Consider the following 72,089-nt stretch of genomic DNA (forward strand, 5'->3'; position numbering starts at 1 on the left):
TACTACCAAACCAAGGTTGAATCACGCTCAACAGTAGAATGCATGGAAACTTGTTCTTATAGCCAAAAACAACATGGTTAGACAGTTAATGTTGGGGTGTAATGGGGTGTAAGAAAGACACGCACAAGGGGAAGTAGTACAGGGGGAAAGACAACATGAAGAGGGTGAGTAAAACAATCTGCAAAAAGATGATTCTAAGTAATGTTAAAAAGATTTTGAGGTTTCCTCATCAAAGTTGCATTAGCCAAGCAAACACCTATGAATTAAATATGACAACTTGGTGATTTTCATTGAAACAACACAACCGACTCAGTTTCACCAGCTTACATGAAAGTGTTGAGTAATATCAATAAGAGAAAACACATAAAAATCAACAGAGGGATTTCATTTTTTTGAGTGCAGGAACAGAGAAAATCTGGCTTGGAACAGCAACACTAACAAGCATGCAAGAACTAGCAAAGAACTCAAGGAATTATAGTCACTGTGTATAAATGCATGAAAATAATGACAGTGTTCGGCGGGGGGTGGGGGGGGGCTATCCCACTTCTGACACCAGTGTGGTATCAAAGGAGAATAAGATGTGGGAACCATTTTTTTTTTAAGCGAATGCTCTTTCATTAAACACAGCAGCAGGGAACAAACACAGCAGCATGAACAACGTTACAGCAATGACTAGGTGGGCTTGTTGGGAACCTCATAAAACCACAGGGATCATGGTTCCATACCCACCATATTGTTGATCTGATGTTATTTACAAGCAGAGCAAGCGCAAATAAAGGGTGGGCCATGTCTCATTTACCAAGAACCAAGCAGAGCAGGCACTTAGACATACACAAGACTCAAGACCAGTCCAGGTGAACTGACACAACCACTAAATCATAATCTTGACCTTGACCTTTAAAAGTCTATGGCTATTAATTATATTGATCAATTAGCTATACTACACTGATTGCCATCTACCATCATAGGTAGATTTAGTTCTGCTGTGTTACAATAAGAAGTAGCAAAGAAATCCATTGTTATTACAACTACTAATATGAGTAATGCGCTGAAGTACTTTGAAAAAAGTAGCACAAAAAATAAGAAAATACCAAATACCATTTTATTTTGTTATGTCTTTTTAAACATGCCTGTTACACAATGATAACCAAACAGTGTGGTCAGAATTTACATCAAGCATGAACCTGTGATCTGCACATTTAGGGCCATCTAGTGGAAGCTTGAGGTGAGTCATAAGCATCATCAGCAAGAAGGAGTAGACCAATAGTAGTATTAGAGGACTAAAATAGGCCCAACTCCCTTTGGATCCCTGTGTTGTACATATTGTTCTTACAGCATACTCAGAGCCTGAGTGGCTATGATTATAGAAAGATGTATGTTCCAAACCATTACCTTTGCTCTCACTTTATTTAGATGGGCCACTGCAGGCCTCTATAGATTATTTACAGATGTTCACATTGTTAACAAACTATCTGTTGAATTGTAAACAGTGGTGGGGTTAGGGCTTGGATTTGGACCAGGGTTAGGGCTGGACCAGGGTGAGGGTTGGGTATAGGTTTTGGGTTGAGGTTAAAATTAGGTTTAGGAATAGTGCAGGTTTAGAATTAAAGTAAATTATGGTCAATTTAGCAGATATTTAGTTGAAAGCAGCTTAAGAGTAAATTAAGTATCTACAAAGCATCTAAAGTGGACTATACAAACGAAGTGTTACTTTACCTTCTCCTTACCCTGACCATTGTGACTGCTACTATACCTTCAAAACATGTCAGGGTTACTGGATCCTTTCACTCTTTCCCAAAGCAAAAAATGTATAATGCACATAAATAAATAAAAATGAAATGATTAACACTCTTAAAAAAGATGGATCTGCAAGAGTTCTTTAGTAAAGAAAATGGTTCTATACAGAACCATGAACACTCAAAGAACCATTTGCATGATTAAAGGGTTCTTTGCATGGTGAAATGTTTTTTCAGATTGGTGAAGAATGTGTTGTATATGGTTCTATATGGAGCATTTTTGAAAGGGGTTCTACATAGCACCAAAAAGCGTTCTTCTATTGCTACAAGCTTGACATCCTAACAATAAAAGGACCCTTTTTTGGTGCTACATAGAACCCTTTTCAAAACGTTATATGTATAGAACCATATACAACATCTTTAAAAAGGTTCTTTATAGAAGCATCTACAGTTATCTCGGGATTGACATAATGGCCTCTCTGCAAGGTATTCTTGATACAAATTATGGTAAAACTCTGACGGAAATTCAAAATGATACAGCTAGGTGGGCAAATATAACATCTTCATTACAGTCTAGAATTGGGACTTCAAGATGTATTGTTTTCCGGATTGTCCATAAAATTCTGTTCGCTAAACTTTGGTCCCATCATGACCAACACTATCACAAATTTCAAAGCCGTGGAAAAATATCTTGGTTATAGTGACCAAGGTCATTTACAAAACCCACTTTGGCATAATAGGAATATAAAATCCGGTACCAAACCTTTTACATCGGAGCAATGGAGAAGACAGAATATTAAAACTCTTGATGATATATTTGATTCAGAGGGGATGTTAAGTTTTGAAAATTTAGTAACAAACTTTAATATACCAAGATCTTCCTTCTTTTTATATTTACAGTTACGTTCAGCCCTTAAAGCAAACGGAACAGGGGAACAGGGCTCAAGCCACATCCAATTTATAGCTGGGTCGTTTATGCGCCACCACATGGTCTTGTATCAACTATATATTCTCACCTTACTGAAACGTTGTATAAGAAGCTCCCAATTCAGTCTATCTGGGAAAAGGAACTATCTGTTGATTCAATTGATTGGAACATAGTATGGCGAAATATATGTCATACATCAAAGAACTCCAATCATCAACTGATCCATTTTAAATATTGTCATAGGTTATATTGGACACCACGAAAACGCTTTCTTACAAAAACTACAGTACATCCCTACTGCAACTATTGTCCACAACAACCAATGGGAACTTTTTTGCACATGGTGTGGTAATGTGGGGATGTTAATGACTTCTGGATAAAGGTTACTACCATATTGTCTGCTCTGGTTGGACAAGAAATTCCCATGGATCCAGCTGTATTATTGCTAAATGATGACTCCAATTTAAACTTAACAGGCAAACAAAGGAAGATGTGGCTCGCTGGTTTAACATCGGCTAAAAAATTATTGCACAGACGTGGCTTCACCCACATAATCTAAGTGTACGACATTGGCTATTTCAACTGCATGACATAGTTAGAATTGGCCACAGCTAGGATTAAAACATCTACTCTTGAGACATGGAAACAGATTTGTTGTGATGTGACAAAAAGATTGGAACAAAGGCTATGAGGTACATCTTGTAAGCTAACATTCTTTTTTCTCTCTTTTTCATTTTATTTTTGAGATGTCATCCTTTGCACTAAATCTTACTTAGTAAATATTATAAAGTATATACAGGAAATAGGGATGGATGGACCAGTGGGACGGGGAGGGATGGGGTGGTAAGGGGGTTGTGATTTCCTGCAGTTCTGTAATGTCGTGATAAAATTCTGCTTGATTAACAGGAAACAAATAATAAAAAAAAAATGATCACAAAAAAATAGAAGCATCTACAGCACATTCTCTGTCAATCTGAAGAACGCTTTCACAATGTAAAGATCACTTTAGTCATGCAAAGGCTCATGTTCATGGCTCTATATAGAACCATTTTCTTTACTAAAGAACCTTTGAAGAACCATCTTTTTTAAGAGTGTAGGCTCGGCTGGTGGTTTCCGGCCCCATACTCAGGGCTGGACTGGGAGCCTAAGGACTGCTTTGGAAACCACACTACACTATCAGTAACATCAGTGATATAATTACAAATTTAATACATGAATATTATGAGGAACCACCAGGGTTCTCCAGGGTATGACCTCTTTTTTTGGGACCTAAACAAATGATTGTCTGAAATGTCAGGGATTTTGCTTTGCTTTCATGTTGACATTTGCTTTCTACCGTCTGCCTCCCGTGCACTCCTTTTTAAAAACCAAATAATTTACTAAAACTTAACGAAAATAATTATAGAAAAAATAATTTGGCACTAAAAAGGCATTGTGCAGCTGTCTCCCCCTTACTGTTAGACCCCACAGAGATGGTATGTAAAATAAGCCATTCAGATTTGCAGTGGTTCAGAACAGGGGTATCAAATGTTCTGTGCCTTAAAGGAGAATTGGTGAACATTCAGTTCCTGTGTGTGAATAAAAAATCTACATCTGGATTCTTCCACTGCTGTGGCTGATGAAAAATGTTGGAACACTGAACTCTTGGCGGAACCATCCACTGACCGCTGCGGTATTCTACTGTTGCCGCTGGTGGTGGCAGAATTTTCCATTGCTCCTCCATGAAAAAGCATGGAATAGCCTGTTTGCCTGTCTACCATCATAGTGTAAATGCTGCATTAGCATTGCTCCTCATTACACACACTGGATTAAGCTCATCAGCTAATTAGCAAGGCCTTCATGAGCTGAACTCACGACTTTTATTAGAGAGAAAATACTAATCTCTGCGGAGCTGTGTCCTCAAAGTAACCCAGTTTAACACCCTGGTCTAGAATCTAATCCTAAACCACTTGTTGCATATTGTGTCACTTGCTCACCTTGATTTAAGTCATATGTAAGTACATTTGTATAACTGAATGTGTTGAGAAGATCTAGATATGAACTAGGCCTACTAACACAAAAGCAAAGGAAATTAAAATCTTGACTTTTTGAATGACTGCAATTGAACTGTAACCAGTTGGAAATTATGTTGCTGATTCATACATCCTTGCTTTTGCTCTGTGGATTTTTGTTCTGACCACGACTAGGACAGCATGCTGTGGCGTCAGCATAGAGTAAGACACAGGGGAGCCATGATTCTTCTGCTGTTTTATGAAACACCAGGGCAGAAAGGCACATACAAAGCACTAACGGGAAAGGTCACCACTAGCCATAGACTTCCACGCCATGGTGACCCACCCCAACACGAAACATCCCAGCTCCCCGACACAGAGTAACACAAATAACACATATGCATACCTTTAAACGAGTAGACAAGAACATAAACAACATTAAATGTCCCTTTTACAGGATTGCACACCTCCATGACCCTCTACATAAACGTGAGCCAGTAGCGCAACGCCCAATACGTTGTATCGAACCCCTTAAAAGGCCAAGGCTCGCTGGTGGGCCCAAAATTTTATCACACACTTCTATAACCTAAGAATAGTTCTGCCAGTTTGCATTGTAGTCCCTGTAGTTACTGAATAATAAGCCTTAGTGTGTAATAAGCCTGAAATCTTAAGGGGTTAATTGATCTTTTGAGTGTCTTTTGAGTGCTTGTGTTTAAAATCCCTCAAGGAAAAAAACACAAGTGTCTCCACCTCCATTTGTGTTCAACCTGTGGTGCTACTATAGACAAGTAATAGTAAGCTGAAGAGAAACTGGTCCAGTAATGGATATATGCAGGCTGCATGAGGACTGCATGACCACAAATGCGCTAACTGGGACATGGCTTTTTACATCTATTGGACCATTCTGTCTATTAGACCAGCGGGAATAATGCTGGGTTTGCTGCCACCTGCTGGAGGTGAGTGGCATTGAGGTTAATCATGATTTTTTTAATACATTTTGAATACAATCCAGAGGAAAGTTCATCAATCCAGTGGCTGTTAAAATACAGCCATTACATTAGACGCCATCATGGAAACACCAGATGAAAATAAGGGCTGGCATTTGGATTTTATTCCCCCCTTCTAGTGCATATAAATGTTTTTTCTTTTCATTCTTTTTATCTATTACAAGGTGCATGGCAAGAACTGCATTGTTATTCCAATTCTTCTTCTTTTTCTTCTTCAATTAAAACAGGGGAGGCCTGTTAAAAACCTTTTTGTTTAACATTAACCCTTAATGTGAGCACACATTCCACTGCTACACTATTAACCTTCAATGTGTTTTTCTTTATTTTAATTGTAGCATAAACGTTTAATGCTGTAAACTACACAAATATAAAGGCTTTGCTTTAAACCATTTCAGACAGGGTTACTGGCCACTTTCTTAAGCAGTCTGTTTCCAGCACTTGGCCCTGCTAACATGGCTCATACAGCCCCTTTGATGCACCCTGAACAATGCCTGCTTTCTCATGGAAAAAGAAACACCATTTTCACCATGTCCCCTCCTTCTCTGTAGCAGTTTCACACAGTAGTGCCCTTCCAGAAGCTGAAACGAAGGAACATGTTTACTCTCACGCATCTACAGTTATGTGAAGAAGTAAAGACACAGTTTAGGCATTGGAATCTGGTATTCATTTAAGCATTGTTGATAGATAAAGGTGATATAGTGATAAGTGACACTTAAAATCATAAAAAAACACTTAAAAAAACATTTTTGTCACCCTTTATATAAAGGAAATGAAAGGAAATGCAATTTCGTCATGTGTAAAATGTAAATTGGGGTCAAATTCTTATCAAGTGCACCCAATCAGGAGCTAATGATTATGTTAGATAATATAATAGAGGAATCTGTCTTATTTAAACCTCAGATTTCTGGTCTGGTTTGCTCTTTGATATTGGACAGTGTGGTGTCTTCAGGCCTGAAGCAGAAGAGCTGTCCAAGGCGTTCAGAAAGAAGGTTGTAGAGGCCTATGAGTCTGGGAAGGGGTCAAAGATAGAGTTCTGGCCGCGGTTCAGAAGTCATGTTTAACAAAAACAAAGACAGAATTTGACCATACCAACTGTAAATGCAAGAAACCCCTCAAACATTGCACAGTTGAAAGAATTATGCCTTTTTGAGCTGCTAAATCACCTTTTTTTAAGATATTGTGTGCAGTTCCTCCATGAAACACTAGGGGGAAATACACCCTCAATTTTAGGGTCATAGATGGTCAATAAAAGTTTAATTCTTCTTATGAACTCTTTGTTTCAGTCCATCTTAAAAAAGAACTATAATTTTTATAGGAATCTTATATAAATTCCAACAACTACTGAAATTACTAGTTCACGTTACTACAGGACATTATAGATGGCTACTACAGAAGGTGAAAGTACTACAGATTAGGGATGTGCTGACCATGATTTTTTTGTCCGATTGCAATTTTGATCCAAAGCTCACACTGTGTGGGACAAATTAACAAATGAAGCACACTACCACATTTACAGGACTCTTTATTAGACAGATTTGCAATATCAACAACATAATTTGCTCATTTATGGGCAAGATTTCTTGTTTTGAATGTTGAAATTTTTAGCCAGTTGTTTTTTTTATTTAGAACAAGAATCAAGTTAGGTATTACATCAAAAGTCTAAGGCAACCAGCTATTTAGCAAATGAGTCATTATTATGCTGTGACATCTTGGTACAGGTGTAGCAGCAACATTCTGTAGGAGTGTGAGTGCACTTACCTGCTCCGGTTATTCATAAAAGTCTTAAAATTGCAACACAAGTCTGACAAAATAAATAAATAAATAAATAGATTAATTGCCTATTTTGTGTTTTGAGCAATAATCTGTTGATTCTGGTTGTGCATTCCTACTATAGATCTATAGATTTTTATAGGAGTGTTACACAGCACTCAGAAATTCCATCCTGCTTTGCACAACTCCACATATTCTCAGTACCGTGTACTGCCTGTGTCCTGTTTTGTATTTATTGTAAGTCCTTTGTATTCATTGCACTGTATTGTCTGCACTGTGTATATTGTATTGTCTTGCACTTGTGTCCCTGTGTTGCACCATGGTCCTGGAGGAGTGTTGTTTTGTTTCACTGTGTACTTGTATACAGCTGAAATGACAATAAAGCCTCTTGAACTTGATTCATTTACAACAATGTGCTGGTATATTCTAGTGAAAGGAAAGTTGCTGTTAAAAAGACTAACACTGGTGAATTTGGTTTATACTCCTAAAAGTAGCAAAGACATAGATCCCTCCAAAGACCCCTTTTCGCCTCCTTTATTTTTAGTGTAGGTGCCGTCCCTTAGTACTGTATAGTATCCATAAACTCAACCTGGAAACATTGATTTCAGAAACATGTGTTGTATTACACCTTTATTGCATTACACTTATTGTATTACATGTTGACCTACATCTATTTTATAACATCTGTATTGCAAAGAAAACTGCTGGTTCTGGATGAGTGCTGGCCTTACACACATTTCAGAAGTCTTTTTTTATTAGCAAGAAGGGCATTCTGACAGGTCTAGTTCCCTCCTCTGATTTCTAAATGCAAATACAAATTTCCATTAATGTGGAATTTCAAACTCTAAAACATTCTTTGTTTTAAAGTTCAGAACTTGGAGTCCAGAAGGTCCTACATCACAGCTGGTTCTCAAAAGCTGTGTACTCTCGCTCGGTGCCCTGAATGCCTTCTATGAGGTGTGCGAGGCCTGTGCGGATAGAGTATTTGAAGGTGAAAGCTTTCATGAGGTTGTGGCGATAGTGGCACCGTGAGAAGCTGTAGACCACTGGGTTCAGGAAGCAGTGGAGCAGGGACAAGCCCTGGGTGAGGTGCAGCGCAACATAGAGTCCATTCTCTGCCTCACAGCTAAGTGGTAGCAGCCCCAGCATGGCCAGGGCATCTGCCAGGAGGACTCCTTGATATGGTGCCCAGCAGGCCAGGAAGACCACAATATAAGTAAGGATGTTCTTCTTATTGACACTACAGTCTGGGTCCCTATTTGAAGAGGCCAGAGCACTTGCTAGCAGCACGGATGAGGTGGCAAAGACAGAGAAGGGCACAGCAAAACCCAACACTACAAAGCTTAATTGCAGGCCCACCATCCACTCCATTTGGTTGTTTTCTGGGTAAACAGGACGGCACAAGGTCACATCGCTGTGCACAGACTTAACCGATTGGAGGAAGTAGGTATCAGGCACTGAAGCAATCAGAGCAACTAGCCATACTCCAGCACAGACCAGACGCCGCATAGTCTTTTCCCATCGAAAGAAGGCGTCGTCTGTCCAAACCACGGTCAGGTAACGTTCCACACTCATGCAGGCCAAGAAGAAGATGCTAGCGAACAGGCTAACACTGAAGGTCAGGTGAGTCAGCTTGCAGGCAGCTTGACCAAAGGGCCAATGACCCTCCTGTGCAAGTGAGCTTGCCCATATAGGAAGTGTGGTCACCACACATAGATCAGCCACAGCCAGGTTGAGAATGTACAAGTGCATCTCATGACGGTGTCGACGCTCTGAGCGTAGGTTGATCCAGATTACCAAGCCATTGGCAGCCACACCCACCACAAAGATGAGGACGTAGAGGGTGCACATGGTCTGGAGGAGGGCTGAACGTCTGAAGTAGGTGGGGCACATTTGGGTCTCTACCTGTGACATGTTGTGATGGTCTGTCATATTGAGGCCATTCCATGCAGTGAATAAGTCAGAGAGTTCACCGGCAGTGAAGCTCATTTTTTACTAGTAGAGGATCTGGAAAAAAAGAAAATCTATCAAATATAACTAAGGAGAAATAAAAAGTGAATACTATTATATCACTGAGTGGGGATAGAGAAGAGATAATGTCATCAAGAATAACAAAAATGAGCATTATTTATGTAGCACCTTTACAACGACAAAGGCAAATAACATTAATTCATTTCAGAGAATGAGCCTGTGATGCTTACATTTGGTCATGTGACATACAGTCGTATGTAAAAGTTTGGGTGCATCCTGATCAAATAGCATAGGGCTTCATTCACCAACCATTCTTAAGAAGAAATTTCTTCTTAAAACCCACTTTTGTAGTTTTCACAAGGTTTCTGACATTCACCAACGGGATTTGTTCTTAGGTAAGAACAGAATCCACACACACTTAAGAGCACAAAGGTGCGAACAGTTCTGCAGTTTAGAAGTCTGCTCAACTTAAAATGATATAGTAACTGATTTCATGGCTTGTCTTGAGTTGACTCAACTTGAGGACACTTGAGGTTCACACAACTCAAACTTCTTAGTTGAGTCAAAAATTCTCCCACTACTGTTTCTAGCTCTGCATCTGTTAGACGAACAAAACTGGTCTTGGGTTTATTGACTCAGTTTCTCTACTAGCTGGAACTCCTCTTATCACACAGTCACATCTGGCATATTTCCCTCTTGGGCTTCCAGACATGCACAGCTATGGCACTGCTGGGGGTCAAACTCATAATCTCCTGATGTTGATTTTCTCCAGTGTGTTAAACATTAGTAGACACAGTATCTAGGTGGCTTCACGTGTTCCAGAGTGGCGCAGTGGACTAAGCTGTCGCCCCCACAGAAGGTTGTGAGTCGCATCAGTTCATAACCAAGAAGAAAAATGTCTAACAGGATTGTATGATGGAAAGAGTCCGTAGTGGGGAAGCTGCGTATAAAAAACAAGCTCATTTTATTTACCTCACTGAGATGCTTAACTTAAAAATTAAGAGAATGTTTGACTCAACTAGGACGTTTGAGCTGTGTGTACTTTTGTGTCCTCAAGTTGAGTCAACTCAAGAAAAGCCAGGTAATCAGTTACTGTATCATTTTGAGTTGAGCTGACCTCTCATTTTTAACAGTGAACACATCATGAATCTGACGTAGACTTTTTCTTAGGATGTTTCTCAAGAACAAATGAAAGAAAAAGTTAGGAAGATACTGGAAGTAGTAGTTCTAAACTACTCTATACAGTAAAAAAATGACAAAAAGGAAGATATTGGTGAATGGGACCCATAGTTTTGTTGATTTTCTAAGTGAAAATAAGTACACATCCTCTATTTTTCTGCATATTGGGGAAAAATAATATAAAACGTGGCCTGTGCAAAAGTTATGACACATTTTATTTTTTATATTAGGTCAGAAAAGGCCATATTTAAGTTGAGGATGTGCAAACTTATTTTCAGAAAATTAACAAAACAGGTCATTTGACCTGGGGTGTTCAAACTGTTGGATTAGAAGTCTTTTTAGTCGATGCCAGTGATGATGGATTGCTATGTGACATTGTCAGAACAGTGTACGTTAACACTAAAAATTGCTAAAAATTGTCAAATGATTTTAATGTTAAAGTCATTTAATTGTAAATAGCTCTGAGTGATATTTGGAATGGATTTTACATTGTGTGGTTGCCAGGGTTGTGGACTGACTTCTGATTATAGTTGTGAATTTGAAAGCAGATCCAGCATATATATGCAGCCTCATTCTAACTGTCAACTGATGTCCAACGGTAACATCTTCAGAAACACATTTAAAGGCTATTATTGAATGAATGCAGCAAATGAGGACATCGATATGTGCCCTACACAACACACACACACACACACACACACACACACACACACACCACACACACACACACACAACACACACACTCACACACACACACACACACACACACACACACACACACACACACACACACACACACACACACACTCACACACACACACACACCCACACAACACACACACTCACACAACACACACACACACACCCACACAACACACACACTCACACACACTCACACACAAACACACACACACACACACAACACACACTCACACACAAACACACACACACACACACACACACACACACACACACAACACACTAAGACACAAGAAAGTAAAAGGGTAAAATATACACTAGCATTCAAAAGCTTAGAATCACTTCTCATTTTAAAAACTGCTGTTATTTCATTCAGAAGTTAAACCGTGTAAACTGGAATACTATAAACCAGACACTAGACGGCATTTCACAGTGTTTTATTTATTTCAGATTTTTGGAACATCTAAAAGTTATTAAATCATAAATAATGCACTGTAATTATTCATTTGCAGTAAATAAGTTGTCCAGGGACGTGGGAAGGTGTTAAGTTGTGGGTGCTGAAATTTTAAGCCATGTAGGAGCGTAGACGCGTCGTGATATTATTTGCCTTTTTTAAACAATTTACATCAAACAGAGCGCGCCTTGCAGTGCTATAATGAGGCGAGATGACAACAACACGTATAACTGACACCACAGACCACTGACTCACAACCTCCCTCTGCGCTTTCCTTCTGGACGAACGTTATGCAAATAAGCTGAGTGGTGACCAATCAGATTGTTAATATGTGGCGCAGTAACCGATTATGTCCCACCCACAGTCACACTGTGAGATTTAACACTGCAATGCGCTCTGAATGGGAGATATAACGGTCGATAAAAACTTAATTATTACGAGAGATGATTATTTTTAAGTGTAAAAAACAATATTGGGCTGCTTTGGGACTTTAAGCTGTCCTATAACTCTGCATAGGAATATTTCTCTCTTTGCACCTCAACCTTTGACCAAGGCTTATTATAAAGTTCACACGTTATTATTATTATTATTATTATTATTATTATTATTATTATTATTATTGTTATTATTATTATGAACAATTAAACTGTCAGGGGCTGCTGCAGCCCTCTCACAGCTCGCCCACTTCCCTCATCCTTGCCCGAGATTTGGTTACCACTTGTGTACATATAAAGTAGTGTGAAAAAGTCTTAGGCGCCTAATCGCACTGCTGAAAACCTTTTATCTTGGCAGTGTGTTTTTGACAGTTAAGCACTACATACCATTCGACTAAGTGCAAAAACCATAAATACAGCAAAAAGTAAGGAGAGTTTCTCATTTTGAAAAAAACAGTTGACATCCTGTGATCTAGTCTGAAGAACTAATTTGGGTTCAGATTTCTCCTGGACGCCTCCAGCCAGTTTACATCCAGATTCGTTCAATTCCATCAGCAGCACGTCTGATTGATATAAGCCAAACCAGGTGTTGGATGATAAATGCAAATAATATGGGCTTCCTCGAGGAGAGGTTCGGAACAGGTTAAACGAAATGACATGCATAAAATCTGTACTTATTCTCTCAATGTTGTTTAGATTTATTCTAATATTAGTATTTCTCCTAACAGCAAACAATGTAAATGTACCCCTTAAAGGTACAACAGTGGTTTCAAGGTCCAATAGTGTACCATAAATAAGTTTTTCCCCGGTGAAAAGTGCGTAATTGTACCTTTTGATAACCTAATATTTTTAAAACAGAGCAATAAAATAAAAAGCCTGGAGACGAGACGGGGTGTGTGGAGTCAGTACATAGAATTTAATTGTATTATGGTACAATTATGTTCCCTGACTAAAGGTAGTGACAAGAGGGGTCCCAGTGATAGTTTTGTAACTTTTTTTTCTGAGAATTTATATATATATATATATATATATATATATATATATATATATAGGAGTTACAGCGAGAATACACGTTAAAATGCTCGTATTCACCTTAAACACTGGTGTACTGTTGATTTCTAAGGTGAGAATGCGTTGTTTTTATAAGAGACGCAACAGAAGCGCTTACCTGCTCGGGCTTAGAGCGCGGTGGTGTTACAGCGTTCGCTGCGCGCGGAAAGGCGGAGATTATAACTGCATGAGCAGAAGCTCCTCAGACTTTCGTTTGCCGTTTCAACCAGGACGTCCCTGCCGTTTCAACTGCGACGCCCCTCACAGCGCTTTCATGCCGAGGACTGTTTGGTGTCTGAGACGTACAGTGAACGAGGGTGTTGTGAGGGGCAGATAGGCTACCTGCAGAAACCAACCGTTTCACAACAAAGAGTTACTGGTTTACACAGTAATGCGACGAATGTAAGGCGACACTCATGTCACACACTTCTCAGTTCTTCTTAAAAAGAAGATTTACGCGTTTAAAACTCTCAGTTTCTCAATATTCCTTGTATCACAGTTGAAAACAGTCTACGGTGGTTTCACTTTAATACATTGTGCATAAACTTTGCTTCACTGACTGAAAATCAATCTGCCGGACTGTAACATCTCCACAAGCACACTTTCAGCACAATTTAGGGCTCCACATCAAATGAACAGTACAGTTAGGCCCGTTCCCAGTTTGGGGTGATGAGATGATGCCATGCTTTAGTTAAAACAGCAAATATTTTCTCCAGTATGTTAAACATTTGTAGACACAGTATCTAGGTGGCTTCATGTGTTCCTGAGTGGTGCAGTGGACTAAACTGTCACCCCCACTCAACTAGGACGTTTGAGCTATGTGAACGTTTGTGTTCTCAAGTCAAGTCAACTCAGGAAAAGCCAGGTAATCAGTCAGTGTATCATTTTGAGTTGAGCTGACCTCTCATTTTTAACAGAGAACATCACAGTTTGGCCCATTCCCAGTTCACCCCTCGCCCCTACCGCTTAGCCCTTACCCTTCCGTTTTGTGCGTTCATGTCTAGGGTAGGGTGTCCCGATTTTTTTTTTAGATAGAGGGGTGGGGTGAAGCGTTAGGGCTACATGGCCCTCCAAATAAAGGTTTTTCTCTGTAAAAAAATATGATAACCACTGTATTATCTTAGTTTAATGTCGTTTTAATGTGTTACGGTCCTTTTCTTCATAACAAGCATAAAAATAGTATGCTGATATTTTGGTAGCTAGCCAGTTAATTTTGCCGTTCCACCTTAAATGGTGGATTTAAGGTGGAACAGAAAAAATTCTAACAAGAAGCTGGCAAATACCTGACTTAAGCTTAATATCACAGAAGAATTAGGGGTGGGCAGTAATAGTCTTGCCCAAAACTGAAGCACAAACTGCCTGCATATGAACATCTCAGTCCAATCCATGTGCATGATATGGGATATGGAGTTTTTCCCCACCTTTGTTGCTGTAACAATATCTGCTTTTCTGCAAAGGTGTTTTTGCAAGATTTGGAAAAGATTTGTGGTTGATTGTGTAAAACATCTTAAAGGACGGGGGTGGCATGGTGGCGCAGTGGGTAGCGCTGTCGCCTCACAGCAAGAACAGCCTGGGTTTGATTCCCAGCTGGGCGACCAGCGCCGTTTCTGTGTGGAGTTTGCATGTTCTCCCAGTGTCTGCGTGTGTTTCCTCCTACAGTCCAAAAACATGCAGTCAGGCTGATTGGACACGCTAAATTGCCCCTAGGTGTGACTGTGTATGTCTGTGGAAAAACAATTTTTTTCTAGCATCATCAGAATACAAGAAGTTGATACAGTACTAAACTGTCACTGGGGCAGTACCCCTCTTGTCACTGGGGTGGTACCCTCAAATGTACATCTTCAGTACCTTTAATCAGGGAACATAATTGTACCATTTTCCACTCTGTCTTGTGTCTAGACCTTCTATTTTATTGCTCTGTTTTAAAGCATTAGGTTATGAAAAGGTACAAATATATACCTTTCCCTGGGAAAACCTTTTTATTGACCTGTACACAGTTGGACGTTACAACCACTTTGAGGGTACATTTACATTACATTAACGAAAAATGTACCTGCACAGTACCTTTATTTTGGCAGGGTAGAATCCACATATGGACACTAAGCTGCAAAAGCAGCCCATTTTTAAACCCCTCTCCTAAAAAATATTATTTACACATATCCACCATACAGGGCAGCCAATCAGAATAGGGCTTGTTTAGATATATCAGTCTTAAAGGCACAAAACACAACAACTTGTTTAATCCTAAGGGATAAACAATGTTATAAAATGGTCATGTGAAAGAGAATTGTGTTTTTAGTACATAAAGCACACACAAACATGATAAGTGAACCTCAGGGGATGAAATAAAATGCAAGAAAAATGTATGATATGGGCTCTTTAAATATCCATTTATGTTAAATGCTTAAAAAATTGAAAATTAAAATTGCAGAACTATCAAAAACTTATGTCCCAAAACATATAATGTTTTTCACTTTCCATTTAAACATGTCCCTGTACAAACTTCATGCATCTGGAAACATCTGGCACAAAATTCACCAAAGGAGTGCACAAAGAGGAGACAAGCATTGTACTAAGGACTGTGCCATACATAACTGTTTTCCATAAATAAATAAATAAACACATAAATACATTTATTTTATTATCATGACTATTTATATTGTTGCACATCACTCACTGGTTAGATTTCTCTCATTTTTCCAGCGTATGATCAAGCTAATAATAACAGTGATTTTTTTCATACTGGTTTTACCAAGAATACTTTTGAATATGAAAGGCACTGTACATGCATAGACAAATAAGCAAACAAACAAGCAAATGAATAAATATGTTGTCGAACCGACTGTCAATAATGTCATGACACTTGCCTGCAAAATCAGGACTGCACAAATCATGTTAAAAATTTCAAGCAGTAATTGAATATACTGATCTGATGCTAAACAAAACTTCATCTTTCCATGTACTGCGCTTGCAGTATTTGTTATGAAATCTCTTTAATGAATTTCTGTAGTTTCTGTAACTCTGATGTGGGATGAAGATATGACCTCATAATATGATAGGAATCAGCGGAAGGCTAATTGTTTTGAAACCGTTTGAAAGGGCCGGGCCCACCATCCCGGATATGTCCATTGTCCTTTCATATCAAAAGTACAATAGCAGGTTCCAAAGCTCTGTTATAAGCATGTTTTCCTTTGACCTGTGCCAGCGACTTTATCTCTGCTTTTCTTTTCCCAATGCGTGTTACTTTGAAATGAGGGATTGAATACGATGACTTTAAACTTTAAGCTGTAAAAACTGCAGGAATTCTTTATTGCTGAAGGAAAAGAACAAGAATATACACAGCAGGGTTACATACGCTAAACGACAAATGTCTCTCTGCCTTTCACAGAATTGATCCCTAAGTTATATGAAATTTCTGAGTCATTCCATTTAAATGATACATAATGCTTTTATCTCTACATCTTATTCCTCCACAGTCAAGCCTTAGTAACCACCTGGGATACCACAGCAACTGCCTAGCAACAACTTAGCAACCACCTGGGATACCATAACAACAGCCTAGCAATGATTTAGTAATCAGCTGGGATACTGTAGGAACACTTTAGCAACCACCTAGCAACACCTTAGCAACCACTTGTCATACAATGGCAATGGCCTAGCAACACCTTAGTAAGCACCTGTGATACAATAGCAATGGCCTAGCAAAACCTTAGTAAACACCTGGGATGTCACAGAAAAGGCCTAGCAACACCTTAGCAACCACCTGTGATACAATAGCAATGGCCTAGCAACACCTTAGTAACCACCTGGGATGCCACAGAAAAGGCCTAGCAGCACCTTAGCAACCACCTGTGATACAATAGCAATGGCCTAGCAACATCTTAGCAACTACCTGTGATAGTATATTAGCAGCCTAGCAACAACTTAGCAACCACCTGGTATACAATAGCAATGGCCTAGCAACACCTTAGCAACCACCTGAGATAGCATATCAGCAGCCTAGTAACGTTTCAGCAACCACTTTGGATACCATAGCAATGGCCTACCAAACCTGAATGACCACCTGGGATAGCATATAAGTGGCCTGGGAACACCTTAGCAACCACCTGGGATACCATAGCCATGACCTAGCAACACCTTAGTAACCACCTGTGAAACAATAGTAATGGCCTAGCAACACCTTAGTAACCACCTGGGATACCATAGCAACAGCCCAACAAAACCTGAGCAACCACCTAACAACCTCTAAGCAATGCCCTAAGAACAAGATGGAATACTATAGCAAACTTGTAGCAACACAATAGCAACTACCTAGAATTACTATAAACCCAATTATGTTATCAAAAACAATCATCAATATTTTCTTTATTAAATACTCGCGCAAAAGAAGGCTGTGTGCAGGACATGTCAGAATGGTGCTATTTCTGACAGTGGATATGTGTTTGTTGCCTTCATTTATTTTAACAACAGTGAACAAATTAAATTACAGAACATTGCATGGATAAAAGTATGTGTACATCATTCTTATAAGTGGGCTTGACAATTGCAATGCTATCACTATAGACAAACACAGGCAGTAGAATGAGTCATGTTAAATAGAACAGTAACTTTCAGTATGTCAGGGTCACAGGATACCACCTTTCCAACAACTCAACTCAACAAATGTCTGCTCTGCTAGAGCTGCCCCAGCCAACTGTAAGTGCCATGATCATGAAGTGGAAATGTCTAGAAGCAACAACCACAAAGTGGCAGGAGATATAATCTCACAGAGCAGGACCGCAGAGTGCTGAAGCTCTAAAACACTTATCTGTCACAATTTTGCACAAGCCTGAAATCACCATGTTCAATGTCAAATGCTGTCTGCATGAATGCATAGTGCTAACAGCAAAATCGTGGACCTTGCTTTGTGCACAAGGGCACTGTCATGCTGGAACAGGCAGTCCAGGCTGAAATATGTCTTGTAGATGCATCTTGAATGGGTGGGTTGAACTGCTGTGAGCTGAATATGCAGAAATGTGTTGTTTTTTGCAAACCAGAGCATTGTTGCTACTTAGTTTCCATATATAGACTGAATGGACTGGTGAGAGTGGACACAGTATATTTTGAATTTTTTACTAGTTTACATACTACATGAAACATTTTCTTAAAGGAAGAAAGAAAGAAAGAAAGAAAGAAAACAAAAAAGGAAATTTAGATTCTTTGATGCCCAGTGTTCTGGAATGACAACACATTTTTGGTCATATACTGTAGTAACACACAGCAGAGTCCACCTTGTACATAACTCCAGACACCTGCAAGGAGAAAAAAGTACAGTTTTCAGAGGAAGTGGCTTTGCGGGTTTGGTGATAGACTGATACTGCATGTCTTGGGTGTAGCTTTCACACATTTTACACCTTTCCTGAACCCACAGACCATGATACACCCTCAACGAATATACCGCGAGATACACCCTACATCATTCACAAGTGCATGACAACTTCATGAACATTACATTCATCAACACCTTTGATAAATTTCAAATTCAAAACAGCAAAAGCTCTATTTATATTGTACTGTTCATCTGGAGCTGCTAAAGGGGGTAAAATGTGAGCTAAACCAAACAGAAACCTTGATGCCTTATCAGCCCTTTTACAACATAAATCAGCTACTGTGTAGTCTGTAAGTAATTTAACGGTGGCATAGTTTTTAGGAAATGAATAACTGCCCTCTTCATTATACAACCCCATTTCCAAAAAAGTTGGAATGCTGTGCAAAATGTAAATAAAAACAAAATGCAATGATGTGGAAATCATTTATAACATATCAAATGTTGAAACTGAGAAATGTTATTGTTTTTTGAAAAATATAAAAGAGCATCTCAGAGAGCATCTCTTTCAGAAGTAAAGATGAAGAGGGGTTCACCACATTGTGAAAGACTGCACGATCAAATGGTGCAGCAATTCAAGAATAAGGTTTCTCAACACAAAATAGCAAAGAACTTTTGGTTTTCATCATCTACAGTACATAATAACACTAAAAGACTCAGAGAATCTGGAGAAATCTCTGTATGCAAGGGACAAGGCCAGAAACCAGTATTTGCTGGCCACAATCTTTGGGCCCTCAGACGGCACTGCATTAAAAACAGACATGATTCTGTAGTTGAAAGCACTGCATGGGCTCAGAAACACTACTGAAAACCACTGTCTGTGAAAACGGTTCATCACTGCATCCACAAATGCTAATTAAAACTCTTAAATGCAAAGAAGAAACTGTACATAAACAGGATCCAAAAACGCCGCTGCCTTCTCTGGGCCTGAGCTCATTTAAAATGGACTGAGGTATAGTGGAAAAGTCTCCTGTGGTCTGACAAATCAACATTTGGAGTTCATTTTGGAAATCATGGACACTGTGTCCTCCGGGCTAAAGATCACTCAGCTTGTTAGTGCACAGTTCAAAAGCCAGTATTCATGATGGTATAGGGGAGCATTAGTGCACAAGGCATGGGTGATGTGCACATCTGTGAAGGCACCGTTAATGCTGAACGAAATATACAGGTTTTGGTTTCGTCTTTTTCAGGGAAGGCCTTGCTTATTTCAGCAAGACAATGTCAAACCACATTCTGCATGTATTACAACAGGATTGCTCCGCATTAAAAGAGTCCGGGTGCTAAACTGGCCTGCCTGCAGTCCAGACCTGTCACCACTGAAAACATTTGGCGCATTATGAAATGAAAAATACGACAAAGGAGACTCTGACCTGTTGAGAAGCTGAAATCCTACATCAAACCAGAACAGGAAAACACATCACTTTCAAAACTACAGCAATTGGTCTACTCAGTTCCCAAACACTTACAGAGTGTTGATAAAAGAAGAGGTGATGAAACACAGTGGTAAACATGCCCTGTCCCAACTTTTTTGGAATGTGTTGTTGGCATCAAATTCAAAATGGGCATATATTTTTCAATTTCCCACAGGACCACCACAGAGCAGGCATTATTTAGGTGGTGGATCATTCTCAGCACTGCAGGCATGTTGACATGGGGGTGTGTCAGTCTGTGTTGCGCTGGTACAAGTGAATTAGACACAGGACTACAGTAATTGTACAACTACAGAGTCTACCTATACGGTAAGCTTACCTGAAAAATGGACAATGAGTGTAGGTGGATCTTATATATACACATATATGTATATATATGAATATAGCTGGTACACTGACTACAACGAAAAGTGAAGTTAATACGGCAATATTGTAGTAATACCAGTGCACCACAAGGTGGCACTGTACATCCATAAAATCAACTGGCTCAAACTAATGAAATAAGATATAGAAATCCCTTTTTTTAACGCGATAAATATCTGCTACATTTAATAACTGGCAAATAGTCAAATTACTAAATAGAAATCAGCTCTGATTTTGGTTTAAGAAAGTGATGCATGTTGTGAAGTCACCACTGCTGATGTTAAAAGTTTGTCAAACAGCTTTACACTGTGACAACTTCCTTCTTAACCTACAAAAGTGTCTTTGTTGTAAGGATATCTGACCTATCTAAGCGTTCGGGCTCAATGACAAGCGGAGGTGAGAGAGAGAGAGAGAGAGAGAGAGAGAGAGAGAGACAGACAGACAGACAGACAGACAGACAGACAGACAGATATTGGTTAATATTATTTTTGGTTGATATATTTTCATGCTGGTGCATGATAACAATCACAAATCAGAAGATGTTTTAGAGGGGGATAAAAGTCATTACGTTTCAATGGAAGATATTAGTAAAACAAGAATTTTGTCCTTTACCTAAAATGATATGATGAATCATACTTGGTACAAAGTGATTCATTGTCTTCAGTAGGGCTATATAATTGTACATCATGGATTAAAGTATTGCAAACTATCCTTCAAAAGGTTTTTTAGATGTTTTATTAAAAACATAAGAGTTCTGTGAACAACAAGTGAGTGAAATGATAAATAATATATTGTAATTATTTATTGACATTAACATTTGGTCAAGTTATGGGAGTTTTTAAATACCTCAGTGTCACTGCTAGACTGAGAATAGTCCATCAACCAAAAATATCCAGCCACAGCATCCTGTGGGCAGCGTCCTATTACCACTGATGAAGGACTAGAGGACGACCAACACAAACTGTGCAGCAGCAGATGAGCTATCGTCTCTGACTTTACATCTACAAGGTGGACAAACAAGGTAGGAATGTCTAATAGAGTGGACAGTGAGTGGACACAGTGTTTAAAAACTCCAGCAGCACTGCTGTGTCTGATCCACTCATACCAGTGCAACACACACTAACACACCACCACCACGTCAGTGTCACTGCAGTGCTGAGAATGATCCAGCACCCAAACAATACCTGCTCTGTGGTGGTCCTGTGGGGGTCCTGATCATTGAAGAACAGTGTGAAAGGGGGCTAACAAAGAAACAAATGAACTAGAGTCTGTAATTGTAGAACTACAAAGCGCACCTATATGGTAAGTGGAGCTGATAAAATGGACAACGACTGTACAAACAAGGAGGAGGTTTTATTGTTATGGCTGATCAGTGAATATATGATCATGTGCTTAAAATGAAATCTGCTGAATTTGCCATATTTACTGTCAGACTTGAAGTGAGCTTTCAGCTCTGCAGGACAGACTGCTGCTGCATAACACAATGAACGAATTAGAGCAAAGAGCTAAAAAAGCACGTTTTATTTTCTTTATATTTAGGTTTTAAAATAAGTTTATTTGTGGTCATTTTGCAGGCTGTGCTGCTGCAGCTGCTGCCCTGATTTCCGCGCATGCGCACACTGCCTGAGTCACGAGAGAACCGCATCACCGCATAGCATCCCTCCGCCTTTTGCAGAAAACAACACTGGGCCCAGATGCAGAATTACATATTCAACTCGTTTTTAACCACAAATAAATGATGCATTTCATAATAGCCGTCTTATAAATCGACGCTGTATGCCTTCTGGTATTTATGTGCGCTATCTTGGTCTCACATCACAACACGTTAGGGGCTATTTCACTGCACAGTCGCGGAAGGGAACCGCAGAGGGCGAGGGATGTGAGGCGGTCAAGATGGCGGCGCCCTGTGGAGTGCAGTTTCTTTAAGAGGTAAACAGGCTTCGTTTTTTAAGACGGATTTATTTTCGCAGGCGTGAAGTGTCACGTTCTGGGACAACCTAGAAAATCTGATGGGAGCCTGAATTTGATTTGCATTCTGTGCTCAGCCAGGCGTCCGTTTGAATTTGCTCAAAAAGCTGTCGGTAATGCTCCTCTGCTCCGGACTGAGTGCAATAAAAGCCTTCAGTTCTCATTGATTTATATGGAGGAGCTGCAGCAACCAGGGCATTTCCCCACATGCTTGTGGGTGTGCGTTCAAACCAGTCGACTGTGTGCGTTTGGTAAAATTAAAAGTCATCTTTTCGTTATTTTTGTGGAGTTAGTCTGGCGAGTCCTGGCCATTGTTCTCGGACGAAGCTGAAGTCCCCTTCTTATTCGCTGGCTTCTTATTCGAATTCTCCCGTTCCACCTTAAATGGTGCAGCAGTTACATTCTGGCGACTCGGGGCTCCAGAATGGAACTGCTGCACCATTTAAGGTGGAACGGGATAATTCGAACAAGAAGCTGGCGAAATAGGAAGCCAACTTCAGCCTCGTTGTTCTCGGGCAGTTGTTGTTTACGCCAGTCAGTCATACAGTCAAGGAGGGACGGCAGTGCAGGGAGGAACCGAGCTGGCAGAACGGGTTATGGCTTTCTGTTGAAGTTATTCCTTCCAGCAAACAGCAAATATTGCCCAGATCTTATCTGAATGCAGATGTGGTGTGGTCATGTGCACCACTATGTATTATGAACTCCAGGCCTTCAGCTCTAGCTCTTGCAGAATCTTGCAGAGGAGCAGCTTGGTGACTGCTGTCTTTGGAGCATAGGAGTTTGGCCACAGCAGTTTCTTTTATATGAACTGGAGCTTCAGCATCATAGTTTAGCACTCTGAACTCTGAGTTCATGTTTGATGGTTGAATGAACCCTTGATCTTGTATGTGAGGTTCATCCTTTTGGCCCTCACTTTAAAAGCATGATGAGGTCTAGTGGGATCTGTAATGGTTATCGAGTTTCTGTTCTCCCTTGCTTTTGTGGAGTACCCTGTCCTGTGCTTTTTAGTGTTTTCTTGCTCTAACACATCTAATTCAACTCAGAAAGGGCTTGTTAATGGGCTGATTCATTGGATCAGGTATGTTGGGAGCAGGAAAATGCTCGGATGTACAGGGCCGGGTTGGGATGTTTGGCTGTGATTGGAATTGCCTGTTCAATAGGCTTTTATGGCTCAAATGGCAATTCCACTGATTTTTCAAAATTTCTGCATGGTTAGTATGTAAACAAAGATATTCAGAGTGGTTTGATATGAAATGCTCCTATCTAGGGAAACTTACTAAGTCAGAATTGATCATAGTGGTAGTGATAGGAACCAGATATCTGAAGAGTTTCATTCTTCTGAAAGCTACCTCACAGAAAGCTTTCACTTGAAATTGTTACGTATATGCTGCCTGGTGTCTGGCTTTACCATAGTTTTGAAGTTTTCAGAGAAGATTTTGGCCTGAAAGAATATATGTATGTATGTATATATATATATATATGTATATGTGTATGTGTGTGTGTGTGTGTGTGTGTGTGTGTGTGTGTATGTGTATATATGTGTACACACACGCATGGTGTTATGAGGCAAGTCTCAAAAGAAAGCATATATTACAGATTCACCTGATTTGTGTAGATCTGAATTGGTATCTTCCTCTTCACTGAACCATTTCACATCAAACGGCTCTGAATGACTTTGTTTATATCCACAACAGCTAAATTATTCAGAAAGTTTGGAAAATCCGTTGAATTCCTTTTTAGTCTGTGCTTGTAAAACTTTTAAGTAAAGACCTAAAATAGGAAGGTAAACTGAGTAGGTCTGTAATGATGAATCATCTCATTTTGGGGTGAACTTGTTCTGTTGTCATGCCCATGCAAGCACGCCTGATATCAGGAATAACAAAGAAATGTTCAGCATATATCTACATATGATAAGAATCAGCAAACTGTGATGTTGTTTGCTCTCTCGGTGTCATTTAGCATGGCTTTTATCAGCAACAGGACTAGCCTGACAGAAATTCACTGAACAATTGTATGATTGAGCAGTGTATTTGTGTTGAAACTTGCATTGATTGTGAAGTGAAAGTCTGATTATAACTACCCTCACTGCTTGGTAAATGTGTTTTATGGCAGCATGAAATACTGGAAACTAAACTCACAAATGATTTAAAAATATGTAGTGTTTGTATTGGAGATCAGGAGGGAAAAAAAGTTATTAAAGGTCTCTTTTTGTGTCCCATCTGTATCTCCACATGCAGTGGTGCCTGGAGACTGTATCGGCGGGTGGCCCAGGGACCCCGCCAGACAGGTCAGGAGGCCGTGAAAGTGACGTCTGAGAGCCCCTCCCCTCCCCTCACGGTCCATCTCAGCAACACACCCTCCACGCCCCCACGTAGCCAGCACCACCATGGCCAGGGAACAGCTCAGTGTGGGGGACTTGCTCCCCCTCCTGGAGACCTCTGATCTCCATCAACTTGAAGAAATCAAAGGTCTCATCAATGAACACCTCAGTACAGGTACTAGACACAGGACACTTTACCATACCACCGTGTACCTATAAGTTTTTATTTTTGTAAAATTATTTAGACTTGTATTTGTCCTTTATTTTGCCGTATTAATCCAGTATGTTTTGCTAATTTGCCCATATCTTTTCTTTAGGATTGACATTTGAAATGTGTTTTGCAGAGCGAGGATCTGTGCTCCTGAATGGCTTGGTGGATTACTTCTTGGAGACCAACTCGACCCAAGCTATGCACATCCTGTGTTCAGTGAGAGAGCCGCATGACAAGGTCAGGAACTGCTTAGAATGCCTCACATGCCACAGACCTCTCTGAGTGTCACTGCTGAGGGATGCTGTTTTGTCATTTACAGCTTGTGGAATAAGTTATAGATCAGGAATGGTCATTTCAATCAGTTTTGATATTTGAATTTGTAAGGTATTATTAAAAAATATTTGAATAATACCCCCTCCACCCAAAAAAATAAAAGGCTACTGCGTGGTGGGTAGGCAGCACTAGAGACAGTGATGCCACTCAGCATCATACTATTGTTATTACTGTACTATACTAAACCCAGCCTCAGATTACGAAGCCATAGTGACAGACAACTTACACTTTAAGATAAACAGACAAATGTTAATTGTCTGTTCTCAACGTTACTAGCCTAGTAACTTCGTATTTCACACTGTGACTTTTAGCTCAAAGTTTTGTTTGTGAGTTAACTTAATAGATTTGCTAATTCACTAAATGATAAACTGAATGTTTTTTTCATTAAATCTGCATGAGTCGAGTGTAAAATGATCTTGCACTTCTTGTTCATCGGCTATGTGTGCTTATGTTGTGCTATTGTGCCACTTTGTAGTACCTGCTATCTTGTGCCAGAGACCCTTTGGTGCCACAGTGCAGAGCTTCTCCTCCAGTTTGTGATAGCGTTTAGATGGCTGCAGTAGTCTTTCTATGCTTCCATGTTTTGCACTAATCAGATCGTGAGCTGCAAACTCTGAACTGCCTTTTTGTGGAGTAGAGAGTTCAGATATGTTGTAATTCTTAAAGGAACAGTGTGGGGGAAAATCTATATTTCCACTCACCCCAATGTGGGCGATTGACCAAGATGTCCAAATTTTACTTCTTAAACATTGAGGCTAACAAACACTAAAACTCAAATTTTTTTTTTAAAGTGCACACCTAAAATGTCTTTCAAACTGCATCCAGGTCTTCATTAAGGTCATGCAGACTTGTCAATGTGGTTTAGGACACTGTTTGACTTGCTGTGAACTATACAAAAATAACAAAACTACAAGCAGCCATTTTAAACAATTGTATTCACAAACCACCTCAGGAGACTGAGTGCTGATCTAGATCAGTATTTGTAACAGATACTGTCTAAAACAGGGAGGAATCTAATCCAAGATCAGTCCTACTTCGTGAATACCAGCAGTTGTCTGAAATGGCTGCCCATAGTGGTAAGGTTTTGTTCATTTTTATAGCTCTCAGTAAGTCATGCTGTGCTCTGCCACACTGGCAGGTCTGCACAACTTTAATAAAAACATGGTTTGAGCAGACTGTGAGAAAAGTTTTAGGGGTTTATTTTTCACAGAAGCAGTTTGTGCTGCTTGGATGACCGTTGTGTTCTAGTGTTAGTCTCAAAGCTTCAGTTTTAAACTAAAGAACCATAGTTTGGACTTCAAAGATGTCTTGGCTGATGCATCTGGATTCAGTGGAACATGAGTTAAATTTGAATTTTTGGTTGTTTGTTTTTTTCCCCCAAACTTTCATGACTTGTCCTTCATCCCTGATCATTTTAGATGTGGACCCAATATACACAATCAAGCTATTTGTGGGTATCTTTTTTCTGTTATCTAAAGTACTGCAGTGCCCCTTGTATGCACTTCAGGAGGTGGGGTGCATGCATAGCCAGTTATGAAACATAACAGGGCTATCTCTCTGAGCTTAAACAGGGCTTCGCTGTGACGTGCTCCTCTGGTTCGTAAGGCACGCACACATAAGTCCTTGTTCAATTATTGGTTTCAGTTCAAGATACTTCAACTCTAACCTGATTTAAGAACATGTTCATAAACAACAAATAACACCAGCACGTACACTGTTATTTGTAACTTCAGTGTTCGATTTCAGTGTTGTAACTTCTGTCTTTCTCTCTTCTTCACTCCTTTGCCCTCAGCACCTGTTTGATAAGATGAACGAGTGCATGGCAAAGCATTCCTGTCGTCTGCCCACTCTCAACCTGCTGGGGCAAGTAGTCCGCAAGCAGCCATCCTGGATCCATAAGATCGCCCGCTACCCTCTGCTGCTCTCCCTGCTCAAATGCCTCAAGGTGGGCTATAGGCAACGGGTCTCACTGAGTACCTAGAAACTAGAAACTGTAGTACACTGACAGTGTCTCACACTTTGCCTATGTTTTACGTTTGTGAATGTTTTCTCTTTTTACAGACGGACACAGATGTTGTGGTTCTCATAACTGGAGTGCTGGTGCTTGTGACCCTGCTACCCATGATCCCTCAGGCTGGGAAGCAGCATCTCTATGAGTTCTTTGACATCTTTGGCCGCCTGGCTGCCTGGAACCTGAGGAACCCAGGTAAGAGAACAGGAAGGAGGATTGAACTTTGAGCAGCAATGTGGACCGACAGAGGGCATAAGACTGGGCATTTGGTTGCCTGTTTTAGACTGACCTTAGCTGACGCTATGTTCAAAAGTTTGTAGACACCTGCTTTCCCAATATTTATTGTGTTGTTTTCTGAAATCAAGAGTATTGATAGGGAGTTTGTCCCCCTCTTTGCTGCAGTAACAACACTCCAAACAACGCAGTTCCACTGCTTGACAGCCTGGGGGAAGGGGAAGGGGAAGGGGAAGGGGAAGCGGGGTTTGGTATTGGGCATGGTTACCTCAGGCTCATGTGCGGCTGCTTCAGAGTATCCCATTATTTGGGAGTGTTTTTTTTTAATGGATATTATAAGAAATATTGTGTGCAGTTTAACTGCTTTTGTACAGGTGCATATGCAAATACATAAGAGTGTATTACTTATTGTTTTGTTTATTAAGTTTGTCTTGAGTTTTGTTGGTCAAATAAGCTAGTCATTGAACACTGCTGAGCTCTGGGGAAAAAAATCAGGAAAAACATTCATGTTATGGAGTACTATAGGCCTGGGCGATAGGCAGATGTAGTGGGATATCGTCAATGATGGACAGGTAATCCGATGGCAGTGTGTAAAAGGCATTAATCGGCATTTTGGTAAAACAGCTGATAGAGAATTAGAAAGGACTAATTTACTGTTACACCACTTTAAAAATACATTGGATAACTGGGCTCACTCGCGCACTAGTAGTCGATTTCTCACACACACACACACACACACACACACACACACACACACACACACACACACACACAGATGGAGAGAGACAGACAGACAGAAAGGGGGAGAGAGGCATTTCTCTCTGCTATGCACTGTAATCCTAGCTTTACTGCATGGATTCCTCCTTAATTTACTTTACATGAATGGAATCGAAAATAAATGGGGACATGCTTTGGAACTGAAGCTTGTCTCACAGTGACTCGCTGTAGTTAAAAAAAAAGAGCTAAAATGACTGAAAGTTAGCGCAGGGCAACAAAGTTAACTCTAACCTGAAGAGAAAGCTCCTCTGATCCTTGTCTATGGCCAGTGTGCAGTATTTTCTGTACAGATTAAGTGTCCCGTTGGTTGGCTGAATTATGAAAACGCCACTGTAATGACAGAAAACAACTTGTTTTTAATGTAGAAAGCACATGGACCTGGCTATGGTAACTGATATTATCTATAATTGTGATTTTTGTAACTAGAAAATATCGTTTTAGTTATTTTTAGATGTCACCCAGCTCTAGAGCACCGTGAACAAAAACACTATTAACTGAGCAAATATTCAGTGCTCTAAATTAGTCTTAGGACACACTCAATTTATGTCTTGCTTATTTGTTACTTTCCAACCTAAAATTATTATTTATTCATTTGTACTCTTTAAGAAAATAACAACAACTAGCAGTAATGACCAGATTTCCTAACTGAAGCTCAAAATTATCCTGGTGAATAACTGAACTTAAGAAAGGTAGTAAAAATGCTCTAGAATTAGTGGAATAAACATGTTTCTTTCCTGGATATTGATTAGTATTTAATATTTTATGTAGGTTAGTATTTTGTTGCATATCCTTTCTTTTGGATGATGAGCTTGAAGTCGTCTAGGCATGGAATGCATGAGTTTACATGACTGGTGCTCAGCCAGCTTGTTGGATGTTCTCTTTTGGATGGTCAGAGTGTGTCAGTGGACACTTCAGGTCCCTTTCCGTGACTTCAGTACATTTTTCAAAATTGATTATACAATTTTGATTAGAATTTTCACTTCTTCCTTCAGAGATGTTTCTTACCAAGAGACAATATTTTTTTGACAGGTAAATTCAGCTCTAGATTCAGGGTTTCTAAAGCAATATCTTTCAGAATGTAAGTGATATTTTAAGTCAGATATTTTGGATGGTGGCTTTACAGAAGCAGTATTGGAGATCTCTGGTCTGAACACACATGACGTGTGTCTGTATTTGGATTAGTGTCCCAACAATTTTTTTCTATAAGTAAAATGAGGGTTAGGTGAAAGTTTCCTAGTTTGCCTTTGCTCAGGTGGACCAAAAGTATTGATTTAAGTTTTACCATAGCTGAAATTCTTTACGTTTGAATATGGAGTATTAAAATTTCCGTAATTTGTTAACAAATAAAGTAATTATTTTGATTTATTTTAAATAATTTATAATTTAAAAATGGAGCACAGTATTTTCAAATATGCTGTTCTATGTTAACCAAGGTTATCTAAAACAATAGCTCTGTCTGAATGATGCAGAATATGTCCTAGTAACCTATAGGACCTATTATTACTTATATTTGGAATAGGTGTAGAGGTATTTTTGTTTCATACAACCAAATAACAAACAATTCAAACAAGTGAATGTGCATCAGTGTGAGTTGTTTTTGTCTTTTCTGGCTCGCAGGACACGTTTCAGAAGTGTACCTGATCCACCTACATGCTAGCGTCTATTCACTCTTCCATCGCCTTTACGGCATGTACCCCTGCAACTTCATTTCCTACCTGCGCTCACATTACAGTATGAAGGAGAACATGGACACATTCGAGGAGGTTGTTAAGGTAGGTAAATTTCTTGTGTATGTAAATATGTAAGTTTGGTTTATCTGATCAGTGCTCATGCTTGGCTGGATGAGTGACACTTAAGACCTGCCTCATGCCTATAACCTCAGTCTAGATCAAAGCATTGAGTTGTTTTTTGAGAAAAGATGCAAAATATGGGCAGAAATGTTAAAGGGGAATCCCATATTTAAAAAAAAACAATTTAATCAAATAAAATAAGCAAAATAATTCAAACTATTTTGATCGAAAAGGCTGCATTGTGAAGACACTTACCAGCTTCTTTACAGTGGTGGTGATAGGAACCAAAGCTTGTGATGCCATCAAAGATTTATTTGCCATCCAAAGCAACCAGCAAGAGTGCACATTGTATGAGGTTTTATATGTAATGCTAATGATGGTTTAAAAAAGTGATCATTTTTACAAACATTTATGATTTCTTTGAGTACTTTTTTTCCCCTGCACTGCCGTGCATGTACTTCCTTGCTAGGAATGGATTTAAACATGGGATTGTAGTTTGAAGTCTGATCTCAAAACTGATAAAGCGGTATCTTATCAGGCAGCATATTTGTTACCATTTTGTGTAATAGCTTTTTTAGTTTATATATAGTGCAAAATATATTTATTCTCTCATTGGATGAGCCTTGATTTAGAGGCATTAAATGCTTAATGTTTCAGATGTCTGGTTCCTGTCACTACTGCTATGAACAATTCTGACTCCCCTAGAATGGCACGTTTGATATCAAACCACTCTAAATGACTGAATGGCATTTTAACCATTTAAGTATGCAGAACATTTGACAAAATAATGGAGTTCCTTTTTAATGAATAGTTAATTCTAAAAATAATGATGTTAGTTATTAAATATTACACTGCACATATTTGTGAAAATGATCTTGCTCTTGCTTGTTATAACACACTCCCTCTCGTGTTCTATTGCTTTTATACAACAGTTAAATAAATAAAATAAGAAATAAATAAACTGGGCCGTGAACGTGGCATTTAGTATGTATTAATGTTAGCAATTCCTTCCACCAAATTATAGTTCCTTAACAAGCTTGTTGCTACGTAACGAACTCCGCTCACTCGCTGCACAGCCAGCAGTTCGTTCTCCAGCTCCTTAGACTAAATTACGAAACTGTCATTACCGCTGAGCAGTTTTTCAGTTGGCAGCTCTGACAGAAGAACACCTAAACAACCTGGAATCAGCCAGAAATTAACCGAATACCATTCGTCGAACGTGTAGTCTCGTCTTCAGAGTCTGACCAAATCGGCTGTCGGTCAAATGTGATCTTTAGGGTATCCATTCTCTTTTTTTGTGCAAAGTAAGAAGTAAAAACATTCAAATGGCTTGAGAGTCTCCCACAGCTGTGAAAGTCGTTGCTTAGCAATGGTGTCTCAGCAGAGTGATACAGTGATTGTGAAAAAAAACGTGCTGTTATGGCGAAATAACAGCACTGATAGAACGCTCCTCAACCAATCAGCTTGCGTGGCCAGAACTAACTGTTGTGTAATATAAATTCAGGTATGATTCAGTTCTGTTTTCAGGAGCTTTTGTGTATTAGAATGTAAGATCAGACTAAAATTATCAAGGTCTGAATACTTTTAAATTACTCAAACTTTAAGTCCTTTCTACCCTTCAGCCGATGCTGGAACATGTTCGCATGCACCCAGAATTAGTGACTGGAACAAAGGACCATGAGCTTGACCCTACCAGGTGAGTCTCTCTTGTATTGTAACAACTTGTGTTGTCTTTAAGACGTAGCAACAATGTTCAGCTACATCACATGAGCCTGATTCCTTTCATCCTTTTTTTCCATTTTTCCCTGCAGGTGGAAGAGATTTGAGATCCATGACATTGTCATTGAGTGTGCCAAAGTGTCTCTGGACCCCAGGGAGGCATCCTGTGAGGAGGGCTATGCCACCCTGCCTGAGCACTTCTGTGGCCAGCTGCACTTACGCCCTCCTGATTGCACCGCCAGCCCTTACACTGACTTCCACAGCAGCTATGGTACAACTATTACACTTTCTGATTGGCTTGTTCCATTTCTCTCTTTTACTGCTTCTCTTTTACCAGCATCACTTGGTCTGTGATGAAATGAATTCTGTATGATGCATTTGCACCAGTTATAGTAGGTTGGACAAATTGACTGTAAACATTAATTTAATAATAATAAATAATAATAAACATTAATTTAACTTAAAAGCAGCCCTTTGAAGTGTTTATTCTTTGAATATTTATCATGGAATGATCATACAAGTTTTATTTTCATACCAGGTTTGTAATATTTCCTTACAACAGCCTCAAGATATATTTCTGTTTCTGCAGGAAGTTCATCCTCGAGTCAGTTCTATACCCCGCGGCAGCCTGTCCTCCCTCCCCTCCCCCTGGCATCTCTCTCAGGGACCCAAACAGCCTATCGCAGCCCCCCCAGCACCCGCCGACCGGTACGTTTACTAACCTCCACCTTCTGCTAAAGCAGGGGTTCTCAACTCCAATCCTAGAGACCCACTCCCCTTTACAGTTTGACCTGCCCCAACACACTTGAACCTCAGGTACTTGTCAGGCCTTTCATGAGCTGGGTGAGGCGTGTTGAGGTAGGGAAATTCTGTCCCCAGTGCTACAGAACCGTTGTGCTAGAGCCTACTAGTAGGCTGGGAGGACTTAATTTCTTTCAGTGGTTCATAATCCATAAGTCCGTAAGAGTGAAACAGATACTTGGTTAAAGGAATGGTTTGGTAAATCATCAAATTCACACAATTTCCCACTCCCCTCAGATCAGGTGAATCAGCTAAGACATGTTTGTAGTCCAAATTTTGCTTCATTAGTTTAGTGCTGTAGGCAATAAGCTAACATGGAAATCAATAGTCCTCATCCAGATCTTAGTCATGCAGTTACAGTTTAACATATGATGTGATGTGGTTTAGTATTATACACAGTAGCTATAGACACAGTTTAGCTCACTGTGAGTCACAGAAAATGAGCAGAACTACACTGTGTAGCTGAACGCATCCCATTTTACATCCACTTTTCTGATTTCCTTTTGTGTGCCTGCAATTTCTGCTGTTCGTTTATTAGTAACTGTTAATGTTAATTGTTACACTGTTAATCTTAACTGTTAAATTGAACATTTTCAAACTGAAGCTATGTGTGTGTATGTATGTATGTATGTATGTATGTGTGTATATATATATATATATATATATATATAGAGAGAGACAGAGAGAGAGAGAGAGAGAGAGAGAGAGAGAGAGAGAGAAAAACAAACAACAAAAATCAGTAATGGAATCTGGAATCTCCATATCTTTATGTGAAGTACATGTATGTATATGTACGGATACTTGAGTATCAGATATCAGTATTGGTATCATAAGGGGAAAAAGTGGAATCAGTGCATGCCTTATTTTGGTATCAATATGTGCACTTAGGTTTTCCTCAGAGCTCTGCATGTGTAGTCCTGCAGGCCCTATTTTTATTTTCCTAGGGATTTTTATCTGCTTAACCCTTCATCCACCATTTGGAGCCAAACAGCACCAGATCCAACCGAGCAGGCACTCCAATGCGATTCAGATTAGATGATCGGGATAATCAGACTTTTTCACTCTACTTCCACTCAAGTTAAACTAGTCCAGATACTTTTCTCTTGCCTGCAGATACTTTGGGTTGCTCTCCATGGCTTGTGGAGAAATTGGTTAGTTGTTACTGTGCCTCTTCTCTCAGTTCTTGTTGTTTTCCTTCCAAAGAGTGTTTACTTATAATGAATAGGCTGTGTCAGTCTCTGTTCGTAAATAACCCCCCCCCCCAGCCTTTCACGAAGTGCCCCCCCCCCTCCTCTGTCGAGGAGCTTGAACTGTTTGAATCGTTTCCTTGTTCTCCAGCAGTCAGGCAGAGGTAAGGGGTGGGCAAGGGGGCTGCAGGCAGAGGGGAGCAGAGGGAAGAGGAGCTGAAGGGTGAGGAGAGATGTTGAGTCATTGGGGTGGGTGTGCAAAGATTTAAAAACAGAAAAACACACCATCCACGAGCTGACGCAGGAGCGGTTGCCGTGGCAATGCGGCTGACGCTGGTACTGCTTTCCCTCCTCTCCCGGTAGCCCACCGGCTGGGATTTTTATTCTGCTTAACCCCTCATCCACCATATGGAGCCACACAGTACCAGATCCATCTGAGTAGGCACTCCAGTGCGATTCAGATTAGATCAGATCGAGATGATCAGATTGCAACAAATTGGCAAGTTATTGTGTTTGCATGAGCGATCAAAATTGGCAAATTGCATTTTTATCAGAGATGCACAGACAGGGTCCCATTATTGGTTATGGCAAGGGTGTTCAACTCTGGTCCTGGAGGGCCGGTCCAGCACAGTTTGGTAACGTAACTACTGAAACCCACCCTGCGGACATGGCAATTAACAGATGAGTTGAATCAGGTCTATATAACCAAAGCTGTACTGGACACCAGGCCTGCAGGACCAGAGTTAAACACCCCTGTATTATGGATTAATTGTACGGTTTAGGTAAATAGGCAGTTTATTAAAGCAGTCAGGCCCAGATCATCCCATGGGTTTTATGGGTGCGTGTCCAAGGGAAGCTCCTACAAGCATTTGCCACAAAATTTAAACAGCTGCTTTGACTTGCAGTGGGAAGTTTACTAGCAGATCAGTGAAAAAAATGAACTAGTTTCAACCTTGCGGCAGATCATAATCTTGACGCTCTCAACAACATTTCTAAACATCAACTTCCTTTTTTCCCCTCTAATCACTGTTTAGCAACCGTTCCACTATCCTTTATTAACTTGGCCAAGTTTTTGTTTTGTTTTTGTTTATTTATTTATTTATTTTTACTTTAAGCTAGCATGCCTTTTTAAATGTTTTTTGAAGCACCAGATATACAAAATAGGTGTCTGAGGGATCTGTAAAAGCAAGACCTGAAACTTCAGATTGGGTAGAGGATGCCCGTTTTCAAAGGCAAACACAAATAATGTCATTTATTTCTTCTTTGTAACTTGCAAATAAACTCACAGAAGAAGACGTGACGTAAACGCAATGTTAAACTCAAAGTTAATGCTGCAGCTTTTTTTAGATTTAAAACCTTCATTTCATCAAGCATGTAGTTGGTTTCAGCCTCACTCCAAAAGTGTTTCGCTGCCATCTCGCGGCAACGCTGGGTGCTTATTTCCGGTACTGCGGTCTGTTTTCGCACATGTGCAGACTGAGAAATCCGAAAGAAATCCGAGTAAGTGTTTACATGCACTGGGAAATCTGATTACTCTAAAACTAAAATCCAGCTCTTCGGATTTCTTAATCGGAAACAATGACAGTGAATCTAGGCGAGAGACTGTATGAAAAATTAGGGAAGCCTCTTACAAACCGCTACACTGTGTGGGAATAGTTGGTATACATCTCTTTTGGGACCATGTTTGCACTGGCTGGGTTTGTTCATGAACCAGTTTTTGTCACTGGTGATGTGATTAGGGCTTTTTATAGTGCCTATTTGCTATGATTATATTCTAAATTCTGCTTTTATTTCTTTAAACAGTACTGAAGATTTTGTTGGTTTGTGCTTGTTGACTCCAAAGATAGACAATAAAAGCAGAAGTGGTGTCAGTTGCAGACTCAGTGTGTGCAAGGGATGTGCAGGCAGTAGTAACTAGTACAGCATTCTAATGCCTAGAAATGAAAGGTGCAGTTTGGTGCATTTTCTTTAGCCTTGTCTTTTCATCTTTTATCAAAATTGTGTTTGTGTGGTCTTCAGAACTCCAGCTGTGACTTCAACTCCACCTATGGCATTAAGGACACTCTCTGGAGTCCCTCCTCCCTGTGTGGTATGGCCACTCCCCCGTCATCAAGGGGAATGTCGCCCAACCCTGAGCTATCACAGAGTGCCTTTCACCTGTCTGGCCGCTTTCACAGCACTCCAGGTAAACCGACGGTTGGCTAGTCCCGTAATTCTGAATTTGATTCATAATTTCCATGTAATTTAAATGATATTAATTGTTTTACTTAAATCAGGTGTTCTCTTTGTTATAGCTGGTGGTAAAGGTACCCCATGTTCTAGCACCCCTGCAGCATCCTCTCCACCCCCCAGTCTCACTGATGAGTTGCCCTCTGCGTCTCTGCCCCAAAACACGTCCAGCCTGACGTGCAAGGTACTCTACTTTTCTGAGTTTGCCTTTCCATTTCTAGTGGTAAGCCAGTTTACATTTCACCTTTAGAACTGGATTAATTTTTGGACTAGTTTTGTTTTATGGAGATTATACTAGCTGTGCATACTGAATTCACTAATTAGAATGGGTGTCTGGGTAATTTTGGAGTATAGGTCTAAAGGTTGGGTTGGTGGTGAGTGGTGATGTATTGTCCTCTTTAGTCTTGCAAGGTTTCTTAGACTAATTCTATAAGCCATATTTACAAAGTATTAGACAGTCACTCCTCATTGGCAGCACCTTAATGGGTCCATTGTGCTGGCATCTGACACTTGTAGTGTTTTAACTTGGTGTTCCTCTTTAGGATGGTAGACCTGTGGAACCCTGCAAGCCCCCCCTTCTGAGACAGGAACCAATCAGAGAGCTTGAGAAAGCAGGGGGTGAAGTGACCAACCACAGAGGTTAGAAAATCAAAGTGACTTTACAAATCTGTCGGATGACAAATCATGCAATGTAATAAGGACATGTATAGCATTGAGGTATTTGTGTCTAGCAGTGAGATTTGCTAAGTATTTGTAATCAGAATAGAAGTATTTGCAGCGCTGTACTCCTTGTGCAGTAGCTTTGCTGGTAGAGCAGAGTGGATGATGGTGAGATGTTTGCCATGGATTGGTTGTTTGTTAGACATGACTTGGCTCTTTTGTCCTCTCTCTGAATCAGATGGTGAGACTGAGACTGTGTCCATGACGCTGACTGAGCTTTCGGTCTACATTAAGGAGCAGGAGCAGCTGCGGATGGGCAAGGAAAGGGAGGAGGGTAGGAACAAGAGCCAGTCATCCCTCTTCAGTATTAGTCATTTTTTTATCCTTGCCAGAAAGTGGAGTCTTTGCAGCTTGTTGTTAGCTTCTTTTGAATGGCTGTTAATGATCACCAGCTGTCTGTTAACAATTTACTGTAAATGGTAAATCCTGATCATAGAGCTGGAAATTATGACCACAAATCTAGTCTCACTATATTTTTACATGTTTTGTTATTATATGCATTTTCTAACATCAGTTTTTAAGTTTAAATAATCCTTTGAACCCTGGTTTGTGCTGTCAGGAGTGAATGGCTAGACTTCTACCACGCCGCCTAGTTTACGAAAGTAGTAGGTGTTCAAAAGTCATGCCATTGTTTCTAATTCTGAATTGAGGAACCAAATGTCATAACTGTACCCAAAATAGCTCAAGGATATGTCAAAATGTTGGACTTGGATCATTTTTATTATCATTTTATCAACCAGCACTCATAAGTTTTAGATAGAAATAAGAGATGAAAGATCTGGCATGAACCTGCGTTTTACCATGTGCTGTATCTCCTCCACAGCTGCCATAACAGAAGAGCTGCTGAAGCTGACAGAGGAGAAGCGTGACCCCAGTGGACTGAGGGGCTTTGACTCACCCTTCTACCACACCACAGAGACTCTCACAGGGGCCCAGGAGAAACCCCCGTCCACCTCCACCCAGAGCAGCCTACTCAGAGAGACCAACAACGTTGTCTCTACACCCGACAAGACAGACACCCGAACCGGGCGTAGAGGCATGGGCAGCCGCGGCCCGTCCCAGGAGCAGCCATGGTCCTTCCAGCCAGTCTTCACTCCCATCGAGCACCCTGCTCTCAGCCACGTCCGCCATAGCCCTACTACGGACGACGAGGCGCTCAAATATGGTGCACTCCTCTCGCCCAGCCCCTGCAAGGCTCCCTCACTTCCCTATGAGTCACTGTTTGACCTAGCCCTGCCTCGCGCTGCCTCACTGTATGTGGGACGCAGGACCTCGGAGGTGCTAGAGAAAGTGACGGCCGAGGGCAGGCCGGGGGAAGTGGGGGAGGGGGAGGATGGGCTTGTAGCAACTTCCGCGTCTCCTCTTGAGGTACTTGATCGTCTCGTGCAGCAAGGGAGCGACGCCCATGACAGGGTGCTAAAGAGGTGAGGACTCAGTGTTTCAAATTTACAGTGCTCAAAACTAAAATCAACAAGCAGTGGGGATTTACCACATTTCTGGATATTTGTTCATATTTTCAACCAAATTAACTCAAATTTAGAAGAACTATTCCTCCCTTTTAGAACTATTCACATGGGCTGGGAAAATACGGCTAAGAAAGATCAATAAACTGATACAAAATTATCAATAAATATTGATACATTGGTTATTTAAAACCATGGATGTTTTACGGTAACTTTCAGTGTGTTTAGGACGGTTTCTGTTTGTGCTGGGGGAGCAACAGTGCCTTAAAGGGGAATTCCACCACTTTTTCAAAATTTTCCCTAAAAGGTTGAGAAGTAATCAAATCATTCAGAGCAGTCTGATACAAAGTGGTTCATTCTAGGGAAACAACTCTTAATTTTTTTTATTTTATTTTTTTCTTTTTCTTTTTCTTTTTCAGTAATGGTTTTACAAACCAGGGGTCTTGATGCCTGCAACACAAATACAGCCATTTTATTTACTGTCCAAAACCACCAGTGAACCTACAAGTGTCCTCTGAGTTTTAATATGTAATGTTGATAAGTGTAAAAAAAAAAGAACAGTGTCTTTAGAGACAGTATTGCTTTACAATGCCCTGCATGTGTCTCTCCATCGTGAATGAATTTTTAGAAAAACATTTCAGGCCAAAACCTTCTCACTATCAGAAAACAATGTCTCAGGCATCAGGCAGCGTATTCATAAGAATTTCATACAATACCTTTTTGTGAGGGAGCTTTTAGAGGTGCACATCTGGTTCCTGTCACCACCACTGTGACCAATCCTGACTCGGACGGAACAGAGAACCGCTCTGAATGATTTTGTTTACATCTTAGCCATTTAATTATTATATAATAATAAAAAATTATTGGAATAAGTCATAAGTCCTAATTTTGCAGACCAAAAAGAAAAACACATGAAAACAAGGCAAGTTTTTTGAAAATGTACATGTTAACAGTTAACACCAATGCCATCTTTCACATCAGAGCTTATGGCTTCTTGTTTGTGTGCTCTTTTTTTAATACTTGGAGCTCAGAGCTGAACTCAATCATGAACACACAGCTCCTACTTTTTAGAGTTACAGCTGTGAGTTGGTGGTGAGAGGAAGTAAATGAACTAAATTGAGGACTGGTGTTTCAGAACACAAATCAGAGCACAGAAGCTCACACTTATAAAATGGAAAGAAAAGACTAATAATTGTACTTTCTGACTTCTTGGCCATTAACCATAATTATCAATAAATCCATAAATCCCATCCCAAAAATCGACTATTATTTTGGGCAAAATTTGTCTTTTTCTTCTATTGAGCCAAGCGAGATAGCAGCTTAGAACTGGCCAGCACTCTAGAATTAATTACAGTGCAACTCAGCCAAGACCCATGAAAAACTGACCAAAACCTCAAAAGCATACTTACTCATTTTCTGTATTGACAATATATTTTAAGCCAAAATGTTAATTCTGTGTGGCATTGCTCATAGATGTAGATGTTATTTGTTTAAAAGTGCTGCGCTGATCATGCTGTAGGACTGTGAACAAAAACCGAGTTAAGCCCGTTACAGGCTCACTGTGACCTGTCTTCCACTCACACTGAAACAACTGCAGCCTTTGTCCTGATCTTCCTACGCTGGCCCACAAAACAGCCAACTGCTCAACAGCACCAGTGTCCGCACAGAACAAACAGAGCTTCTCTCTCTCTTTGCTCCATCATTCACTCACTCTTGCTCTCTTCCTCTCCATCTATCTCTCTCCCATTCTCCATAGCTGAGTAATTTAATTGGACTGGAGCTGGGCTTGTCCAAGCTTAGGTGTGTCCAGGCCTGGGTCAGGACTCAGTGCCAGACCAGAAGGGTGCTTAATATGCTGTCACATTGTTGACCCCGCTGATCCTCTCGTTTATATAATCTTTTTCAGATTACCCCTGCCAAGCAAGTCAGCTGATTGGACTCACTTCGGAGGTAAACAACATTATGCCAGTGCACTTCTGTTAACTTGCGAGGAAAACTTTCAGCAGAACTTTCAGAGTACAGTCTTTCCTAGTGTGTTTTCTGCTGCAGGCTAGTGCTGCATCCTCCCAGGATCTGATGTGCGTAAAATGTGTTGATACTTTAGGACTGTGAGATGTTATCTTATTGTCCGTATCATCAGACTCAGACATACAAGAAACAACAGGAAATGGTGGGGTCAGCACAAGTCATTACTTTTGCATGCTCTGTTTTAGAGAAAAAGAAACCCCATTCTAATGGGGATGGGCAGGAATGCACTGTTGTCATTTTTCAAGGATGCTTCATCTGCTGATTCATAATAAAGCTTTTTCACTGGAAAAAATGGCTAGTTTAGGTACATTTACCATGTCCCTGTGCTCTTTGGCCATTTTATCAAGTACATCAACCATATAAGTGCAGTGTATAGGCATATAATTATTTACCATAACTCATCCATTTCTGCACAACTTGTCAATCTACCTCTACCCCAATCAATGAAAAGGGAGCACCATAGGACCACTACTGACCAGATAGTATTTGGGTAGTGGAGTATTCTCAGCACAGCAATGTTATAGGTATGGCAGTGGCATAGTGAGTGTGTATCTGAAGATAGGTGTTTCAAGTAAAATGGCCAATCAGTGTAGGCACAAGGTAGGTCTACCAAGTAGATTGAGAATGACAGAACACAGAAAAAAAGCTATTTAATAATAATTACAATTGATATACAGTGCAAAAGTCAGAGACCCTTTAATTTATTTAATTACCACTAAAAACAACGATTAAGTACAAGTTTTTTATCAGACCTTAATGGTTGTTTTTAGTGCTTTTAGATGTATCGGCCCATAAATCCTTGACAGCTACATGTCCTTTCAGACTCATAGGGTTAAATTGTCTTCTCACAGTGGAAGGATGGACAGAAACACCTGTGGATTTTTTCAGATTTGAAGCAAGAGTGGAGCTTGATTTTTCTCCTCTCTCTCAAAGATGAAGTATGGCTTATTTGATGCTTTTTAAAAAGTTTTTGAACTCCACTTTTGAAACTTTATTTTTTTTTCCCCCTACTTACTTAGCAGACAAATCTGCTAAGAAATTAATAACTTGTGCTTAATGGTCATTTTGACTTGAAATTAAAATACGAGGAGTTGTTTCTGACTATTGCACAGGACTGCGTATAATAATAATAATAATAATAATAATAATAAACGAAGTTTGTGCTTGATCCTTGAACATGAGTTCTCTAGTGGAGAGAGAGTGGTGCTAATGTTTCTGAATAGGATGGGGCCTCTGGCAGTACCATGGCCTCTACTCTAATGACAAACAGATGATGACTGTGGTGGGGAACAACAAAACACCATATCCTGCTGGCAGGGTTGACTATCTGAATTAAATACGGCCCTGCAGTTATGTAAGTTATAGGAGTCATGTATTTGTGATTGTGTGAAGCGCTGTGCTGGAAGAGGCTGTGTTCTGTGTGCTCAACAACAGCAGGTCTCAGCACTCGTTCGTAATGGGTTGAACTCTGTATCTTGCCTTTCTCTCCTATCATTCCTGTGTACAACTTACTCTCCCACCATTCTGTTTCCTCCTTGTTTTTCTTTATTCTCTTTATTTTTCCTCTGTCCTGTTTTCCTTCATCTTTCTTTATCATATGAAAACCCATTGTTCTGCTGTTTCTTTCTAACCTTTTTTGTGGTTTTTAACTATTTCTATTCTCTCCCTCTCACTCTCCCTCTCTAGGCTCTGCTCCCCTGGATGAGTTGCAGACTCTGCGCAGTCAGTTGCTGCTGCTGCATAATCAGCTGCTTTACGAGCGCTATAAACGCGAGCAGCATGCTGTGCGCAACCGGCGCCTCCTCCGCCGCATAATCAACGCCACGGCGCTGGAGGAGCAGAACAACGCATTGGTAACCACTTCAGACACCAAAATCATACTCAACACGCTACATGAAAGCCTTCCTGTATGACACACACATTCAGCTTCAGGGTGTTTTCCACCAGGGGTTTCTGTTCCAGTGTTGATGACACTTTTTCCTCAGAATTTGTGAACAAAAAGACCTGCAAAATAATTTTAAGAGCACAAATCAAAAGCCTATATTGTGTTAAGTGTAAGTTACGTATGCAGCTGTGGTTATTTGAGTAGTGGATGACCACTGTCATGTTTCGTATCTTATGACTGCTGGGGCGATTCTTATTAAGTAATGGGTTAACTTGGTGTGGCAGCTGCAGACTGAGAAAGTATGCCAAACAGTTACCTTGTGACACCAGCGCATCAGGCCTATATATACTCGAGTCACACTGCAGTCTTCCATTGGAACTTGGTCTCTTCTCTCAGACTCCGAGCAATTGAGGCAATACTTGTGACATTGTGGGTATAAGTCATCCACTTACTAAGAACTGCCCTTGGCGGTCAGGAGATACAAAACATAACACTAGTTGCATAGTCACATATGTAACTGTGGTTATATGAGTAGTGGATGACTGCCAGGGGTGATTCTTACCAGGTGGATGACTTATAGCCACGTCACGAGGATTGCTTCAACTGCAGCACGTACCCGGGAACAGAGGACGTTGTGAAACGGGGAGAATGTGCACAGCGATGATGGTGTGGTCGCTGCACAGATGTCCAACAGAAAGACACCCTTCAGGGCAGCCCAGGAGGATGCTATGCCCCTGAAGGAGAGTAGAGTAGCTAGTAGAGGCAGGAAACATCTGGAAGCCTGTACACCAGCTTGATCACATCCTCTAGCCAGTGGGAGAGCTGCTGCTTAGAGAGCAGCAAACCCCATCTCGACTTAGCTCAGCTGTAACAGCACCATAGGTCCTCACAGTTGGGTCTGTCTGGGATCAGACGGTCCGTGTAAGCCACGAGGCTGATCGACTGATTAATGAACCCAGGGTTGAGAACTTTGGGTATGAAGGCCAGGTTAGGTCTCAACAAAACATATGCATCATCTAGGCCCCACAGGAGACACATAGGGCAAATGAAAAGTGCCTGTAGCTCACAGAAACAATGAGCAAAAAGGTTGTCTTTAAGGAAACCCATTAAAGAGCAGCCTGATCCAGAAGGGGTCCTTCCCTCATCAAGCAGGGAAACCACCACTTTGATGATGTACAAGAGTGGGTCTGTCCGGCTGTTTGAACACAAGTCAGTAAACGCCCTCCTTCTGCCCTCCCGTTGAGTGTGAGTAGAGGGGGCTCTGGCACTCAGGATGTTTCGAACCTCCAGGGAACGCAACGTCAGTTCAGAGGTAACCCTTAGGGCCACAGCCATAGCTGAATGCGCACTGGGCATAGGTGCAGCAAAGGAAGCCATGGCTGATAGAAGGGTATGCCAACAGTGCTGGAATAGGGGTAGTGGAGGGAAGGCATACAGCAGTTCCCTCGGCCACTCATGCGCCAGAGCATCCTGACCCAATGGGCTGTCCTGGGCTCACTCGGAGAACCGAGTTGGCGGGGGGGTCATGTTCAACGAGGCACACAGGTCCACCCGTGCCTCCCTGAACATCTGCCAAATCAACTCCACCACATCTGGATGCAGTTTCCTGTGGCTGTGGTTTAAAGTGTGACGTCTTGTTGTTTGTACCTGCTAGGTGTGCTGCTCTCAAGGCGAGATGAGCCTATGTCCGCAAGTGCCATGTGTGGTTTAGCAGCATGCGTGACCTGGTGCCACCGTAGCGGTTCACGTGATAAACTGCGAACAGGTTGTCTGAGCGGACGAAAACATGTTTCCCTTGCAGGGCTAGGAGAGAATATTCTACCGCTAGCCGGATTGCCTGCATCTCGACAAAGTTGAGATATTCCCGGGTATATTGTCTGGCCCGTTTGTCCTGCACCCATCTGCGTCGCCAGACGATGTCCCATTCATTGGTGGATGCCTGCTCTCAGGGCAACAATGCTGTCATAGACTGTGAGGCCTAAAGCCTGAGCATTGTTCGGTAGGTGTTGTTTCATGTGCTTGCTCTCGACAGGGAACATTGCATCATTTTCAGCCTCCAGTTCTGCTGGTCTTTACTGCTGCTGAGTCAGTGGTATAATGGTGCAGTTCATGCATAGGTCAGCCAAGCTTTGCAGAGGTGATCCAGTCCGAGGCAAGACAGGCTTAAGTCATGGTCGTCCTGTGGCTTGAGAATGTTAGGGCGTTGAGCACAGTTCCTCTGGAGGATCATGTTTTTAGCCACAGAAGCAGCAAAGGCTGTGTTAAATGATTGCAAACCTCACAACGAAGAGGTTTGAGGTGTAGTTAGCCTGAGTAAACAGAGAAGTAAAAGTAGTAGCCTGTATCCTGTTAGCCCTGTTCTGTAAGCAGTCGCTAAGGTATCATTTGGAGACCCAATGCGTTCACCTTGCGTGGTCTTCGAGTCAGGTGGGCTCGGCTACTCGAAGGTAGTGTGTAGTTCATAGCTGAAGTCAGCAAAGCTAGCACTGTTTGAGGAGGACCAGTGAGCTGTAAAATGTTGTTATAAAGAAAACAGAATTAGAATATGCCTTAAAATTCATGATTTGCGTATTAATAATATAAATGTAATGACTAAATAACAACTGAATACACTATTTGTTACATAATGAATTACACTTACATTAAATTTATATTCTGTATTGACAGGTACAAGTCTACACTTTTGTTTTTGTTCCAACTATGGCCAAAGTATAAAGGAATTTTCTTTTCAGAAAACAAGATTGTATGCTCATCAGTAATGTTTGAAGTTCCAATCACAAAAATTGTCGCACATTTTTCTATTTAAAACCACAAATATGATATTGAAATGATCGTTTAGTATCTATTTTCAGCAGAATTTCTCCGGTTGTGATGAAAAAAATTAAAAATTACACTGTGCTTTTGTTATCGACAGCATATCAGATAATAAGCCATTATTGACTAAGGTTTCCATTAAGTTCAGTGTGTGTGTGTGTGTGTGTGTGTGTGTGTGTGTGTGTGTAGAAGGACCAGCTGAATCTGCAGAATGTGGACATCACATCTCTGCGTGAGAGCCTACAAGTGGAACAGCAGCGCTACAGGCAGCTGTGGGATGACCGGGAGACCATGGTCACACGTCTTCACAGCCAGATCCGGCAGCTCCAGCAGAGCCGTGATGACTACTACACCAAGAACCAGGAGTTACAGGTACTGTTCTCAAACATGCTCACCAGTTCACACTAACCCTGGCCAATAGTTGATATGCAAATTGTCATTGTTTTCCCTTTTTTTAATATTTAACTTCATAGGCTATACAACATCTGTACAGAATGCAGAATATAACTGTCATTATAAATGATCAGTGGGCCCATATTATGGAAAACCAAATTTTCCTGTGCTGTCAAACTTTTTGGAATTAAGACTGAGATGTAGTATGTACACACTGTTAAAGTTTCAAAACATACCAGTCACTCCTCTGTTCGTAGAGTGTGTGTGTGTATGTATGTGTGTGTAAATGTTTTTGTGATGCCATCTGACTGTTGTATGATAAGGGTCCTTTAAATGATAATAGAAGTTAGCCCAGTTGGTAATTATATGACAGTTCAATACCCATCAGTGAAAATGCAAGCTATAGTGTAAGGCACTGTGATGCTCACTTGTGGTACTTCATAACTGAATTTGGTTCATGATATTGTTTCTTGCAGTAATTCTCCAGATGATAATCATTTTTTTAGGTTTTTCTACTAAGCTTAGTTCACAAATGCTGTATCATGTGTCAGATTGCAGTCCTGGCGGGCCACAACACTGCAGAGTTTGTCATTCTTTCTTATAAAACAGACCAGATTCAACCGATCGTCTAATTTGTAAGGCTTTTTATTGTTGGTGTGTGGTATGTAGTAAGGTCAGATGTCTGCTGGCATGTGGAAACTCAGGAGTTAAATTACCAGATTCACACCCACCCACACAGACACTATATGGACAAAGATATTGGGACACCTACACAAGCTTTTATGATATCCCATTCTAAATCTATAGACATTACTATGCAGTTGGTCCATGCTTTGCAGCTCTGACAGCTTCCACTCTTCTGGGAAACTTTGTACAAGATTTTGGAGAGTGTCTGTTGGAATTTTTGCCCTCTTTTGCCCTTTTGAACTCTTTAGTGAGCAGTTCAACAGATGATAGGCGCTGTGTGCTTCAGCACTCAGTGGCCCCACATTGTGAGTTTGTGTGGTCTGTCGCTTCGTGGCTAAGCTGTTGTTGCTTGTAGACACTTCCATTTCACGATAATAGCACTTACAGTTGACAGGGGCAGATCTAGCAGGGCAGAAATTTCACAACGGACTTGTGGCAGAGATGGCATCCTATGACAGTGCCAAGTGTAAAGTCACTGAGCTCATCAGTTTGACCCATTCTACTACCAGTGTTTGTCTATCGAGACTGCAAGGCTGTGTGCTTAATTTTATCCATCTGTTAGCAGTGGGTGTGGCTGAAACACCTGAACTCAATAGTTAGTTGGGGTATCCCAATACTTTTGTCCATGTAATGTATTTTTCCTACAGGTGCTTTAATGTTTATTATTTTTCATAAGGTCTGGTTGGGCTTCTGTCAGTACAGTGAGGCACTGAGATGGCTGCTGTGTTGTAATGCCATTGTTATGCCAGTGGCACATCAGGCAACACTTAACTATATTTAGCAGTGTGACAAGCCTGTGATAAGCCAAGAAATATAACCAGTGGTCGAGCTGACGGGCCATTCCAGTCCAGAGTGCTGCACAGTATAAACTCCTGGTTTAACTCACCAAAGGCTTGAACATTATATTTTAAGTTCATACAGGAACTTGGTAAACTGTGCATTTCCATTCCTGCTTTAGATTGTGAATTAACAGGCTTCCTGCCTCATGAAGCTGCAAATATAGTGATGTTGGCTAGGCTGTTTTAGTCTACAGTTTGAAATTTGAGTTATATCTATTTCATTCAGTTCAATTCAGCACTTTTTACAAATTACATTATTCACAAAGCAGAAAAGGTTTTGCAGCATTACAGTTTATCATTTTTCTGGTCCCAGTGTGGTGAAACTGACTAATTCACATGATGTGATTTATTTTTCTACTAAAAAAGGCTTGATTCATTTTGTTTTGTCATTCAGGGGTTGTGAGGAAGCAAAATACAGTTGTTGTAGTTGTTTATACTTGGACAATTACACACTCAAAACTGGGCAATGGCATGAGATTTTTAAAAATTCTTCATTTCTTATTTTGCTTTTAAAAAAAAATCAGCCTGTTTACCCCCAAACCCTGTGCAACCCTATAAAATCTTTTGTGCCTGAGTTAATATTGTGAATATGTTTACTGTTCTGTTGACTTTGCATATGTGCTTTCAGAGTAAGTTACAGGAGTGTCAGAAGAGGATGGGCGAGATGGAGGCAGAGCTACAGAGGGCTAATAACAAAGTGTGTCATACAGGGCACCAACTGAACCAGCTTACCGCCAAGGTAAAAAAAATCTATATATTACTGAGGTGAAGAAACTTTACTCTATAATAGCGAATTAGTTCTGTAATCAGAGTCATTCAGAGGGGTTTGATGTGATGGGGATAAATCCAAAAAATGTTTTTCTGCAGGGCCTATTAGTACTCCTGTATCAATCACTCACTCAATCAATCAGTCATCTAATTAGTTGGTAACAGTGGCAGTGTCTCAGGTATCAGGTAATATATTCATAACCATTCTTTGTGTGGGAAATCTTTGACTGTTTTTTTTTGTTTTGATGTATTGACATTAAACACTTCTGATGTCTGGTTCCTATCACCACCACTTTGAACAATTATGTCTCTGTGTGTCTTTCAAATGGAGCATTTCACATAAAACTGCTCTGAATGGCTTGGTTTACTTAATGATCAAATTATGCAGAAATTTTGAAAAATCTATGGAATTGCCAGTTTTTCCTGATGTCTGACGTCTTTCCTTGAAGGTGGCTTGCTTTTCTTTTTTTTCTGTTCATTTTTTCTTTTTTTCCCTTTTTTTTCTCTAGTTGTCCACAAGTGAGAGTACCCAGCAACAACTGAGTTTCCTGAGCAAACAGTTGCTATTGTTGGGGGAGGCACATAAACTGTGTGTGCAAGAGCTTCAGCAAGCTGGTCCAGACATCAGCAAGGTATGTGATAGACTGGCATTATACTGTATTTTAACTCTGGGTATGTATGTTGCACATGAGCTGTACAAGCAGCATTGCTCAGTCATCCGCGTACCTTTTATATATCTGGAGGACTGAGAGCTATAACCACTAAGTGGCACGGTAGAGCCCCACCACAGATTACTTGACTACTTCTGAATTTGCACAAATCGGAGGAGCAGACAGTTCAGTGGTTGAAATATGAATGGGATAGCTTGTAATGTTGAGCATGGCAAGTGTATTACAGGAAATCCTCCCTTTTAGTTAAAAATAAATAAATAAATAAATAAACAATTGCCATGTTGATAGAGAGTGGGAAAAGTTCCTCTTGTTGTCCCAAGAGCTAAGTGGATATATGCACATGCGTACTATCATGAAACACATTGAAATTTCTGTTTTTCTATGTTAAAAGACCACATTCATATTGTTCTATCAGTGATCAGTGAATGTTGTACTAGTGATGTCTAATGTGGTGGTCTGGTTACCACTGTGGGATCTGTTACTCATAATGCAATGCACTAGAAACTCATTTTTCTCCTTCTGCTTTCTGTCACACGATTGTTCACTCTTGCTCTGCAGGAGGTGCAGATGTTGCAGTTGTCCTGGGGGAAGGAAGTGGAGCAGCTTAAGCAGAGTCTACTATTGCAGGGCCAGAAGCTGGAGGCAGCACAGCAGAGAGTGGCTGAACTGGAGACACAGCTCTCCAAGAAGGAGCATCTGATCGCAGAGCAGAAGAAGTTCCTGGAGGACGTCAAGTGCCAGGCCAAGTATGGACATGCTTTCATTAACAGCACTGCAGCAACTTAGGAACAGAATTAAGTCCTCACTAAATTACTCTGTAACCATGTTTACATTTCATGCAAATGTAAATGTACCCAAGGCACATTTAAATCTGATCGCTTAGACCACTTGAGAAGGTGATCTGAGATGTATTTTATCCATATGCAAGTGTTAAACTCTCTAAGTCATGTTTGATAATCAGAACCTCTCCCAATGCATTATCTGGTCCACATCTCTGATGACTAATACAGACGAATTTAAGGGGAATAAACAGCGTCATGCAAGATTTTGCTTTTTGGGGCAGCAACCATCTTTTGAAAATAAAAATGCTGGAAACGAGTTATGAGCTATATCACGGACTATTTAAAGTCAGAGTTTAATCCAACTAACTAGAGGACCAGAGATGCGTTCAGCTACCACGTTTAAATGCATGTTGTCACATCAAATGGACGTGTATAAACAGGGACTGAGTTTTATCTGTTGTTTTTGTATTAGGAGGGTTTCATATTTATGAAAAAAAAATATTCCTGATGTTCAAATTGTGATTCTTAACTGAAAAAGAAGAGATCTGATTTCACATGCAAAGTTTAATGTGATCATCCACTGGGTGACAGTCAAATTATATCTGTTATTTTTATTTATTTATTTATTTATTTTTTTCAATTATAGCACAATTCAGAATCCATTATCTGCATTAAAGTTCAAGGACTTCCAGTTTCTGTTGATGATAATATGCAGCACAGTGAGCATGTGTGTCAGTCTTGGGCAGCTACGCATATTATTTAAAACCAGTTATGTGGCACCAAGTGTGCTTGTGCTTGTGGCACCATGCCATCACATGGATTTATTAAATATCATCAATAACACAAGATTGAACATAAAGCATTGATTAGCCAAACTAGATATTGGATGATAAATACAATTAATACTGGGCTGCCAAGAGGAGTGGTTTAGAAATGGTTAAACACATTAATGTACATAAAATCCCTGCTTACTGAATTAATATTATTTGTATTTATTGTATTGCAAATGTACTTGTACTGCTCAGATTAATTCCTTTTTAAATCTTATTTTCTCAGGTGCCTAATGTCCACGAACCCATGGAAACTGGGAACTATTATTTTTCTATGGTGCATTCATGTTTTGCCACACTGACCTTTGACGTTAAAGTTACTGACAGCATCTTCCTCTCTATTAATTTCTGTCTGTCTGTCTGTGTGTAGGGAGGAGCTGCAGGCGTCAGAGAGTAGGTATGAGACTCAGAGGCGTGTGACTCAGGTCCTGCAGACTGAGCTGCTGCAGCTCTATAGCAGGCTGGAGACGGAAGCCCCTACTGCCACTGCAGCAGCTTCATCTGTTGGGGAAGCCAAAGACCGCTGCAGCCCCCCAGAGACCAGGTAAAATGTCATCTGTTTGTTATTTCCTTCCACATGAACACAGGGCCCAGCTGTGTTGCACAAAAACTTTTGTTGTTTCTCATATTTTTTAAAACATATTTTAAATATTTATATAACCCTTTACATTGTGATATCACAATCATGAGTCAAAGTCCTGACTTGAATCCCATTGAGATGTTGTGGCAAGCCTTTATACAGGCAGTTGATGCTCAAAAACCCTCCGGTGTTGCCAAATTAAAACAATTCTGCAAAGAAGAGTGGGCCAGAATTCCTCCACAGCGATGTAAAAGACTCACTGCAAGTTATCATAAATGTTTGATTGCAGTTGTTAATGCCAAGGATGGCACAACCACTTATTAGGTTTTAGGGGCAATCACTTTTTCACTCAGGTGATATAGTTTTTAAATACATCTTTATCTTGACTAAATGTAATGATCATTTAAACACTGCATTTTGTGTTTACTTGTGTTGTCTTTATCTTATATTACAATTGGTTGGATGATCTGAAACATTTAAATGTGACACATTAGCAATAATAATAAAGAACAAGGATAATAAGGAATCAGGTGATCAGCAGATACTTTTTCATAGCACTGTATGGCACTGGTGAATGATAATTTTGTGTGTGGGTTCCTTTGTTTTGTTTTTTTTTTTGTTTTTTTTTTAGAAAATCTAAGAGATTGTTCCTTCAACTGATGTATTTTTTTTTTTTTCACCATTGCATTGTCCTATTGTACTCTCATAGTGTGATGGTGTTGGATGGACCAGTGAAAACAGCCTCCAAAGAGGATGTGGAGACGTCTCTGTCTCCACATGGTAACGGCAGCATTCTGCCGTCGGGTCAAGCCAAGTCTGTTAACGGCAGTCGAGACACCCCTCCCCCTGTGCTGGTGGAGCCGCCACCTCTTCGGCCGCATATACCGCTGGGGCCCACTGGACCCCCAGCACCCTCTTCAGCTGCACCCCTCACTGTGGGCTCCTACCCTAGCGCCAAAAGCTTCTTGGGCATGCGGGCGCGGGAGCTGTTCCGCAACAAGAGCGAGAGTCAGTGTGACGAGGGCGAAACCTTGCGCCCGCAGCTTACTGGCCTGTCGCAGGGCCTGAAGACTGAGCTCTGTGTAGAGCCGCCCAAAAAGACTGCATCTGGACCCGCCCTCACCACAGCGGCTAAAGAGGCCCAGACCCACAGCCTGCAGCGGGCCACTAGCCGAGAAGGAGGCGGGGCCAGCGGGACGCCAGCCCGGCCCAGGCAGCAACAGCTACGGATCATGGACTATAACGAAACACATCAGGAGCACAGCTAGAGAGAGAGAAAGCAAGTGAGAGAAAAGGAAGTTGGCTTCAGAGCTAGTAAATGGAGAAAGCTGCAAGCTGAGATCGGATTACGCAGGACTCTTTTGATTTCAGTGTTATTTGTCCCATTCCCTCAAGTGGACAACAGGATTTGGAACTGTTTTGTTCCTCGCCAAAAAACTGGAGCTTTGAAAGGCTTGGATATGAAAGACAGTGTTGCAAGGTCATCCCACGCAGAGTGTTACTCCGTGGGTTTATTTGGGCCCCCCCTCTGTATCCTTGTGAAACTCCATAAGGCTCATTCATTTGCCCTTACATCTGCTAAATTAGCAGTATGGTTTGAAAACATGATTGAGTCCCAGCTCGAGTCAGAGCAGAGCATCAGCCTTGTATAGGTCTCTAGTTGTATGAAAGTAACAGAAGCAATGTGCGGTTTAGGCAAAGTGATTTCTGGGTTAATACATGCCTACAGAGTTCTGTGTGGTGCATAGCGTGCTTTAGAGCTGAATGATTTGGATTTGGGGGAAATATCTATAGATTTTCGAACAAGTTTTGTGACTGCAGTTTAAACTGAGATTATTTTAAGGTCCAGACCAGCATATCCACTTTTTCTGGCTTCAGGTTCAAAAGGTAGCACATCTAGTTTGTTCATGTGGATGTTCAGTCGCTTCTAAATGGTCTGAATCGGGGGTGCCCAATCCTTCCTGTAGATCTACCACCCTGTAGAGTTCATATCCTACATGCCTTGTTCTAATATTCAGGTGCCTCTGAAGGCCTTTCATTCCATGTAACACGTGTGTGAGGTTGGGGTGGGAGCTAAACTCTGTACGGTGGCAGATCTTCAAAACCAACCATGGTAATTCATCTGTAGAGAGTTCACAAGCCGTGTTTTTAGGTTTAAAAAGTTCCTTACTTAAAACTTAGGCTATAATTAAAATTGCAGCTCTTGCGATTTGAATGTTGGGACTACCCTTATAAGATCTTTAAGTATGGTTTACATTTAGTTTATTAATGGTTAAGAATTAGGTCATGCACACCTTTAAAATCACTGATAAGCAGTTGTAAACACATCAGCAGTGACCTGTCTGATGAATATTTGAAGCTGACAGGTTTAATGCTTAATGATGGAGAAGACAAAGTAAGATAAGTAACCTGCAAGATCTTAGGTTTAACAGTATAGTTGAATATGTGCTCACAATTTTGCACACTTTTTATGTGTTATAACTGCTTATTATTTTTTGTGTTTATAACCTAATTAATAACGATTAATAAACTAGTTTTAAACCGTTGATTAAAGCTTTATAAGAGTAATCTTAAAGTAAAATGTAAAAACATAAAATTGATCAAATCTTTCAGCCCTAGCTTGCTTACACCCGGGGATAGATCAGCCTTCTTGTGTCAAGGAGGAACAAGTCTATGTTCCAGACCCCTTAAAGAACTGAGAATTAACCCTGAAATGCTTTTAAAAGTGCTGAAACCATGCATATTGCTTTTGTATGTGTGAGTGTGTGAGCGAGAATGTGTGTGGCAGTCGGAATGAAAGAGAGAGGGCGCTATGAAGTTTAGTAGAGGTGCTTTTTATATTACTAGAATTTTTAAATTATTTATTTTTTGTCTCTACTTTGTGACATATTGCCTTTTAGGTAAGAGACAAGTATTAGTGCTCAACAAAAGTAAATCAGCAGACAAACAAAAGTAGCCTTCCAAGTAACGCCAGTCCAAGGTATCAATAATGATAGTGTCATATTAACTGACTGACAGTGAGAGCAGTTACACTGAACTGTTACATGTCATTACATGAAGCTGTTACATCTTGTAATACTTTTCATAAATGCCATATCTCCATGGTGCAATCCACATAATCAGGCTTTATTCTGAGGATTTCTCTTACCAGTAAAGTAAGCATTGCACTAATCAGTATCGCGATACTAACACTTGATCATCAGATCCCACAGATTTTTTAGAATCTCTCTAGTTTCTTAAATAGGGGTGGGCAAAAATATATTGCAGTACTTTAAGGCATTTTCTCAGTACATAATACGTATCAGCATATTTAGTTTCTGAGGTTTAATAAAGGGGAACAGACAAAAATGAACTAGCAGTGCCACATTTAAAAATACTTTTAAAACTATGAATACAGTGATTTTTATGCAGCATTTCACATGCTGCACTATATTACATTTTAATTATGCTCTCTGTTTAAAGAAACGTTCAGATAGTTGGTGTTCTTTACAGACAATGCTAAATAGCATCATATTGCCCACCCCTACTCTTCACCTACAGCAAGATGGCTAAACTTCATTACAAGCAGCTGGCCAAAGGACTTTATCTGCCCAACACTGTGAAATGCAGCCCCCTGTGAATTCCTCAACTGGAGTGCCAGCCCCGCGTGCTCATTTCCTGTCCTTTATCTCTGGGCAGGCTTCATATATAGGCCACACATTTCAGCAGTTCTAAGATCAGGTTGATCTTAGTTTATCTCCAGATAAGTATGATTGAGTGAACTACTCATAGATCCATTTCTTACACTTTCATATATTTTACACCATCTATTTTAACAGAATATGGTACAACAACAGCATTAAAGGGCCCATATCATTGAAATCTGAACTAAACTGAGTTTAAGGTTGCATGCAAAAATTGTTTTGAAATGTACTGTTTACTTCCCTGTTTGTTCACAATGAAGTTATCCAGTCGTAATACAGTCGTATCCTAAAGTTTGGCTGCCCCAGTCAAATGGCTTTTTTGTTTTCTTTTATTTGACTGAGAAAAAACTATACATCCTTTACAGAGAAAGCACATTTTAATGCATAATTACTTTTTATTTGCTGAATTTAACATATTGGTGGGGAAAAAATAAAACATAAAATGTGGCTTGGGCAAAAGTTATGGCACATTTTTATATTTTATATTTTCTTTTTTTCCCCCCCCAATATGTTAAACTAAACCAATGAATAGAGGTTATGCACTAACATTTGCAGAAAAATGCCATATTTAAGTTTGTTCTCTGTGGATGTGTTAACTTCTTTTCACTTGAAAAATCAACAGAATGTCATTTGATTGGGGGTGTTTTGCATATGGTTGCATACCAGGCTTGAAGGTTCAGTAACAATATCCACTTGGTTAATTCTAAGGGATAAAGAGAGGTTAGAATATGGTCACATAAAAAGGAATTATAACTGTTTTTTGGTACAAATAACACCAAAATACCACAAGTGCCAACAGGAGAAATATAAAATACAAGAAAAAAATATGACGTGGGTCCTTTAAAGCAGAAGGATGAATTACAATACTTAACAAGGTCAAACAGAAGACTCTTACCCATGTGTTCTCTTACCCTCAGTACATCGCTGTGTTCACACCTTTAAACTTCAAAATGCCAAATGATAAACATCTGGTCGTTCCGTGCACCAGGAAGGATTTCTGTTTACTTCAAAGTTTTGACTGCCTCTTTATTTGCATATCATGTAAGGATTTTAATACTAAGAGGACAGTTTGAAGGTGCACAAATACATACTGGTTCCTTATCTAATCTGTTTACTATATCTAATCCAGTATGAATGGTTTTATCTATTATTATTATTATTGCTAAATAATAAAGGCAATGTGTAGACCACAGTATAGAAGGCACAGGTCAGCATACAGGTGTGCTATATAACCAGCCATTCGTTGGCCATCCAGCACCCAAGAACGTTATTTGCAGGTGCCAGCATTTGATGTGGTAATCAGCTTGTAAAGGGTGGACTTCCTGGCTCTGTTGGAAATCGACAAATCCTGTTGTCCTCTTGAAGTCTCTGCTGTCATCCCTTCTGCCTTGCTATCTAAAGCATGTACAACAATTCACTTTAAATGCCAACAATAGGAACTACAACATACCGAGATACAAGGTACAATCAGTGAGAACTGAATGGAACGTTTTGATGGCATCTCCTCTGGATGGAGAAGGAAGTTCTTAAAGCAGTTGCCTGTGTTAACTGTGAAAGATGAAAATAAACTCGTCTTCAATGTTTTGCACTATAGAAAGTGGATTGGTCTGATTTATTTTTTGACACAATATTTTAAAGTTGTCGGAAATCAGGACGTGTTTCCTGTGGGTGCTGTGATGTATTTCTGAGTGCATGATGGTATCATGAAGTGTCTCTGAGCTAGCTGAGCTTTTACTCTGTGAGGTGGTGGGAAGGGGAGGTGAAACGTGTTATTGGTTAATGTAATTCTGCCCCACCTGTTGGTGCGAGGTGTTGTAATCAAATGGTAAAGATGTTGTAGAGGCAGGAAAAGTCATTACACATTACACTTTGGTGCAAATTTACAGGAAAACAAGAATTTTGTCTTTTAACCCCTTAAAATCAAATTATTACATACTGAGGTTTATTATTCAGTAACTAGAGGGACTTCAATACAAAGTGATTGATTGGATAGAAGTGTGTGATAGAACTTTGGGCCCACTGATGAGCTCTGGCCATTTAAGGGGTTAAATGATATGAAAAGTCATGCTTGATAAGAGTAGATAACAGAGCTAAAAATCTAAAAAGCTCATTTCAATTAGACATTAAAATTGCTTTCAATTTATTACATGTGTATATGTCATGAAAAGGGAGCAAACTGTTAATAGTACTGTGCAGAAGTAAGAGACCACCATTCATTTATTTATTTCTAGTCGAAACAGCCATTAAGTACAAGCTTTTTCCAGAGATATTTCTGAGGAGATTAGGTATGAGATAATCCACTTGCATAAGGAAGAGGAAAGTCAAGGGAACATAAGTGGAGGAAAAACAAGAGTTTTCAAAACTGGAGTTTAGAGAATGATTAAAAGATAGAGAGAAAATGGGATTCCCAACAACCATGTAAGACCTGGTAGACCACCAACACTGTCCTTAGGACCCATCAGATAAACAGTGTCTAAGCTTTCATCTTTGAGAGAGAGAAGAAAATCAAGCTGCTTCAGATCAATAAAAATCCACAGGTGTTTCTGTCCATCCTTCCACTGTGAGAAGACAACTCAGCGCTATGGGTCTGAAAGGGTGTGTAGCTGTTTAAGAAGCCTCACTGACAAAAAGAAAATAAGAGAAAAATATCCCTGCAGAGTTCTTTGAAAAACTGAATGCAAGTCTCCTAGAAAGAACTGTAAAAATGAAGACAAAGTGTGGACACTCGAAATACTGAAAAAAATTTGGAATTTGATTCATTTGTTGAGGCTTCTGAGTATTTTTCTGTTAAGTGTATTCATTCATCATCTACGCCATTTATCCTCCTGGGTCACAGGAGGCAGGAAACACCCTGGAGAGGTCACCAGTCCATCAAGGGGCAGGCTCACAGACATACACATTTACACCTAGAGGCAGTTTAGTATCTCCTATTGGCCTGACTGCATGTCTGGACTATGGGAGGAAGCACCTGGAGGAAACCTAGGCAGACACAGAGAGAACATGCAAACTTGACACAGAAAGAACCCTGGTCACCCACCGAGGAGTCGAACCCAGACCTTTTTTGCTGTGAGGCACCACTATACCACCATTGTTTTATATGTTTTCTACTTTTTTTCTGCCACTGAAAACTGAAACTGGTAATGACTGTTCTGACTGGAATTTAGAAAGTGCTCTCTGACCCTTATTTTACTAATCAGGGTCCAGTGATACTTTGGACAGGATTTGCTGAGACTTTGAGGTTTTTAAAGGTACAGCACACCCATGCACCAACCATTGTAACAATAGCACTTGGGCATGAGTATGAGCTGTGTCATTCCGCAGGTATGTATGCAAAGACAAAGCAGAATAATGAATAAATATATTCAACAAGCAAAATGAAAACATGTATAGCTAGAAAAACTGAAGTTGCATTCTCTGACCCCTCAGGGTTTTTATCTGGCTCGGCTACGTGGGAAGACAACAGCAGTAGTAGTGAGTGGGCTGCAGTTCTCCACCTCGACCACCAGATGGCACTGTTGCTCCAGTGCAGCCACAGCAAACGCCGATTATTGTTCAGCACTCCACAGGTGGAATAAACACCAGGTACTGGACTGAAATGAAGCCTATGAAGCCTGGTTAGCTGAACACGCCTTAATTTTGTTGTATTTATTTTAGATTCATTTTTAAAGTGCAGTTTATTTTCAGTATGTGTGCAGTTTATTGGTTTTGTAACTCGTAGGCTACCTGGATATTGTCCGTTGCACACAAATGTAAGTCCATTTTCTATTTAAACAGTGGAGCAAATCAATAAGGGAGTGCAAAAAAAAATGAACAGGTAAATAAAATAGGGCTGTAACACTTTACACTTTAGGATATAGTTTCATTTGCCCTCAAACAAAAAAGCCTCAGCTGTAGGCCTACTGGCTACATGTTAATATGGCACTGAAGTCGTGTGCAGGTCGCTAACCTAGGTTACGTTTTCTAAAGTGAAGCTAACTAATTAGGTGGAAAACATTTATCTATGTCGAGTTAAACGGCTCGTAAAACAAACCTCGCCTGTTTAGAAGTGTAAAAATCAAATATTGGACATGTAGGGCACGTAAAGCGTGTAAATCCTGTCAGATTAAGATGTAAACTAACAAACAGTTTCAAGTTCCCGCAATTAAATTCACGAGGTTTTAAGTTAGCTTGCCGTTCGCCAGCTTCTTGTTCGAATCTTCCCGTTCCACCTTAAATGGTGCAGCAGTTACGTTCTGGCGCCTCAGGAGCCAGAACGTAACTGCTGCACCATTTAAGGTGGAGCGGGATAATTCGAATGGGAAGCCAAGTTCAGCTTCGTCCATTCGTCTCCGTTGCTCTCCTTTGTGCTTCTCGGGTTTTGTCCCCGTGTTTGGTGCCGGAGGAGAGGAAACAGTGTAAGTTCTGGAGGCGAGCGGGAGTGATGAGTTTATCAAACGTGTGCATATGTAGGATTTCCTGACGGAGTCAAAAATGGCATGATTAATTTAGCAGCGCTGCGAGGGTCAGGCGGGCTGATGTGGGGTAATTGGACGCAGAGGGAATCCACAGCAATTTGTGATTTCGTACTCTACGTGAGAAATTAGATGTCAGTGCAAATATGAAATTGCTCCTCAATGTTCTCAAAGAGTGTATGAAATTTTAAATATAAATCTTTAGTAGTCACTGCAAAGGGATTTCTTCTTTTCCCCTCTCTTTTCACTCGTTTTCCCTTTCTTTACCAACTCGAAATGTAACCCTGTGAAAATGTCTGGACGTGGACTGACAGACCTGTTCAGACTAATGATTGGGCTTTTTTTAATGGGCTCTTGAAATAAGGAAAAGAAGTGTAGAGGAACCTGTTAGTTATATTAAACCTATTTTTATAGCGTCACCTTTTATCTCATGTATATACAATATGTGTATATGTGTGTGTGTATATATATATATATATATATATATATATATATATATGAGAAAAGGTGACGCTATGAAAATAGGTTTAATATAACTAACAGGTTCCTTAACATATATATATATATATATATATATATATATATTATATTATATATATATGATATGATATATCTCACACGTGTGTAGGCCATAACAGGCCATTTAAATTACTGATACAAAATAAATATGCAGCATTATAATGAAACTCCAGTGACAAAAGTATATAAATAAGTATATATATATATATATATATATATAATATATATATATGTATACATTCCACAAAAGACCTAAAGGCTGTAATGATCCAACATGCAATATGTTTAAATATATGTGAGTGTCTGTTGCTTTTCTAGTTTAATGTATGTCAGAATTTCAAACATAATCATGTTTTTAACTATTATGAGTCATACTAAATACTCACTTGGCATCTTGGATGTACCAGAGGCTGATTGATTAATTTAGTCTGTATAGTGTTTTATGGCTTACTTCTAAAACAAAAAAAAAAAAAAACAGGGTGAGCATGGATCTCTGAGTCATCTGATCTGAAACATATGAAGATGTAAATTATGTGGACTGGCATGCTCACTCGTGGTGCTTTTTTAGGCCTCAGATAGCTCGGTTATGTTTAAACGCTCATGCTTATTCCACATGGACACACGCTGGAGAGGAAAATGCAAAACAAGATCATTTTTGGTAAGCATACTTCATACTGACACTGTGAAAAACGACTTCATTTGTCCTCATTAAAAGCTTAAAAGTCCATGAATAAATAATCATAAAAGAGGATACTTTTTTTTTTTTTTACCCCTTATACTCTATGTTTGGCTTAATGAAAAGTACGCAGGAATAGACTAGATAAATATGCAGCGTAAAGCCTGTTTATCTCCAGGCCCTCCCCTCAGTATCGGCTTTAGACAGCTGACACGAACTTCAGCAGCAGGCTGCGCGGCTGCTGGGAGCAAAAAAAATGTGAATCTGAACCCTTAATGCAATTAACTGAGGGTGGTGTGTGTGATGCTCCTGCTTCTGAATCAGTTAGCGGAGTAGATTCAGAAGTTCAGAAAAGAGAAGAAAGGAAGCGAGTGAGAGCGTAAGGCAGAGAGGGAGAGAGAGAGAGAGAGAGAGAGGGGCAATCCCAGTGGTTTAATTATTTTAATTATCATCCTCTTTCAGCTTTCCCAAAAAAGGGGCCATTAAAGGATGCCCGTTTGGGTTAATCTGATTAAAAAAAAAAAAAGAAGAAGAAGAAGGAAAAACAAGATGGAGGGAAAGATAAAAGGCTGCAGATGTCAGGGATAATCAGGGGAGTTAAAACTGCTATTTGTGAACTGGGACGCCTGTAAAAAACGAGCGCGTGTTTATGTCTCCTCCGCTCTTGAGCACACCTTTCCTCGCCGTTTTTCTGATTTCTCAGCATCCCGACAAAACATTCCCTTCTCCGTCTCTCCTATAGAATATTGATAGCAGCTGAGGCTGAGTTTGATGTTTGTGGCTCGATAAACTGCGCTGTGCGCTTCGTGCACGAACGGTTTCTAATTTTAATTTCGTTCAGGAGCCAATTTTCCTCCCATGTACAAATAATAGGATTACAATGGTTCTTTCTTGTGCGGTAATGTATATCTAAACATGGAACAACAATCCATACGGACTGACAGTTTTAGCCGCAGCCCCTGTTAGATTTCGCCTGGCGCAGCCTTCATCTTGTGTCAGATGTCCCATTCGATTCATATTTCAGGCATCTTAATCACGGCGCCAGCTATGAGCCCGCACTTCGGGCTAACTTTGTTGTGATGGACGCGCCAGCGAAAGTTACGGAGAAAGCCTGGCTAAAACCTGCCCAGGTGTTGCACCACAGCATGAAAAGAGGAGAGAAAGCTCCACTTTCTGAATAAATCAAGCAGAAGCAATATCCTGCGTGTGTAGAGAGATGGACGCGAGCCCATGTAATATTAAAGCGCCGTGTCTGGCAACGCTAGCAGTGCCACTCCTTTCATTGCTCCTGCTCTCCCCGCTTCCCGGCCATCGGCTCTTTCCTCAAGGTGACACTTCAAAGCGGGCACGCAGACGTGGAAGGCCTGGCTGCCAGCATGGAGCCAGCGCCCGCCCCTGTCTCTTCCCCACCCCCCCACCCCCGCCTCAAAAAGGCGCCTGCTATACCACCCCCCCACCCCCACCTCCCCCCGGGCCAGGTCAGCGCCAAGATCCACACCGCTTGCCACTCGGGAGCCCCTGTCAAAGTCTGCCTCATAGCCTTAATTAATAAGACTCCATTCCTATTGCAAACACTCAGAGAGGAGAGAGGGAGCTGGCTGGAGCCTTCAGTCCACTTGTGCTGTTCAGCACTGCAGAGGCTGTTTGACAAAGAACATGCCAGAGAAGGGATGTGGTGGAAATGAGGAAGGGTACCTGGCGGAATGTGGCGTACGAGTATATATAATTCTCCTGCATTCTTATCATGGATTATTTCCCCGTAGTTTTTTTGCTTTTTTTATTTTTTTCTTTCTAAAAGTGAAGCTAAGCTTGCTAATTAGATGGAAAAGATTCACCTGTATTCAGTTCAAAAGCTCCTTAACCTTGTAACGCCTTAAATTTCCGGCCTTATTACATTCTAAGCTTTATTAGTAAGTGATTACATGGAAACCATTGCAAAGTGGCTGAGTTATTCTGAAGTTATAGGAATGAGGAATGTGGGCCAGAATTTCAGTTCTTCACTCTCAGAACAACAAAATTGTCTTATTTACACCACTGTGTGAATTTGTGCAATTTATCATGTGCCGTGTTTCTGTAGCAGTGAAATGTCCCCCTGGGAATCAATAAAGTATATCTGTATGTGTGTCTGTCTGTGTACAGTACAGTGCAATAGTCAGAAATGGCCGAGCAGCAATGCACAAGCCTAAGATCAAAATGCACGATGCCAAGCATCGGATGGAGTGGTGTAAAGCATGTCGCCACTGGACTCTGGAGCAGTGGAAACGTATTCGGATTGATGAATCACACGTCTCTATCTGGCAGTCTGATTGACGAGTCTGGGTTTGGGGAATGCCAGGAGAACGTTACCTGCCTGACTGCACTGAGCCAACTGTAAAGTTTGGTGGAGTAGGGATAATGATATGGGGTTGTTTTTCAGGGCTTGGCCTAGACCCCTTAGTTCCAGTGATGGGAAATCTTAATGCTTCAGCAGAACAAGCCATTTTGGACAATTGTGCTTCCAACTTTGTGGGAACAGTTTGGGACCCTTTTCTGTTCCAGCATGACTGAGCCCCAGTGCACAGAGCAAGCTCCATAAAGGCATGACTGAGTGAGTTTGGTGTGGAAGAACTTGACTGGCCCGCACAGAGCCCTGACTTCAACCCCATCAAACACCTTTGGGATGATCTAGAACGAAGATTGCGAGCCAGGCCCTCTCGTCCAACATCAGTGTCTGACCTCACAAATACTCTTCTGGATGAATGGGCAAACATTCCCACAGACCCTCTCCAAATTCTTGTAGAAAGCTTCCCAGAAGAGTGGAAGCTGATATAGCTGCAAAGGGGGACCGACTCCATATTAATGCCTATGGATTTAGAATGGGATGTCATAAAAGCTCCTGTAGGTGTAATGTGTAGGTGTTCCAACACTTTTGTCCATATAGTGTATAGAAGCAAAAAACATATTTAGCAGAAGACTATAAACTATATTTTACTATATTTTATACAAATATTTTCAGTATTTGCCTTTGTAACAGTTTACATGCTTTTCTGGAGACTTGCTTTCACTTTTAAGGAATAAAAGGAATATTGTGCAGGAATATTTTTCCAAACCTCGAAAGTTCAGTCTTAGAAGTTGGTTGCATTTTCTGTTGCTCAGCACCCAAGTAATCCCAAACAATGGTAACGGCTTCTTGACAGCTACACATCCTTGTATTTCATTGTCCACTCACAGTTGAAGGATGGACAGAACAACCTGTGGGTCTTTTCAGATCTGAAGCAAGAGTGGAGTTTCAGTTTCTTCTCTTTTTCAAAGATGAAAGCTTCAAGCACTGTTTATCTGATGGTGACAGTTTCGTTGGTCTACCAGGTCTTACCAGGTCAAACAGTTCATAGAAGTCCCACTTCTTGTAAATTTTTAAAAATAATGTTTTGAACTTTTTTGAAGTTTTGGAAACTTTTTTATCATTGCTAATGTACTTTCTCCTTCCTTATACAAGTGCATTATCTTATATTTAATCTCCTCAGAAATATCTCCTGCAAAATGGATAACTTAATGTCCATTTTGACTGGAAATGAAATAAATGAAGGGTGGTCTTCTTCAGTACTTTTGCACAGTACTGAAAACTGTATATGTATGTGTTAAGATCAATAATTAATACTTAAGTAGTTATTAATACTAAGGCTTATTAGCAGTAAGTATTATGAATCATCCAGTATTTACTATGTTGCTAATATGTTAGTGATGAGAGTGAAGAATTAAGGTTTAAGTAGATTAAGGGGTTAAAAAATGTGACCTGTTTAAGGGGGAAACCAGAAAACTCAAGTCTTGGAGATGTTTTCAGGAGGACACCCCTCTGTTTGGATGCTTCAGCACTGCTTGAGCGCTGTCTAAAAGAGAGTAAGAGCACTTCCTCTCCACAACCACCCCCCCATGTCACTTACGATGTGTGTGTGTAGTGTTTGGCTTATTAGAGTTAGAGCACGAACACATCAGCAGCATCAGCTGGGTCTGACCGTAATCACCCCTCAAACCTAGAGGGAGAGTTTTACGAATACTGCCATGATCGATATTTGCCAATCCATCCTAAGACGTGGGGCCAAACAGAGCGCAGGTGCGGGGGGCAGGGCTGACTGCGGCGGGTCACGAAGAGGGCCGGCCTACTCGTCTGATGTTTGTGGAGCCCTCATCAACACGTTGAGCCGGCTTCACCTCTGCTGTTGTGGAAGCGGCGGGTCATCTTCACCACAACCCCACACAGCGTGCCGCTGATTGCCTGGCTGCTGCCATTGTGGGGATTGCTTTTGCTTTTTCCACGGTTAGAAGGTGTGCATCCCAGCAGCAAGCCGGGCTCCTTTTTAATGGGGCCCTCGCTCCAAACTTAAAGGTCGCTCTTCTCGGCTTGTTTATGGGGGTTACTTCACTCCTGTCTCTTCTCCGCCCGCGCTGACGGTTGCAGTTTGAAGTTTGTGCTTGAGCCGTGTGCCTTCCTCTTCTCAGCTTCTGCTCTAGAGCTTCTGTTATACTTCCAGTACTTCTGTGGAAACCGGTGGAGCAGCTGTAGAGATATTTTCACATTAGTGATTGATTTGTGATATGAACCCTCAAGATGCCAAAAATAGTTGATCCGAGGTATCTGTGGGAGCAGCATTCTCCTTTTTCCAAATATTTATCATAGGGGTAGTCTAAATGGAAAAAATACAATATCACGCAACATTTTCTCAATGTACTATATGCATCATGATATTGCATTTTTCCAAGGTTTGATAAGATGGAACAGAAAAAATCCCCAGTAGTGCCACTTTAAATAAAAATATTGAGTACAGTAATTTTATTTCAACATTTATGTACTGCGTGGCGCCAAATCTAGTTAAACAGGCCTAATTATGCTCTTTTGTGTAATTAAATGTGTGGTTGTTTAATGTTCTCCAAAGCTACACTATGTAAGTATTGGAGATTTAGGGACATCTCTGATGGAAATGTGTAATTGCAGACAATGTGCAGAAGAACAATTGGTAACGTTGTTATTTTGGACCCGAGCAGATGAATCTGATGATTGCGAGTGTGTTGAAAGAGGATTCAAAGAAAACTCGTTCAAGTCAAAACTTCATGGACGACATGCCCTCTGAGGATGTAAGTGAATTGTCTATTATTCTCATCATATCTTCATCCGTATAATGTTCATTTTGCATTTGAGACCTAAACATGTAGCCGGACCTACTTTTTGAGCCTGTGCGTGTGATGTTAATACGCAAAGACGTATGACGTAGTTTGAAAAATCCCACCCGATTTTTTACTTTTAGGTTACTATTTCAGGCTTTACAGGGGGGCTCACAGCAGTGTATGCACACCATATTTTAGAGTGTTTTCTATTGACTCAGTAATGTTACGCCTTTCAATTTTAACAAAAAAAGTTCTTTAAATACTGACGATATCCAGGATATGTAATTAATCATGATAACTATAAATATTGCTATGTTAACCACTTTTAATTAATCATCTCCGTATTAAGGATATTTGTCAGGTTATGTAACAGAGATGAGTTATATGAGTGTGTTATCTCGCACAAACCAAGTGGTGTAGTTTATGCTAATAAAGCCATTGGCACCATGCAAACCAGCATGGTGGTATTGCAAACTGTTACATTTTGAACACAGTCAGTGGCTAATGTAAGTTACATGGCCATGGATTCTCAGCTAGGCCTTGAAGCAGTGGGAAGAAAACTGCCCCACTTTCAGCAGCAGCCAGTGGCTTTCGTGTTTGCAGCTCCCAGTTGCCCCAGCACTTAAACTGAGCCCCAGCCAGTGCCAGTACAGACAGTACAAACTGAGGAAGTTACAGGCACAAATGTCAGTAATTAATGAGCTTAATGCACAGCTAGCATTGGCAAAAACAGGAAACAGTGCTTTGGGTTCTGTTCTGTCCCAAGACTAATGTGTCTTCTGAACGGGATACTGTCTAGATATGCTGTGCATTTTGTGACTTTTTAGGAGCTTGGATATGACACAGTTTAATTCCAATGTAACCCATTTTGTATCTCACTGTTTCTAGTTTAGTGTGTATATATAGGCAAAGTAGTAGCGTAGCACTCACACTGCAGGTAAAATCATCTTTGCAGACAATTTATCATTATTCTCAGCTCCTGCATAAGCAGGTATAAACATATATCATGGAAAACTGAGTTTTCTTGCTTTTTTGAGTTTGATGTAGAATGTAAGCACTGTTTTGAGCCATGGTATGGGGGCATCTGCATTATTCCTAGTCTTCAGAAGTTTAATTTAAATGCCAAATAGAGTATAGTTTAAAGTTCTGAAGTAATAGCCCTCCATGATATTTAAGATATTGCATATTTTTGAGTCAAATTCTGGGTCCCTTAAGGGTCTCTGAGTTAAGTTCTTTGAAATAAAAATTAGGAGGCGCTGTTGGCAGCACTGAGAAGAGAAAATTGAATCTAGGCAAAAAAAAACAATCGTAATAGTTACTATCATGCGGAGCTAGACATAGTGGGGACCTTTTGGCAAGATCAGTCTTAATTTGTCTAAAAGACGAATTTAGTTCTGTCTTGTTATTTGCGGTAACACTGGGAAAATTGTAGTGCCCAGGTGGGTGAGGTGCTTGGTTATTGGAATTAAGGTGGGAGTAGTATCAGTGATTGATTTTGCACTTTCGTTAAGAGTCATAGAAATGATTTGTTCCAATTATTTTATAGCCAGAAAGCTTGCCAAAATTTTCAGAAAGTTCAAACAGAATCAGTGATATTCAATGTGTAAAGCAAAATATCATCGTCATAAAGTAAAACTTTGTGGAATGTATACATACATAAAATGGGAGATGAGCTTAACTGCGCTGATTAAGCCAGGGGTTCTGAAGACTGATTAATATGGTGGTAAGAGACACCCTTGGTGGGTGCCTCTGCTGAGTTTGAATGACAGGGACTGTAAGGAGCCAGTAAGTGTGCAAGCTTAGGAATTGCAATAGATTTTTTTAACCATTTTCAAGAAATTCGACCCAAAACCAAAGGACTCCAGAAGTGACCAAAGAAAGTTCCATTTAATACTATGGAAAGCTTTCTCTGAGTCAAGCGAAAAAGCTGCAGCAAGTGACTCACAAGTTAGACCAATTGATAATATGAAACAATCGCCTCACATTATCCGAGGCAAGTCTTCCTTTAAGGAAGCCAGTTTGATAATGGTTGATCAAATCTCCAGTATACTGATCAAGTTTGCAAGCAATCAACTTCGAGTCAGTAGATAATTGGAAGCAGTCTAAAGGATTCCTGCCTCCTCAAAGCAGTGATTTTTGATCCTAATGGAGTGAGGCGTAAGCAAAATTAAAAGAATTTAAAACAAAGGGACCAACTGTGTCCCAAAGGAAGTGTAACAAATCGGGGGAATCCCATCCAAACCTGGAGCTTTGTTAGATTTCATGGTGTCTAGTGCCAGTTTTAGTTCTTCCTCTAACGGAGCACCCTCCAAAAAATCACGCTGATCATTTCTTAATTTTAGAAGTTTTAATTTGCCTATGAAGCTTTTGTACTCCTTTTGACTTGCCTGGAATTCTGAGGTGTATAATCGTTGGTAGGATGTCCCAAAGGCTTTGTTCACCTTTTTGGGTTGAGTACACAACACAACCTCATCTCTAATTGCATGTATATTAGCTCTTTGTTCATTAAATTTTAATCTTAAAGCTAAGAGTTTACTAGGTCATAAACAATAGGACTGTTTAATATTCTGCATGATAAATTCAGCTCATTTTTAAAAACATGTCTTTCAGCTCTGTTTTAGGAGCATTCAGCTCTTTAGCTTTACAGTAATGGCCTATCAACTCTTGCGTCCTACGTCTATGTCTTAGCTTACTTTGATAAGAGGACAAAGTTATATGTTTTCCCCTGACGTAACACTTAGTGACTTCCCACAGCAATTGGGGGCTGCATGCCTAATTCTGCAAGAACTGCATAACCTGAGGGTAAATTATCAGCTGGAGATATTCTTAATTTATCCCATGAAGGGATAAAAGAAGTCACCACCTATAATAAGCTGGCGATTACCAAAACCTAGGGTAATATACCTTAATTTAGCAAGAAATTAATTTTCATTTGGGGCATATATTGACATTAAAACATATTTGATACTATTCTAGGTACCAAGAATGTAGGTCGTTCATTGTCTTCGTTGTCCCCACCAGAAGAGTTGAGGAAGGATTGCAGTTTACTTGTGAAAAGTTTTAGTACTCCTTTAGTTTATTGCCAAAGATAAAAGCTACAATCCTAAAATGTCTGTTTTAAAATTCTTACACATCTATGGATTTCAAATTCATCAGGATATGTGACCAGTACTGCAGTGAGTCACCTCCTTCAGCCATCCTATCTGGCCTCCATCCTCGTGAGGTAAACCCCGGATCATTACTCAAATATCCATCTACAATTCGATCTTCTTGTCACCCATCGCATCAGCATTTGGAGGGGAAGATGAAGCAAGTTCAGCTGTGAGTTGTCCTTCAACGGGGGTCTTGAGAAGCGAAATCTTCCCTTTGTGGGTAACTTTAACCACAGCAGGGTAAAGCACGAGTAAGGACACACCAATCAGTGTGAGCTTTTTCCTGGCTTGGGCCGTGGTTCTCCTCTTGTTTACTTTTGTATTCCATCGACGCCATCTTCTCTTGGAGAGCATCTGCCACACATTCGATTCCTTTTTAACATTTTGAATGGCCAGCTACATGTTTCCGAAGTTGCTGCTTATTGCTTTAATCTCTTTTTCCAACATGCTGATCCTCTCAGGGGCAGGACTAAATTCTTCCTTAAACGTTTCTCAAATGAGATCGAGTTGCAGCCTTAGCTCATAAGCAGTGTGTAGCTTTGTTTTGTTAACGGTTGGCTCTTTTGGACTTTTCTCTCTTGAGATGACTTCCACAGTTGGCGTTCAGACGTCCAAATTTTAGTCACTTGGTATAGCTTCTTAATAAGACTATGTTTGTATTAAAGGATGAATTGTATCAACTGAGACAAAAGCCACACAGTTAAGCAGCTGTCCCTGTCAAAGGTCACCTGACCTCCCTTCATGTAAACACTGTTAAAGTATCATAACCTACTGTTCAGCTCCCAGTCCACATAGTTCATATGGAAAATAAGCTGCAAAAACAGCTTGTTTTGAATTCATTGCTTTTGTGATGTCACAAAAAAAAATACACCATCCTACAGCAGTTTAGCCCCGCCTATTCACAGTGACGTTATAAAGAGTGTTTCAGCCCAGACTGCTTTTTGAATGAGTCATAGTAGGAGAAACACCCTGTTTAATTTTAAAAGGAATTGGAAATTGGTGATGTAAAAATGAATTATGATTGTTTTTGGTACATAAAACTTCATGAATGTTATAAGATGCATAAAATACAAGAAAACTATAGGATATTGGCTCTTTAACAGATTTTTAGGATTCCACACAAAGAGATGTGTCCTGTTTTCTGAGATGTGTATGCCTCCCCAATTTGCATGCGAGCTGGTGTGTGCAGCACGCTGATTGATTCCCAGCCTACTGCACGTCGCAGGGCGAGGCGGGAAGCCATAGATTTATTAGCAGGCGCGACGACAAAGGGAGGAAGAGAGTGTGCATATGTTAATCAGCTGGCTGAACGCTGATCAAAGGCTGGAACACGGCGGGCCTCGCTGATCGCCCCAGGGCAACGCACGCTCTCCGGCAGCCTGCTGGAGTGCACAGGAACTGGGCATCTCAGAGCTATGGCAATCAGTATGCGCTTTTTGGGGCTGGGCTACACAGATAGCACGAGGGAGCTGGGCTATAAGAACATGCGTCAGATTGCATTAGGAAGTGCTGCTTGACTGAGGTTACTTGAGGCACTCTGAGTGAGGACTAGACTTATTGTGATACTGTAGTCTACACAGAGTGTCCAAAACTCCACTGTGATTGTGAGAAAGGGGCTGAGACTGTTTAAAGAAAGATTTATAAGGCTTGAGACAGTCGAGAAATGGTCTGTGGTAGCAGGAGGTGTTGACTGTATCCGCCAGAGCATCTCAAAAACTGCAAAATTGATTTTTCTAGCTCAGCAGTATTCTATGTGTACCTAGTTTGGAGCACCACCAAAAGATATGCAGTCAGTGCTAGGCCCCCTTCAACAGTTTACCCCTTAAATTCTCAGGCTTATTACATCCTAAGGCTTATTATTCAGTGATTACGTGGAAAGCAGTGCAAACTTTGTAAGTTACTGGAGTGGGGAATGGAAACCTGGACCTGCCAATAGTTCTTTGACATAAAAGGGGTTAATCTGCTGGTTAAGGGAGTGCAAACCAATAATGGGAAGCCATCTCTAGTGTTTTAAACTCTGATCTCATTTTTCAAATGACTTTTGCAACTAGACCAAACACAATAACTGCAGTTTCAGGTCTACTTTTAGCAGTCTGGTCATTTAGCTGTCTATATTACCCTATTAAACACTAGGATCATCACTTAGTTATTAATTATAAGGCTTATTATATAGCAACTTCTATGAATTATTGAGTAATCGCCATGAAACGGACAGGGTTGAGATATAATGCAATTGATGTATTGGGTATATCGCTGTGTGCAAATTCATAATGAATGGACCATAGGAAATGTCCCAGAATGACTTGGAAAAAAGTCTGGTTCTTTTGTCTTAGATTAAAAGTAAAGCAGGTTTTTTCCTTCTCCCGTAAAGTTCTCATTTTGGAGATGCAAGATTTTGTTCCGACAACAGCGATATACATTCAGAATACATAAAAAATTAAGCATGTACTCAGAATACAATTACTTTAAAACTATTCAACAGAATATCATCAATGCTTTTTTTATTATCTATTTTTAAATCAGCCCATTCAACTGTGAAAGAGGAACACAACAAGCAAACATTGAAGTTCCATTAAAGCCTGAGTAGACTGATAAATTAACATAAACCAATCAATGTTGAAAGATGATTGAACTAAATAATCTCCTCAATAATGGACATTCACAACTGATAAGCGTCTTAGCATCGGTGTTGTTCTGGACCGGTGAGTGTTTTATGGGATTATTTTATAAGTCATTAACTGAGAATCACTTAGCTACCAACTTTATAGTTAAATTAGCGAGATTTGACAATAAAAATGGTGCCAAGCTGTGTCGCAGGGTCTAACAGAATATATTACTGAATTCAATAATGTATTCTGTTGTGTTTAATCATCTACTTTATCATAACATTCTGCCCAACTCTGGAAACAGTTAGTTAAGTGAGTAAGTCTGGACTTGTCGACAGGGCTTTAAGAGGTTAAGTGTGTCTGCATCATTAAGACTGAGCCTCCTTTGTAAACCACTGTGTCCTGAGATACTTTTTAGAGTAAGTCTTTTAAGATAGGAGTTTTGGTTGAGGTTTCATCCTCTTACATGTTCTTCTTAGCACTCTCACTGTGCAAAGCAGGCCTGAAAGTGACTTTGATATCAACTGACCTGGACCTCAAAGCAAAAATCATTGCAGTGTCTGTGCACGCTGCTGGAGCCTGAATCCTCCGTCACTTTGCTGCCACGATCTGTTTCAGGCCAGCTTTCTGTAGGTACACCTGCGTTTTCCTCTAGAGTACATTCTCCTGAGCCACAGCTCCCATAGGAAGGGAGTCATCTTCTGCCTACCAGCTGAGTGCACTTTAACTTTCCCTTCAGAGAGGTCTGTGTGTGCTCCTTAAAGCGTGTCTTAGTCTATTCTTGGCATAAATATGTAATTAGTAGTTCACAATTAGGGGTATTTTGCCTGTTATCAAGGGGTTTTTAGCATCCCTCTTAAGTGTCACTTTCTTTATGGAAGAATTAGCTGTCACTGAATAATGCAGGCGCAATTTTTTCATTTTGAATTCCTTAAACTGTGTTGTGTTTCTGAGTTTTGTAATTGAAATGACTTAACTTTTTCCCCCCATAGCTTGGCATCTTTTAACTCCCTCTCTCTTTTTAAGATGACTGACTTGCGATTATTATTTTTGTCTAATCTGGTAATGGAATGCAAATCCCCTCAGGCTAATGTCTGGTAGTAGTTAGAAATTTTATTTGTTTATTCATCTGTTAATCTGCATAAACGGCATGGAACACTGCCAGGATTTTGCTGTCTCTCAGTTTCGCTCCCGGCAGGGCGTTTAGGCTGCGCGAGAAGCGTGCCCCATGTGCCAAGGTGGCAGGCTGAGGACTACCTGCCAGGCCAGGCTCACTCTGTCTGTGAGTGGCAGCTAATGGGACCTGATACTTCACCTCAGGATGATTGACAAATCACTTCAGGGCTGTCGAGTCAGAGCAGTGTTTAATTAGTGTGTAACTGATACAGCACGTAACTGAATCATAATGTGGATGCTTTGTCTCAACCCCCCACAGATACGTCTCAT

At 40.4% G+C, this 72,089-nt stretch overlaps 2 protein-coding genes across 2 annotated transcripts; one reads left to right on the top strand and one right to left on the bottom strand.

The window, feature by feature from the left end:
- Positions 1-8,061: 8,061 nt before the first annotated feature.
- ackr3a (atypical chemokine receptor 3a) lies at positions 8,062-13,419 on the bottom strand. The gene is made up of 2 exons (XM_036588243.1): positions 13,338-13,419; positions 8,062-9,439 (listed from the first exon to the last, which is right to left on the bottom strand). Exon 2 carries the CDS (start codon positions 9,419-9,421, stop codon positions 8,330-8,332), a length of 1,092 nt encoding a protein of 363 aa, XP_036444136.1. The 5' UTR covers positions 9,422-9,439; positions 13,338-13,419; the 3' UTR covers positions 8,062-8,329.
- An 8,828-nt stretch (positions 13,420-22,247) lies between these two features.
- Positions 22,248-54,042, top strand: tsc1b (TSC complex subunit 1b). Its single transcript, XM_036588049.1, has 22 exons — positions 22,248-22,306; positions 24,583-24,840; positions 25,010-25,113; positions 27,002-27,154; positions 27,271-27,415; positions 29,849-30,003; positions 31,644-31,717; positions 31,833-32,011; positions 32,330-32,448; positions 35,748-35,913; positions 36,023-36,141; positions 36,500-36,596; positions 36,856-36,951; positions 37,501-38,101; positions 40,047-40,090; positions 41,855-42,021; positions 45,057-45,239; positions 47,415-47,525; positions 48,064-48,186; positions 48,784-48,971; positions 50,208-50,381; positions 51,127-54,042. Exons 2-22 carry the CDS (start codon positions 24,732-24,734, stop codon positions 51,683-51,685), a joined length of 3,666 nt encoding a protein of 1,221 aa, XP_036443942.1. The 5' UTR covers positions 22,248-22,306; positions 24,583-24,731; the 3' UTR covers positions 51,686-54,042.
- The last annotated feature ends 18,047 nt before the right edge of the window (positions 54,043-72,089 follow it).

Source organism: Colossoma macropomum, unplaced genomic scaffold (genome assembly GCF_904425465.1).
Source record: "Colossoma macropomum unplaced genomic scaffold, Colossoma_macropomum, whole genome shotgun sequence".
Lineage (NCBI taxonomy): Eukaryota > Metazoa > Chordata > Actinopteri > Characiformes > Serrasalmidae > Colossoma > Colossoma macropomum.

Coding starts and splice junctions, on each gene's coding strand:
- ackr3a (XM_036588243.1), bottom strand. CDS start 9,421: ATGAGCTTCACTGCCGGTGAACTCTCTGACTTATTCACTGCATGGAAT.
- tsc1b (XM_036588049.1), top strand. CDS start 24,732: ATGGCCAGGGAACAGCTCAGTGTGGGGGACTTGCTCCCCCTCCTGGAG. Junction 25,114..27,001: donor TGAGAGAGCCGCATGACAAG/GTCAGGAACTGC, acceptor CTTTGCCCTCAG/CACCTGTTTGATAAGATGAA. Junction 40,091..41,854: donor TGATTGGACTCACTTCGGAG/GTAAACAACATT, acceptor CTCCCTCTCTAG/GCTCTGCTCCCCTGGATGAG.